Source organism: Phascolarctos cinereus, unplaced genomic scaffold (assembly GCF_003287225.1).
Source record: "Phascolarctos cinereus isolate Bilbo 61053 unplaced genomic scaffold, phaCin_HiC Scaffold_726;HRSCAF=1367, whole genome shotgun sequence".
Taxonomy (NCBI): Eukaryota; Metazoa; Chordata; class Mammalia; order Diprotodontia; family Phascolarctidae; genus Phascolarctos; species Phascolarctos cinereus.
The window spans coordinates 365,133,306-365,204,354 of record NW_027556098.1 but is presented as its reverse complement, the minus strand read 5'-3'; the positions used below and the strand labels follow the sequence as shown (position 1 = coordinate 365,204,354).

At 48.4% G+C, this 71,049-nt stretch overlaps 1 protein-coding gene and 1 long non-coding RNA gene across 3 annotated transcripts; one reads left to right on the top strand and one right to left on the bottom strand.

Annotated features, from left to right (window-relative positions):
* Positions 1 to 18,599: 18,599 nt before the first annotated feature.
* Positions 18,600 to 28,927, bottom strand: LOC110205989 (uncharacterized). The gene is made up of 3 exons (XR_002323754.2): positions 28,743 to 28,927; positions 19,925 to 20,069; positions 18,600 to 19,395 (listed from the first exon to the last, which is right to left on the bottom strand). It is a non-coding gene; the product is annotated as an uncharacterized LOC110205989 (long non-coding RNA).
* A 92-nt stretch (positions 28,928 to 29,019) lies between these two features.
* Positions 29,020 to 58,983, top strand: FOXO6 (forkhead box O6). 2 transcript variants are annotated; one of them, XM_020983447.1, is made up of 3 exons: positions 29,020 to 29,308; positions 30,463 to 31,015; positions 56,569 to 58,983. In XM_020983447.1, exons 2-3 carry the CDS (start codon positions 30,545 to 30,547, stop codon positions 57,967 to 57,969), a joined length of 1,872 nt encoding a protein of 623 aa, XP_020839106.1. In that variant the 5' UTR covers positions 29,020 to 29,308; positions 30,463 to 30,544; the 3' UTR covers positions 57,970 to 58,983. The 2 variants fall into 2 exon arrangements, with proteins under 2 accessions (XP_020839106.1, XP_078001627.1); XM_078145501.1 differs by lacking the exon at positions 29,020 to 29,308 and having other exon boundaries at positions 29,724 to 31,015.
* The last annotated feature ends 12,066 nt before the right edge of the window (positions 58,984 to 71,049 follow it).

Here is a 71,049-nt window from a genome sequence, read left to right as displayed (position 1 = left end):
CATAGAATATTAGATGTGGAAAGGATCTCACAGTTTTAGTCCAGTCCATACCTGATAGGAAATCTCCTCTATATTGTCTCCCAAAAGTGGGCCTACAGCTTCCACCTGAACATCTGCAGTGATGGAGGATTGGCTAGCTCCTAACATCAATCATTCTCTTGTTGGACAGCTCCATGTGGTTGTCATGAACCCATGTTGGCTCTTAGTGATCACCATTTCTCTGTCGGAATGCCCATAAACCCTCCCTTTCACAACCTATCCTAGAATTTTCCCAGGAATTAAATTTATGTTAACCAGCCTATTGTTTAAGAGGAACCTACCTACTCCTTTTTTTGATATTTAGGACATGTGGCCATCTCTGGTCCCAAGGCATTGTCCCCATTCTTTGTGGCTTATAAAAAATCTACCAATTCAAACTGTCCTGGGATCTACTTCATCCTAATTCATAGAGGGCATCTGGCTCCTTTCTTGCCACCTTATCTTAGGGTTTAATTTCCTGTTCTCCTTTTTTTCCCTACCCTTACCAGTCTGAAAATCGTTATCCCAAGGGGCATCATGGTGTATTAGATGGATGGATGGATTGGGAGACCTGGGCTCTCATTCTATCTCTGACACTAGCTCTGTGACCCCAGGCAAGTCACTTCATGGGGGAGGGGATAGAAGGGGAATGAAGAGAGACAGACAGACAAACACAGACAGAGACACAGAAGCGGAGACAGAAACAGAGAGATAGAAAGAGAAAGAGAGAGACAGAGACAGAGAAACAGAAAGAGTATTTATTAAGCATTTAATTTGTATCAGACACTGTGCTAAGAACTGAGACTACAAATTCAAGCAAAAAAAAGATAGCCCCTACCCTCAAGGATGTTTTCCCCATTCCAGCAGAGAAAGACAACATATAAAAAGGAGAAGAGAAGCTGAGGGGAATGTGGGAAAAGGGTATCTGCCTGGGAGCAAGGCTACTGGGAGGACTTGGAGAAGTCTGGAGCTATGTGACCTGTGTGGGTGGGGTTCCTGTGGGGTGGTAGCAGCACCACGTGTAACCAGCATCTTTCCTAGACTTAATTTGTAAAGATAATAGCTCAGTAATTCAGTGGTGTCTGAACCCATGAACTACACTGTCCATGAGGTTTTGTTGGCAGAGATACTGGAGTGGTTTGCCATTTCCTTTTCCAGTGGATTAAGGCAGAGGTTAAGTGACTTGCCCAGGGTCACACAGTTAGTGAGTGTCTGAAGTTGGATTTGAACTCAGGTCTCTCCTGACTCCAAGCCCAGAGTTCTATCCACTGAGCCACCTAGCTGCCGCCTTTTGATAATAGAGTCCATTTCTGTAACAATTTAAGATTTGAAAAGTAGCAGCCTTACCAAGAGATAGGGCTCCAGCTTTAGAATCAGAGGACCTCAGTTTCCAACCCTGGAACCTTGGCCAAGTTATTTTATCTCCAGTGCCTCAGTGTGCTCAGCTGTAAGATGGAGGCAGTCCCTCCAGCTTTAGATCTATGCTCCTATGACCTAGTCAATACAGCTATTATTATCCACATTTCCAGCTGAGGAAGCAGAGGCCCAGGGCAGTTAGCTACCTTCCCCCCTGGAGCCCTCCAGCTCTTAAGGCACTAAAGTAACAGATCTGGGACTCACAGGTCTCTCCTGATTCCAAATCTAGCACCCTTCTTTCCATTATGCTACCTATGAGACAGTGAGAGGAACCCAAATCAAGTAAATGAGGGCCAGGTCATGGTTGGTTCCAACAGGGAGGCATCCCCTGCCCTGTACTGGGTTAGAGAACAGGAATGGTCAGTGGGTCAGGGCAGGAGGTGGTTGTCCATGTCTAGAGCTCATTCTTCCTTAGGGAAAGCCAGTGGTCAGGGAAGGTCTGCATAGAGCATGGAGATAGGAGCAGGAAAAACTAGGCAGAAGAGAAGAATTGTCCTCTATCTGAGAGAGGTCAGGTTCAGGTGCCCAGAGAGTCTGGACAAACAGGAGAAATACACTGAAGCAGGCTTTTGAGCCAGAGATTTGAGGGGTTCAAATATTGATATTCCCACTTATCAGTGTGACTGTGAGCAAGCCCCTTTCCTATCTTTGCAAGCTTCAGTTTTCTCATCTGTGAAATGATCTTTAAAGTCCCTTTGAGCTCTGAATCCTGCGATTCGATGGATTGAGGTGAAGAGGGGAGGGGTAGAACACTGGAGGAATATGTAGATCCAGCTGAGGGGCTGCCTGGAGATGTGATCCTGGGCCCCACAGTGGATCCCCACATCCAGAGGCTCCACCCTTGCCTGGGCACTGGGAGCTGGGTGGGAGGGTGTGAAGCTGCACGACAGCTAGCTCCCAGGTCCTCCTCAGGGACTAAGCCAGCAGGCAGGCTCTTTGTCAATGGGAGATCCTTTAAATACCTCTCAGGGCTGGGCTCTGGCTTCTCGCAGCCTGGAGAAAAGTGACACCTCCCTATTTTGTAAACTGTTTCTCACAGCTTGTTTGTTCTGGGTTAGAGCTCCAACGGGCTCCGTATGGAAGTGTGACTCATTGTTTAATGTGTCAGCTCATTAGCAAAGCTTGTTGCTGCCTTCCATTCCTCTGCTCCCACTAATTGGAGAGCCCACTGTGGCCCCCACTCCCTGGCCAGAGCTCAGGGCACAGCCAGGGCACTGCCTGGCCCTGGCTTCCCTGCATGGCTACTGACCTCCACCCCTGCCTTGCTGGGTAAGACTCCAAAAGGCAGGGCCCTGCCGTGGCTGCACACTGCTTTTTCCCTGGGCTGTAGACTCACAGCTGCCACCTCCTAGACCCAATCAAGCTTACCCCCATGGGGTCAGTGCCACGACAGTGGCTGCCAGGCAAGCGCCTGCCTCAGGCATGCAAAAACTGAAGGACTCAGGAAATTCCGTCACGGATGTAGACACTGTCCCAGAGTTGGCCATGTTGTTAGGATGCATTCATGTTCTTACCTTGGGTGGAACGTGAAGGATCATAGGTTTAGAACTAGGCCGGACCTCCAAGGTGATCCAGTCCAACCCCCTTGGAGACTGAGAGAGAGAGAGAGAGAGAGAGAGAGAGAGAGAGAGAGAGAGAGTGTCACACAGGTAGTAGGTGGCAGGTAGAATCTAAATCCAGGTCCTTTGATGCCAAAGCCAGGGCATTCTCCATTCTGTCACTCTCCCACTCTCCCCAGGCTGTGTAGTATATATGTCCAGTCACTGGAATCATGGAATTCATTGGGCTTTCAGTCTATTGGTCAGGATTGGGGAGGGAGTCTCCCCCTTCCAATGGGGAAGCCAAATGATAAGTTTGTGCTGGTACGGTGGAAAGATGACGAGACTAGATATAGATGTCATAGACCTCCTATCTCTGACATTCATTTATGTGACCTTGGGTCAAATCATTTCCCTTCTTGAAGCCTCAGTTTCCCCAGCTGTAAGATGAGGATAATTATTTGTGCCTGATTCTATCAAGATGTAGTCCATTCCCAAACATAGGGTGATAGCTCATCTCTTTGGCATCTTCAAGGAATAAGCTTGTCCACACCAATAAATTTCCCAGGTAACTAAGGGTTTGCCCTTTCCAACATCCATTCATGTCTTCATGCATTCATTCTAAGAATACTGATGCAATCTCACAACATGCAAGACCCAGGGCTCGGCACTGGGGATACTAAGATGGACAAAGCATAATCCCTATCTCCAGGGAGCTCATAGTCTAGATAGAATAAGAATAATATAATTAATATTATTATTTCTATAGTTCTTTATTTTTATTAGATTTGTAATTTCATTGATGTAGGGAGCTCCTGGGGAGGAATTTTCTCCACCAGTGCAGGGCAGCATCTTCTCTGCAATTTATGGTCTTGGAGAGAGTTGTTTGGGGTCACTCAAAGATTAAATGACTTGTCCAGGGTCACACAACCAGTTATGTGGCAGACATAGGCCTTGAACCAGGTCTTCCTGGGTCAGAGACTAACTCTTAATTCACTATGCCTCCCTGTCTCTCTGCTTTAGTTTCCTAAACACTCACATGCCTCCAATCACCCTGTGAAGTAGGCAGTGCAAATATTATCACCCCCATTTCATAAATGTGGAAACTGAGTCCAAAGGAATTAGCAATTTACAAAGTACCTACTATGTCTCAGGTACTATGCCAAGTACCTTTTACAAATATGATCTTCTTTGATACTCATAACAACCCTGTGAGGTAGGTCTATGATTATCTTCATTTTACAGGTGGGAAACTGAGGCAAAATGAAGTTAAAGTAACTTGTCCATGGTCACATAGCTAGTATCCGAGGCCAGCTTTGAACCTATGTCTTCCTGACTTCAGGCCTGAGAAATGACTTGTCCAAGGTAACACAGCTCTTAAATGTCAGCACTGGGACTCAGACCCAAGTCATTTGACTCTCAAGTACAAGGCTCTTTCTACCGTATCATGCTGCCTCATGAGATAGGGACAGGTAACCACAACACAAATCAGAACATGAGAAGCACGTAAAGGTTATCCAGTGATATAAGATCAGCTGGCAAAGAAAGGTCACTCATTCTGGAAGGATCATGGAAGGGAGGTGGCTGTCACAGAAATTAGGGAGATGTGGAAGTGGAGCTGTGGAAAGGAAGAAAGCTTGGTGTAGTGGATAGAGGACTGGACTTTGAGTCCAGAGAGTCCAGAGAGACCTGAGTTCAAATCTCATCTCAGATGCTAACTAGCTATGCGACCTTAGGGAAGTTATTTAACCTCATGGCCTCAGTTTCTCCAACAGTAAAATGGGAAAAATAATAACATCTACCTCCTGAGGGTTGTTGAGAATGAGAAAATATATGCAGAGAGCCTTACAAAGGTTAAAGCACTATAAAACTGTTAGCAATTATTGTCAATAAACACCAGTTAAGTACTTATTATGTTCCATGTGGGGCAGTAGATAAGTGCCAGGCCTGGAGTCAGGAAGATTCATCTTTCTGAATTCAAATCTGACCTCAGATGCTTACTAGTTGTGTGACCCTGGGCAAGTCACTTAATCCTGTTTTGACTCAGTTTCCTCATCTGTAAAATAAGCTGGAGAAGGAAATGGCAAACTGCTCCAGTATTCTTGCCAAGAAAATCCCAAATGGGGGCACGAAAAGTCAGCTATGACTGAAATGACTCAAAAACAACAACATATTCTACGTACTGTACTGTTCTGGGGATACTGAAAGATGCAAAAGCATAATCCCTACCTCCATAGAGCTCACATTCTGATGGGGAGAGCGAACTACAAATAGCTGTGTGTCCACAAGATAAATCCAGAGCCAGTAGAAGGGAATCTCAAAGGGAAGGCACTGGCTGAAGGGGCTGGGGGTGAAGGGAGATTGCAGAAGGTAGGCTTTGATCTGAAACTGGAAAAACAGCCAAGAAATCCAGGAGATGGAAGTGAGGGAGAGACAGCATTCCAGACATGGAATGCTCTAGTCAGTCAGTGAAAAAACCACAGATGTGGTAGATGGGATGTCCCCTGTCACAGGAATCCCAAGCCCATTGGAGCTCACTGGGGCATTGACAAGTGTGTCCTTACCAATACCTTCTCAAGTTTTCTCCATTCTCTTGGGCATGCCTGTGGCCAAGGGACCCTAACGATGGCATTTGTGCCAGACCTTTTAGGATGCATAGAATTTCAACCGGCAGAGATGTCAGGGGAGGGCCCTTGGGATATGAGGAATGAGTCACAAAGACAAAGAGGCAAGAAAGGGCAGAGCTTGTTCTAAAAACGGCAAATTATCCAGTCCGGCTGAAATATAGTTAAACAAATGAAAAGAAATCTCAAAAGGTATATTGGGCTCAAACCAAGGAGAACTTTAAACATCAGCCTGGAGAGTTTGAGCTATATCCTATATGTAATGGGAAGCCAAAGAAAGATTTTGAGTGTGTGTGTGTGTGGGGGGGGGGGTGACACTGTACTATTAGCCTAGCTTCACAGGATTAGCGGGAAGAGACTGGAGGCAGGGAAGCCAGTTATGAGTGTTATGACAGTGCAGGCAATGGCTATTTGAGTTGGGAAGAGGTGACAAAAGCAGAGATATTTTGAAGGAAAAATACAGTGGTTTGTTGGATTTGGGGGTGGGGAGGATTCAATTTAATTAAATTTAATAAACATTTGTTATGTGCCAGGCACTGTGCTAAGCACTAGGGATACAAAAAGAAGCAAAAGTCCCTGCCCTCAAGGAGGTTACAATCTAATGGGAGGAGACAATGTGCAAACAAATATTCACAAAGCAAGCTATATATACAGGATAAATAGGAAATAATTAATAGAGGTAAAACACTGAAATTAAAAGAGCTTGGGGAAGGCTTCCTGTAGAAGGTGGGATTTTAGTTGGGACTTAAAGGAAATCAGGGAAGTTAGTAGTCTGAAGGGAATGTGTTCCAGGCATAGGAAAAGTCAAACAGAATGCCTGGAGTGGAGGAAAGGGAGTGTCTTATTTGTGGAACAGTCAGGAGGCCAGTGTCTCTGGATAAGTCCAAAGACAGCTCCAGTATTCTGAGCCTTGGTGACTGGAAGGGTGATGGGGTCACTGAGTCAGAAAGCTGAGCAGATTTTGAGGAACCTGACAAGTTCAAGTTTGAAAATGTTGAATTTTAGTTTCTGATTGAGGCAGTTAGGTGGCATACTGGATAGGGCACTGTTCCTGGCATCAAGAAGACCTGAGTTCAAATCTCACCTCAAACACCTACTAGCTGTGTAATCCTGGGAAAGTCTCTTAATCACTTTCTGCCTCAGTTTCCTCATCTGTAAAGTGAGGATAATAATAGCACCTACCTCCAAGGATTGTTATAAGACTCCAATAACACATTATTTATAAAGTACTTAGAAAACTTAAAGTGCTATGCAAATGCAAGCCATTATTATTTAGTTGGACATCTGGGCAAAGTCTAAGAAGCAATTACGACAACAACAATAACTACCACTACTGCTGGTGCTGCTGCCGCCACTACTAATATTACTACTAGTACTACTACTACCACTCGAGTACATTTCTAAAAACACTTTAAAGTTCAGAAAGCATGTGCTTGAAATCTCTCTAAGAATGAGAACTGACATTTCTGTAGCACTTTAAGGCTAGCAAAGTGCTCTATGTGCCTTAGTTCCTCGGCGCCTCACCATAACCGTGGAAGGCATTGTCATTGCTGTTTCTGCTGCTGTTGTTGCTCTGGACCTGTGATTTCCTCATTACATAAGCTTGTTGAATCAATTCATCTGTAGCTTGTGGTCTTAGAGAGTCACCTGGGGGCATGGAGATAAAGTAACTCAACCTTGGCCACACCATCCATATGTCAGAGGTACGACCTGAAATCAGGTCTTCCTGACTGGGGCCAGCTCTCTATTACCTGTTACATCATGCTACCTTTCACTAACTACTATTATCACCTCCATTATATAGTGAGGAAACTAAGGTTCAGAGAGGCTACATAACTTGCCCAGGATCACACAGCAAATGCCAAAGGACATGTTTGAATCCAGGTCTTCTTGACTTCAAGACCCGCCCATGTACCTACAATGAGGTAAGTAGTGCAAGTATTGTCCCCATTTTACAGATGAGGAAATTGAAGTTCAGAGTTATTAAATAACTTGTCTCAGGTCATGCTGCTTCCAAATAAGAGAATCTGAGAGCATCAAAGTTGGAAGGTCATCTAGTCCCACCTGCTCATTTGACAGAGGTAAAGTGACTTATCCAAGGTGACAAGACTAATTAATGCAGAGCTGGGACTCAAGCCCAGGTCTCCATACTCCCAGGTCAGTGCTCTCCATTATTGCATTCTTCATGGAACCTAGAACAAGAGCTTGCCAGTGGTAAAATCAGGACCATGGACAGAGATTTGGGAGTCACCCACTTGGGGAGGTCATTCTAGGCTTAGAGCTAGGATTCACCCAGTCTAACCCTCTCCTTTTTTCAACCAAGGCTTGGGTTGACTTGCTCAAAGTTCCATAATAGCAGAGCAAGAGGTTGAGCCCTGGTCTTTAAAAAAAAAAAAAAGATTTCATTTCCTTTATTGTTCGTTAATTTTTTTAACCATCATTTTGAGTGCCAAATTTTCTTTCTCCCGCTAGCCCCTCCCCCACTCATTGAAAAGGCAAGCAATATGTTACCCGTTATGCATGTTAAGCCATGCAAAACATATTTCTATATTAGCCACATTGCAAGAGGGGAAAAAAAGCAAGAAAAATAAATTTTTAAAAATATGCTTCAATCTGTACTCGGAGTTTATCAGTTCTGTCTCTGGAGGTGGATAATATTTTTCATCATGAGTCCTTTGGAATTGTTGTGAATTATTGTATTGCTCTGAGTAGCTAAGTCACAGTTGATCCAATATTGTCACAATTCTGCTGTGCCTGCGTACAATGTTATTCTGGTTCTGCTCACTTCACTTTGCATGAGTTCATATGTCTTCTCAGGTTTTTCTGAAACCATCCTCCTCATCATTTCTTATAGCACAATATTATTCCATCACAATCATATACCATAATTCCAATTCTTTGCCACCACAAAAAAGCTGCTACAAATATATTTGCACATATAGGTCCTTTTCCTTTTCCTTCAGTCTCTTTTTGGGATGCAGATCTAGCAATGGTATTGCCTCAGCAAAGAGTATACGCAGTTTCATAACCCTTTTAGAATGGTTATACCAGTTCACAACTCCACCAATAGTGCATTTGTGTCCCTGCTTTTCTACATCCCCTCCAATATTTGTCATTTTCCCTTTCGGTCATTTTAACCAATCTGTTAGGTGTGAGGTGGTACCTCAGAGTTGTTTTGATTTGCATTTCTCTAATCCAGGGGTAGGGAACCTGTGGCCTCGGGGCTACATGTGGCCATCTAGATCCTCAAGTGGGGCTCTTTGACCGAATCCAAACTTCATGGAACAAATGTGAAGTTTGGATTCAGTTAAAAGGCCCCACTTGAAGACGTAGAAGGCCACATGTGCACTCAAGGCTGCAGGTTCCTTACCCCTGCTCTAACCAATAGTGATTTAGAGCATTTTTTTTTCATATGGCTATAGAAAGCTTTGATTTCTTCTGAAAACTGTCTGTTCCTAACCTTCAACCATTTATCAATATAAGAATGTGAACTCTGGTCTTGAGAGCCTTTGTAGTAAAGTGAATAGAGTCAGAGTTGGGCCCGGAGGCAGGAAGAGGTGATTGTGGTGCCTTGGAAAGACAGTTGGCTTCGAAGTCAGAGGACCTGTGTTTGAATCCAGGCTTTGCCACTTTGGTTACCTGTGTGACTTCAGAGTGAGTCCCTTCACCCTGGTGTGGTGGTGAAAACAGAAAAGATCTGAGCTTGAATTGCACTTCTGGCACTAACTACTTGAGCAACAAACATTTCACTTGTTTGGGCCTCAGTGTCCTCATCTGTAAAATGAAAGAGGTTGATATGGAGGTTGTCCAAGCTCCCTTTTACCCCTAGATGCTGGAGGCAGCCCAGTGGTGGAGTGGATAGAATGCTAGACCTAGAGTCAGGAAAAACTGGGCTCAAATTCAGCTTCTAAACAAACAAAAAAATGAATATATAGATAGATAAATGAATGAATGGATAGATGGATGAATAAATAAAAAACAAATTCAGCCTCAAACACTTACTGTGTGACCCTGGGCAAGTTACTTAACATCTCAGTCTCAGTTTCCTCATCTGTAAAATGAGAACAATAATAGCACCTATCTCCAAGGGTAGTTGTGAGGTTAAAATGAAATAACATCTATAAAGCACTGAGCAAACCATGAAGTGTTATATGGATGCTAGCTATCACCATTATCCATAAAAAAGGCTAAGACTTACATCTATATCCTGGTCCTGGCACTTATTAGCTGTGTGGCCAAAAGCAAGTCAGTTCACCTCTATGAGACACAGTTTCCTCATCTGTAAAATGGGAGTGCTAATAATTGTCTAGGACCTACCTCAGAGGGCTGCTGTAAAACTCAGATGAGATAATGGTTGTAAAGTATTTCATTCACTGAAAAGTGCTACATAACAGGAGTTATTTTTATTGTGACTCTAAATCCAGAGCTCTATCCCACTATGCAGGCTTCCAGAACCATTTTGGGGAGTATGGCAAAGTAGGGAAGATACCAAAGAGCAAGAGACTGGGGACAGAGCCTGGGGAGATGACTATATTGGAGGAGGAGGAGGAGGAGGGAGAGGAAGGAGAGAAAGAGAGAAGGGAGAAAAAAGGAAAGGAGGGGAAAAGAAAGGAATGGGGAGAAGAAAGGAAAAGGAAGGGAGAAGAAAGGAAAGGGAAGGAGAGAAGAAGGGGGAAGGAAGGGAAAGGGAAGGGAAGAAGAGAGGAAGGGGAAAGGAGGAGAAGGAGAGAGGAGGGGGAAGGAGAGGAAAGGAAAAGAGGAGGAGAAGAGAGGAAAGGGAAGGGAGGAGAAAGGAAAGGAAGGAAAGGAGAGAAGAAGTGGAAAGGAAGGGAAAGGGAAGGGAAAAGAGAAGAAGGGGAAAGAAGAAGAAGGAGAGAGGAAGGGAAAGAAGGGAGGGGAGGAAGAATGAAGGAGAGGGAAAGGAAAGGAAGGGAGAGAAAGGAGGGGAAAGGAAAAAAGGAGGAGGAGAGGAGGGGGATGGGAAGGAAGATGAAAAATCAGTTAAGGAGACAGAAAGGGAGTAGTTGGAGAGAAGGGTGTTTAGAAAGTGAGGGTGGTCAGCAGTGGCAAGCACTACAGAGAAATGAAGGAAGATGAGACCTAAGAAGCCACGGGATTGGGATAAGGAGCTCACAGATGCCCTTGGAGAAAGCAGTGTCAGTGTGGTACTTGGCATGGGAGCCTGACTTCAGGGGGAGAGGAAAGGAGAGCCAGAGGAAGGGAAGACGGGAGGAAGGAGCAGGGGAGCTAATCTAATGCAACTTGGCCCAGCCTGAGGACCTTGGAGGGGAGAAAAGTCCGAGGGTTTCTCAGCCAAGAATGGAGGAGAGAGAACAACCGATCATAATGCCAAGTGGGTGCTGGGGAGAACACCTCCAGACAATCAGAGAATGTCAGCGCTGGAAAGGACTCTTAGAGGCCGTAACAATAATAATAATAATAATAATAATAATAATAATAATAATAATAATAATAATAACTCCCATGCCTACAGTGCTCTAAGGTTCACAAAGTAGCAACCCTGGACCACAGAATGAACAAGTATTATCAGGCTCATCTTGTAGGTGTGGAAACTGAGGCTCAGAGAGATGAAGGCAATTATGCATGCTCGTAGTTAAGTGTTAGAACCCAGAATGCAGGTCCTCTGAGTCCAGACTTCTCTCTCCTGTCATGCTGTCTCTTGATGTTAGATGCAGAGCTCAGCTATAAAGGCCTTGTTATCCCCAAGGGCTGAGGCTAGAGAGCCAGCCATCCTTGGGAATTAAGAGAGATTGGAATATGAAATCAAATCTCTGTGTCTAGCCATGGCAGGCTGGGTTCAGTAACTAAGCTGAGTGCCCGTAATTTACCTATGTGACAAAATCACTATATATGTTTAGTTTTATAGCGGTTTTACATTAGCCTTGTTTTATTTAATTTAATGGTTTTAAAATGAAGGGTATACCTCCTGTAAGAAATGTGTTAAGGTTGTAAAATTCAGGAGAATTACAAATACCAAAAGGCATCCATTCATTCATTAACATATGCTTTTTAAGCACCTACTGTGTGGGTGCTAGATCCTTTGCTAGACAATGGAGGAGATACATTGAAACAAAACCCAGTCCCTGTCTCCAAGAAGCCTACAGTTTAGTAGCTGTGATGAGCCAAAGAGTACAAATTGAATATAAGTGTATGATTAATGCTTTGAGAACAAATAAGGTAGAGAAGTCATTTCTAATTGGGAGATCATGGCTTCAATGCTATATGAATTGGGTCTTGAAGGATAAATAGTTTGTCAACATGCAGTGATGGAAGGGGAGGAGGGGATTACCGGAGCAAGGAAGAATGTGAGCAACGGCTTGCAAATGGAAATATTCAGGGTATGTTCCATAGAGGGCCAGGTTGACTTTAGCATGGAGTTTGTGAAGGGGGACAGTAGGATGTGAAAGTGCAAATTTTGGTTGGAGACAGATAGCTTGAATATCAGGATGAACAGAATGATTTTCACAGAATCTCAGAGTTGGAAGGGGCCTTCAGAGGTCTGTGCCTCCATACCTGAGCAGGCATCCCCTCCATGGCATAAAGTACTTGAACGTTTGCAAAGCATTTTCTTCACTGTAACCTTGTGAGGTAGGTCTAGCCAGGTATCATTTTACAGACGAGGAAAATGAGCTGGAAGGTCAAGTGATTTTTCCCATTGTCATGTAAGTGTCTAGGGAAAGGTTTGAACCCAGGTCATTTTGACTCAAGGGGGCCATCTCCAGTTATCCTGATCTATATCTTGCCACCGGACCCAGATGGCTCTGGAGGAGAAAGTGAGGCTGGTGACTTTGCACAGCCCTGCCTCACTGTAATCCAATTCACTTGCAAATCATGTCATCCCCTCCCTGACGTTATGGTCCTCTTCAAGAATGAGGGACAAACAACAATAGCATCCCCAAAAAATGGGCATCAAGACTTTACTTGAAGCCCTTCAGTGAAGGGAAACCCCATCACCTACCCCAAGACAACCCATCTAAAGCGTTTCCTTCCTGCAAGCCCAAATGTGGCTCTCTTACTTACGTGAATACAGCTGTTACATCCCTTATAAGTCTTCTTTTGTCCAGGCAAAACAGACCCAGTTCCTCCAGCCATTCCTTCTATAGCATGGTCTACAGTCCTCTTCTCATCATCCCACCCACCTTCCTCTGGTCCTCTGGACCTGCTCCAATTTGTCAATGTCTTTCCTAAAATGTTATACATAGAACTGAAACAATAGTCCAAACAATCAAGACAAAGGGGTATGGGAATTGTGACTCCTCCCTCCCCATCCCCCATGAACTCTGTGCCTCCATCTTTTTTTGGCCACCATATCATGCTATGAACTCAGAATAACCTTACAATCCACCAAAATCTCTAAATCTTTTTTTATGCAAACTGTTATCTAACTATGCCTTTTCCACCATATGCACATGCAGTTGATTTTTTAAACCTAAGAGTAAGTATTATTCTCTATTAAACTGAATCTTAGGGGCAGCTAGATGGTACAGTGGATAGAGCTCCAGTCTTAGAGTCAGGAGGATCTGAGTTCAAATCCAACCTCAGACACTTGACATTTACTAGCTGTGTGACCCTGGGCAAGTCACTTAACCCCGATTGCCTCACCCAAAAAAAAAAAAACTCAATCTTGATAGATTTGGGGCCCACCCTTCTAGCATGATGAGATCTTTTTAGATCCTGACTCTTATCCAGTAAGTTATCCCTCCCAGATTTAAGTTTGGAGATTAGGTCATCCATGCCTTCATTTGAAACATGAATAGAAATAATGAACAGTAGAGGCAGAGCTCTAAGGCACTCCAATTGATATTTCCCTTCTGATTGATATTGAACCATTAATGACTTTCTCATTTCTCATTTCTCATAGTCACTAAAGGCAGCTGGGTGGCATAGTGGATAAAGCACTGGGCTTGGAATCAGGAAGATCCATCTTCATGAGTTAAATCTAGCTTCAGACACTTACTAGCACTGTGATCCTGGGCAAGTTACTTCACCTTATTTGCCTCAGTTTCCCCATCTGTAAAATGAGCTGGAGAAGGAAATGGCGAACCACTCCAGTGTCTTTTTCAAGAAAATTCTAAATGGGGTCACAAAGAGTCAAACATGACTGAAATGACTGAACAAAAAAAGTCACTAAACCAATTCTAAATCCGTCTAATGATACTTCCATCTGACCCACATCTTCCCATATTTTCCATGAGGATATAATGACTTTGTCAAGTGTCTTTATTTGGTCAGCAGCAAGAGACTATCTGCAAAGACAATGTCTGGAATTCTCATTCCCCCTTACCTTAGTCCCTGTTGTGAAAAGGTAGACAGGTACCAGGAGACATCAGAGTCATAGCCAGTGATTTTGGTGCCCGAGGCAAATAACATGAAATGGGCTCTCAAATCAACTTTTCAAGACAAATTCAGTTGAGTGGGATGGAGAGGAGGGAGAGATGCCAGAACTCACCTGGGGGTGTGGCTATGGAGAAGAGAAAGTGTGCTATGCCATCTGGTAGTTTCCTACTTTAAATATTCTTACTTACTGGGTATTAAGCTTTCCAGTCTATGATGCTGAAGGCACACAAGTGCACCCTCCAAATGCTGATGCCTTAGGAATAAACTCTATTGCACCACCCTAGTTATGACACTATATGGCCAACAGAGAATAGAGATCTGACCAGCAGCCTAAGGCTAGCCTTGGTTTGGAGAAACTAATTGCAATACCAAGCAGAGGAGACATGCAGAACAATAAGTGTACTAAATATATCACCTTCTATGCAAAGCCTTTCCTGATCCCTCCCCACCAACTGCTGGTGCCCTCCCTCCCAGACTACTTTGTGTTTGTTGCGCATTTTCTCTGCATATGCTTATAGACGCAGAAATCAACTGCCTCAATAAAATGAGAAGAGGCATTGTTTCCATTATTAGATCTGCAACCCCAGTGCCTAACACAGTGCCTAACACATAGTAGGTACTTAATAAATCCTTGTTAATCAGTTGATTAAAGAAGAGCTAAAGGGGCAATTTTCACTATTATTCTAAGGATCATATGAGAATAGAATGGGGCAGTGAGACCAGGGAGCTATGAAAAGAACCTGGGATGGACTGAGGGGGAAGTGGGGAGACCTGCAGAGGCACTCGGCAGATCTTAGTGCATGCACACACACATATATCTATGTACCTACACACATATGTACACATATATATTACTGTATATTATATCATATTATAGAGGCAGCTGGTGGTGCAGTAGATAGAGCACTGGGCCTGGAGGCAGGAATATCTGAGTTCAAATCTGACTTCAGACACTTCTTAGCTGTGTGACCCTAAAATGGGGATAATAATAGCCCCTACTTCCTGGAGTTGCTGTGAGGAGAAAATAAGGTAATATTTGTAAACTGCTTTGCAAACCTTAAAGTACCATATAAATGCCAGCCAGTGTACATGTATGTATAAATATATCTATACATATACAAAAAATAATATTTTATGTATATACGTAGATCTGTGTATATACATATATACACAAACATATATGGGAAGATTGGGATATAGATGTAAAAATATATGCATATATATTTTTATCTCTCTCTCTAGATACATATATGTGTGTATGTGTATGTATATTTGTGTACATGTATGTAGGTGTATATGCGTACTATTATATATAGTTATATTATATAATTATTGCATATATGTAATAGTTACATATTATATATGTATATATTACAACTGTAATGTGGAAGTTGATTTAGTTTTCAACCCCTGTTCTAATTGCTCTGAAAAAAGTAGAAATTAGAGCCATGTGCTTCCAAAAAAGTGAATACATTTCATTTAGGGTAAAAAGTTCAAATAGGGAGGAGGCACTCACTCTAGCGACTGGGGCTCCCCTCTGACCAAGCATATCTGGTACCAAGTACTAGCCTATATCCAGCATGGTGTAACACAAAAATCCCTGGGTTCAAATCCTGACTCCCATACTTCTTATGGTGTGATCCTGGGCAAGTCAATTTCTGAGCCTCAGTTTCCACCCCTGAAAAATGAGGATAATGATGTTTTCACTACCTACCCTCACAGAGTTGTTGTGAACAGAGTCTCAGTAAATCTTAAGTCAATCAAAGTATACAGTAAATCTTAAGATTCTATAGAAATAAGAACTAGTTTTCATTCACTAGTCAGTAAGAGAAATGGCCCACACAGAGGTTCTACCTGGGTTTCCTCATGGGATAGGAAAGTAGACCTGGAACTTTAAGGAGATGACAGTGAGATGTCATCCTGGAGTCTGATTTTGGTTATGTTGAGTTTGAAGTACTGTGGGGATGCCCAGATGGAGATGTTTAGCAGGCAGCTGGCAATGTGGGAGTGGAGCTCAGAAGAAAGGTTAGGGCTGAATAGATAGACATGGGAATCATCTGTCCAGAGATAATTACTGAACTCACAGGAGCTGATGACGTTACCAAGTGAGATATTGTAGAGAAAAAAGAGATGGACCAGGACAGAGCTTTGGGGCATTCTCACAGTTAAGGGGCTTGACATGGATGAAGATCCAAGAAAGGAGACTGAGAAGAGGCAGTCAGATAGGTAGGAAGAAGACCAAGAGAAAGCAGGGTCATAGAGGCCAAAAGAGAAGAGTGTGTCCCCTTGGGAGACACACACAGTTAGTTGGCATGACAGAGATGAAGATCCAGCAAAGGCGATGAAGATGTGGTCAGACATGTAGCAGGAAAACCAAGAGGGGAGAGTAGGTCCAGGGGGATGGGGTGGTCAAGATTGTCAAAAGCTGCTGAGAGAGCAAGAGCTGAGAAAAGGATTGAATTTAGCAGTAGAGATCATCGACTGTCTCCAGTGCAGTGCCTCAGGGCTCTGTTCTCAGTCTTCTGATCAATGTTTTATTTTGTTTTTGGGGGGATTGGGGTTTTTTATTGTTTTTTTTTTATCAATCACTTGGATGAAGCCATAGATGAATGAGGGGATATTAGATTCAGAATTGAAAAAGACTTTACATGTCAACAGGTCCAACTCCTTCATTTTACATATAGGGAAACCGAAGTCCCAGAGAAGCTAAGGGATTTGCCCAAGATCACAGAGCTAGTAAGTGGCAGAACCCAAAACCTTTCCAATAGCTTACTACCCCCCCCAACATGCTTATCAAATTTATGAATGATATTAAGTTGGCAGGGATGGCTAACAGAATTGATATGAAAAAAAACCATGATGGGTTAGAAGAATGACAAGAATCTAATAAGGTCAAAATGTCATAGCTGTAGAACTGGAAGAGACTTTTGCGGCCTTCCTGTCCAACTTACCCATTTTACAGATGAAGAAACTGAGACTCAGAGAAGTTAAGGTCTGCTTAGTGTGAGATCTCCAAAGATAGCCTGGCTCAGACTCAGCATATGCCAGCCTGCCTTCTGGCCATCTTCATGTCTTGCTACTGTTCAACTACCTTTTTTCATCTACCCTACATTCCTTACCCCATTCTCCCTTTCACCTCTAACTTTGTAGTTTAATTAACATTATATACTATTATAATATATATATATATATAATATAATATATATACAGTATATTAATATAGTATATATTAGCATAATATATTAGTATGGTATATATAATAGTATATTGTGTATATATAATAGTAATCTAATTAACATTAATGTTCCTGAAAAATTCATGTCAATCAATTGCCCTATGGCTCCACTCACTAATCCTGACCTCCCTGCCCAAAACACCCTTCCCTGACCGCTCCCTAACACATGTTCCTTTCTGTTATTAGTAATAACAATAACTACCACTGACATAGCACTTACTACGTGCCAGGCACTATTAGTGTTAGACACTTTATAATTATCACCTCATCTGATCCTCATAGCAACCCTGGGAGGTGAGTGCTATTAGGATCTCCATTTTTACAGATGAGGAAACTGAGGCAAACAGAGGTTGTGACTTGCCTGGTGTCACATTGTTAGAAATTGTCCAAGGCTGGATTTGAACCCATCTCTTCCTAACTCAAGGCCTTGAGTTCAAATCCAGATTACTTACTAGCTATGTGACCTTGGGCAAGTCACTTAACCTCTCTTTGCCTCAATTTCCCCACGTGTATAATGGGGATAATAAGGACACCTACCTCTCAGGGTTGTTGTGAGGATCAAATGAGATAACATTTGTAAAGCTCTTAGCACAGTACTTGGCACACATTAAATGCTATGTAAATGCTGATTATCATCATCATCATTATTGTATCCAGTAGGCCACCCAACTGCCCTAAACTTGAGGAGCTGAAGACAGAAGATTCTGGAAGGAGGGGACTGTCTTTTTGTATCACCCTCTGTTTGTTTCACTAGCACTTAGCACCATGGCTGGCACCTTCACTGTAAGCACTCAGTGTTTCTTTCATTCATTCATTCAGAGGAGGAGGGGGATTTGAACTGAGGTCCTGTGACTACAAAGCCAGCCTTCTTTCTTTCACTTCACCAATTTTATATTGATGTTGGGAAATATTTCACCAAAATTCAAGCTATTCAAAGATGGAATGGGCTACCTCTCCAAGGGATGGAACTCTGCTCCTTGGAAGTCCTCATGCAGAAGCCAGATGACCAGTGCTAGAGTGAGAATTTCTTTCCTAGACTGGACTAGACAGTCACTGAGGTGGGTCCCTTTCACCTCTCAGATTCTGTGACTGTAATTCAACCACCATTTATTTGTTGGGTGCCTGTGTATGAGGTGGGGCAGCTGGGTTGCCCAGTGGATAGAGCACTGGACTTGGAATCAGCAAGATGCATCTTCCTGAGTTCAAATCTGGTCTCAGATACTTACTAGCTGTGTGACCCTGGACAAGTCACTTAACCGTCTTTACCTCAGTTTCCTCGTTTGTAAAATAAGCTGGAGAAGGAAATGGCAAACCACTCCAGTATCTTTGCCAAGAAAACCCCAAATGGGGTCATGAAGAGTCAGACACAACTGAAATGATTCAACAACAACAACAAATATATAAGGCACGATGTTTGGTACTGTGAATACAAAGATAAAAGACAGCACAGTCTCTGCTTTCAGGGAGCTTATGATTTGGCAGGGGAAAATAACATTTACATAGCTAAGTATGAGATAAGGTAGAATATGATAGTGACAAAGGAAAGAACTATCCAAGATGCTCCGGGGACATTTGAGGATAGAAAGAATCCTGAGGTGGAGAGTCAGGGAGGGTTTGAAGGAGGAGCTGGCACCTGGAATGACACTTAAAGGAAGAGAAGATGGCTAGAACTAGGGAAGTGATTGCAGTCCCACTGTCCCTTGCTTTTCTGGTCAGATCATGTCCCTAGTACTAAATTCAGTTCTGGGGCCGTATTCCAGGAAGGATGTTGATAAACCAGGGCAGGGCATCCAGAGGAGGATGACTGGATGGTGAAGGTAGGACCACAGAAGCACTGTTGTCTGGAACTTGGGAGGACTGGCCTGGAGAAGATGACTCCACGAAGGACATGAGAGCAGTCTTCAAGCATCTGAGGGGCTGCAACATGGAAGAAGGGTTACACATGCTCTGCTTGGCCCCAGGGGGGAGAACTGGCAGAAATGGCAGAAGGTTACAGACAGTGGGCAGATTTGAGCTCCATGAAAGGCAAAATTAAAACTGGCCCAAAGTGGAATGAGCTGCCTTAGGAAGAAGTGCGGGCATCCTCTTACAAGAAGTCTTCAGACAGAGGGTGACTGGCCATTGGTTGCAAACATGGTAGAGAGAACTCCTGTTCAGGAGCAGGCTGGGTCAGGGGCCCTCTGAAGTGGCTTATAACTCTGAGGTTCTGTGAAGAGGAAGAGACAAGAAGATAGTGAATTCTCCATCACTAGCGTCTTCAGTCAGAGATTCTCGGTTTGTAATTTTGCAGGGAATCCTGCTCAGGCAAGGACAAAACACCTTCTCAGTTCTCCCTTCTAAATCTGAGATCCTATAACTCTGGGAATTCTCCTGAGAATCCTCTTCAGACTCAGGCTTTTAACATCACCCTAAATCAAGTCAACATTCTCTCCTGAAGGACAGGGGCAAGGACAGGGGATGGGGCAGAGAGAATGGAGAAGGCATGAACAGGAGAAGAGGAAAGGATAGGGGCAGAGAATGGAGGAGGAACAGGGATGAGAAGGAGCAGAAACTAGAGGACAGACACAGATACGTACATAGAGAGGGTACAGGAATAAGGCCAGGGAAGAGACAAAGGTCAAGATGGGGATACGTACATAGATAAACAGAAATAGGACTTCTGTCTAGACCCCAGGTCCATCGCTCAATGCCAAATTAAAACTGCTCTCCTTACAGTTCCCAGAATCCCAACTCACCAAGATCCTTGAGTTCTGCCCACAGAAATCCTCCACCCTAAACTCCTTTCCTGGGTGTCTGGTCCCTAAGATCAGCTGTCATGAGCTCCGTCAGGCAGCTGTCTTAAATGACTGTGCTTGACAGGTCCTGACTGACGTTCAGCAGCTAGACAGCAGACAGAGAGAGAGAGAGAGAGAGAGAGAGAGAGAGAGAGAGGAGAGAGAGAGAGAGAGAGAGAGAACGAGCTTTGGAGTCAGGCCAACCTGAGTTCCAATCCTAACTCAGACATGTCCTAGCTGTGGGACACGGGATTGTCCCTTTAACTTATATCTACCTCAGTTTGCTCATCTGCAAATGAGGATAATGATATCTTCTGATTCAGTTCAAGCCCAATAGCATGCATTGAGCCCCTACTATGTGCTGGATCCATGTTAGGTGCTGAGGATACAAAAGCAAAAGAGGAAATAACCCCTTCACTAGCTTGTATTTTTCTGGAATATGTTCATTATGATCATTCTACTTAGCTCTGAATAGCTCATTACCAGCCCCATTACACCTGAGGTTCTCAAACTCGAGAGGGTTTGTTTCTCTGCCAGCACTGCAGGAACTTGGAGACCAGAAAGGAGGCATGAGCTGGGGGGGCAGATTCTAGGAGGTATGGGGAGGGGGAGCGGGACACAGCTCTGGATGGATGCTGCTGGGACTTAGCCTGGGACCTTGACTGCATTTGCTTTAGGCAGCAAATTGACTTCCTGCCTGTCCCAAACCTGGCCCTGGTTTCTCCCCACCCTGGACCTCTGCCTTGGACCCTGTCCTTTCCACCTCTTGTCCCTGCCCCTTCCTTCATGTCTGTCTCTGCCCCCTTCATCTCCATCTCTTTCCCTGTCCTGACCTCTCTCTCTTTCTCTGCCCCCCCTCCTCCTTGCCTCTGCTCCCAGGTGGTGTTTGGGGAACCCTCTTTGAGAAGTGGCTACAATTCAGATACAATTTAGAACAACATAATTTAGAACAATTCAGCCACATGGTCGGTGGGCCCCCAGCCCAGGAGGCTCTGCCCGGCCTGCAGCCTGAGGAAGTCCCCGAGGACAAAGGCCAGGGACTGTGCAGCACTGACTCCCAAGTCTGTAACTCCGACAGCAGCTGCTATTCTGGGAGCGGGAGGAGCCAGAAGCAGTCTGGAGGAGGGAAGGGAAGGGGGGGAGTGGAGAGACGGTCTGTGAGCCGACAAACATGTATGTGCACGTGTGTGTGTGCCAGGCTGTGTGTATGAGGCGTATCAATACCAGTGCTTATGTCTACGTAGCTGTTGTATGTGTGCATGCCAAGGTTGCAGAAAGTCCCAGAGGCCAGGAGTTCTGAACCTTTTTGTGTGTCCTGAGCCCTTTGGAAGTCTGGTGAAGCCCATGGACTCCTCATAATCATGTTTTTAAATGCAGAAAATAAAAATCAGATTACAAAGGAGACCAAAAGTCAATGAAAATAAAAATGGAATTTTTTCCCAAGTTCACAAACTCACTGAAAACTGATGGACCCCCAAGATGTGAACAGATCCCAGGTTAAGAACCCCTGCTCCAGAAAAAGGAACCCCAAAAGTCATCTAGCTAATCCAAGCCTTTCCTGACCAGGAATCCCCTCTCTAACATCCTTGATAAGGAGTCATCTGATGTTCATGTGTGAATATCCATGTGCGCGTATGTGTGTGTGCTGCTGTGAATTTGTAGGCCTGTGTCAGCACATGCATATGCTAGCACATGCTTCTATGAGTGACTGTCAGCCTGTGTGCCCCCATGGTATACCTCTCACCTGGACATATAGTCAATATGTTTATGGCATGTCAATGACTAGCCATAGGCATGTATGGGATCCAGCATTGTGACCCAGGGTGTATGTGTAAATAAGTATATGTAGACACACACACACACACACACACACACACACACACATACACATATCCATATACATTTGGATGGGTAATAGAGCCTGCGTGATGGCAGGGGGTAGAGGGAGAGGGTGTTGATTACTCTGATTTGGCTCCTGGTGGGAAGGTCACACAGCAGGCCAGAGTCTTCTGGATTTTAGATTCCAGAAGAGATAGCAAAGCATGCTCCCACACAAGGGGGATAGGGGATGCAACAGGCTTCTAGCTTCTATCTGAGTCCTCAGTCCTTAGCCCTCATGCCTCCTACCACCTTACCCTGCCTCTCAAGGCAATGCTACTCTCATCACTTCATTAGATGTCTATCATTGGACCCTTCACAGAAGAATCTACTTAAGACTCTGGATGTCCCTGGAAGGAATACCCAGGGTCTCACAGAATGGCAAGGCTGCGAGTGACCTCAACAGCCATCAGAGTCCAATTCATACCTGAACAAGGCTCCCCTTGACAATATCCATAATAAGTGGTCGTTTGGCTTCTGTCGGAAGATCTCCAGAAAGGGGGAGCTCGCTTCCTCCCATAAGCTCCTGCGATGGTTTCTCAAGGCTCAGCCCCCCCGCCAGCCTTTCTTCTCCCCTTCTCCTATACCTGACATAAGCCATCCAAACCCAGGTGACAAGATCCAAGGATTGAAAATTTAGACATCGGGGCAGGGTAGCGCAGTGGATAGAGCTCTGGCCTTGGAGTCAGGAGGACCTGAGTTCAAATCCAGCCTCAGACGCTTGACACTTACTACCTGTGTGACCCTGGGCAAGTCACTTAACCCTGACTGCCTCACCAAAAAAAAAAAGCAAGAAAATTTAGACATCACTAGTTCAGACTCCTCATTTTACAGAGAAGGAAAGTGAATTGAGAAGGAAAAAGAGAAGGGAAGACTCTTGCCCAACTAAATACCCAGCAGAGCTGGGACCTATGTGTCTGGATCTAAGTGTATACATGTGTATTTATGAGTCTCTATGTGTTGTATCTGTATTTGTAAATAGTTGTGTATCTAGTCATTGTGTATGAATTAAGAATAGTTAGCATTCATATATCACCTCAAGGTTTGCAAACCACTTCCAGTCAGTCAATAAGCATTTATTAAGTGCCTACTATGTATCAGGCACAATGCTAAGTGCCACAGATGCAAAAAGAGGCAAAAGACAATCCTTGCTGTCAAGGAGCTCACAGTTTAATGGGGGAGATGACAAGCCAAAAAGATGCGTGGCCAAAAAGCAGGGAGCTGGGATCTGCATATTTGTATGTTGTATTCCCCCTATACTGTGTGTCTGTATAGTATAGGTCTGTGGGTCCCTTTGTATGCCTGTAGGAGGAGGAGATGGAGTGAAGAGGAGAATGAGGCCAACAGTGGGTTACTGGCCCAGATCTGACCTGACCTTAATAAGAACCACATGGCAAAGGAGGGCGTTGGGGAGGTGGGGCTGCTGGGGGGAACTCAGGACTTTCTGGGGCAGTGCTCTGACTCAGGCAGATGCTATGTGAGCCATCCCAGTAATGAAGCCAGGCGTCCTGCTCACCCCCTCCCTTCTCCTGTCCTGAAGGACAGGGGCAAGCAGGAGCTCTGGAGCTTCTGGGATGAGGGAGGAGGGCTCTTCACACCCCAGACTTTTCCTGGGGGACTTCCTGAGAGCTCACCCACCTCTCCCCCTGCACTCCATGTGCCCCACCCTCCTGCTGGGACCCCAGGAAGGAGAAGGAAGCTGAGCTCCTCTCTCCAGGCCTGCTAGTTCTTTCTCTGTCAACTTTCTCCAGGGCCTACATGGGCATCAGTCCCAGGCAACCAGGATACTAGCAAGCCTGGAGTTCTCAGGGTTGGTGGAAAGGGTTCTAGAACTGCCCTCTGACTCTGGGCAAGATGCTATAGTGAAAGGAGCTGGACCTGGGTTCAAATCCTGCTGCTACTTACTGCCTGAATTACCTTGAATGAAACCCCTCATTTCTCTGGCTTCTGTTTCCTCATTTGCAGAATAAGGGAATTAGACCAGATCAGAGGTTCTTAACCTCTTTTGAATCACTGACTTCCTTTAGCAGTCTGGTGAAACTCTACTTAGAATATTTTTAAATGTGTAATTAATGAGATTAGAAATGCCATATAATTACAAAATTCGTGGAATTACAAAGGAAACCAATTATATTGAAATAAACATACAACTTTTCTCCATCGAAGTTCATAGACTCCTTGATGTCTATCTGTCTATCTATCTATCTATCTATCTATCTATTTATCTATCTATCTATCTATCTATCAGCATTTGATGTCCCAACACCAGATCTATCCTACATTCCTTGCAATCTGACTTCTGAACTTATCTCTCAACTGTGCCAGTGAGATCTTGACCACTAAATCCGCGGGTTTTTTTCTCAGTTCTTTTCCTACTTGTCTGCTCCTGGACACTCTCCTCTGATTTCAGTGACATGGCTTATCCTTGCTTCTCCTCTTACCTGTTTGACCCTGGCCTCAGTCTCCTCTGCTGCATCATCACCAATTTCCTACCTAGTAAGTGCTCATGGCCCCTAAGACTCTGTCTTGAGTCCTCTTCTCTGTCTTTCTCTGTGGCTTTTTGTCTCTGTATCTCTGCCTGTGTCTCTGTGTCTGTATCTCTATGCCCCTATATCTATCCCTTTGTATCTCTGTCTCTGTGTCGATCTGTTTCTCTATGTGTGTCTTTCTGTTTGTTTCTCTGTATCTGTCTCCATCTCTATCTCTTTGTCTCTCTGTGTGTCTCTGCTGGTATCTCTGCATCTATCTCTGTGTTTCAGTCTGTCTGTCTTTCTATATCTCTGTGTCTGTCTGTCTGTCTTTCTGTCACTATCTCTCTGTTTCTCTATGTCTGTTTCTCTGTGTCTCTGTCGGTATCTCTGTATCTGTCTCTCTGTCTCTGTCTCTGTATCTATGTCTCTGTGTCTCAGTCTATGTCTGTCTTTCTGTATCTCTGTGTCTGTGTCTTTCTTTCTCTATCTCTCTGTTTCTCTCTGTCTCTTTTTGTCTGTCTGTCTCTGTGTCTCTTTCAGATCTCATTAGCTCCCATGGCTCCAATTATCTATCACTTCTATACAGAAAATTCCCAAACCTATACATCCAGACTTTGCCTCTCTGGAGTGCCAGTCTTGCATTGCCAACTGTTTGTGGCACACCTCTACACAGCTTTCTGACTAGCATCTCAGATGTCCGAAAGCTCCTAGGTGCCTCTAACTCGTCCCTCCCATTTTCCTTCCTTTATCTGTTCAGGGCTCCACTATCCTTCTAATCAGGTTCAAAGCCTCAAAGTTATCCTTGGCTGTACCCAGTCCCTCTCTACCTCCCCCCAAGGCACTGCTCAGCCCCAAACACCTGCCCAGCCTTGGTAGTTCTATCTCTCACCAACCTCCTCTGTCTCTTCCCCCTTCCTCCCATGTCTCCATTCATGACAGTCTAGACACTCATCCTTTTCTTGCCTGAACTATCGTCTTGTGCCTCTAATTGGCATCTCTCTTTGATTCCAGTCTGTCCCCTCCTCAATGTATTGCCCAATCTTCCTATGACACAAGTCTATGTCACTCATAAATCTTCACTGCCTTCCTATTGCCGCTAGAATAAAATACAAACACCTCAGCCTGGCCTTTAAAACCTTCCCCAATCTGGATCCCCATTTACCTTTTCCAGATATTTCTTGTTACTCCCCTTCACATATTTTACATTCTAGCCAAACCATACTGGCCTCCTGGCTGTTCTGTGAAATCAACATGCCATTTCTTCATTCTCAAGCCTTTGCACAGGCTGTTTCCCCATTCCTGGAACGCATTCCCTTCCCACGTCCCCACCTATTAGAATCTCATTTCCTTGGAAGCTCATCTCAGGCATCACATCCTAGCAGAGGTCCATCCTGCTCTCTCCTGTTGTTGGTATTCTTTTCATCATGATCCATGTATACCTAGATGAGACAGCCAGGTGGAACCATGGATAGAGCGCTCAGCCTAGAGTCTGAGACCTGAGTTCAAATTCCACCTCAGACATGCTACCTGTGTGACCCTGAGCAAGTCACTTAATTTCTGTCTGCCTCAGTTCCCTCAACTGTAAAATAGGGATAATAACAACATCTGCCTTCCAGAGCTGTTGAAGGGATCAAATGAGATAATCATTATAAAGTGCTTAGCACAGTGCCTGGCACATCGTAGACAATAAATGCTTGCTCTCTTCCCTGCTTTCCCTTTCCCCTACAAATCATAATCTTATAGCCCAAATATAAACTTTTTGAAAGCCTTGTATTTTTGCCTTTGTATCCCCAGGGCCTAGTAGCACCTTACATATTCTTTTTGGTAGGTTTTTTTAACACATAATTTCAATTATGTAGGAATTACTGCTCTAGAATTTGTTTAGAGCCATTTTTACAGGTATTGGGAGGGGTTTGGGGAAGAGCTCAAACAAGTCACTGCTTTTACTCTTAACCATCTTGGCTGTGCCCCCTGTAGGAATTACTAATGAGGAAACTGGCCACCACCAGCAGTGAATCTGCTCAGCAATTGATGGTCTCAGAGAGCTGTCTAGGGCACTAAGAAGCGACTTGCCCAGAGTCACACAGCTAGTAAATGTCTGAGGCAGAATTTGAACCCAGGTCCTCCTATCTCCAAGGCCAGCTCTCTAGCTATCATCATCATCATTATCACCACCATCAATAGCCCTCTTATATGGATTATTTCTTCTAATTACATAGCCTATTGTTTCTGTAACTAACAACTTCCTTAGTTGACCACAAGCTCCTTGAAAGTAGAGAAGCATTCATAGGACCGTAGGATTTAGGGCTGGAACCTAGATGGGCTAATCTAACCCTCTCTCATAGTATTTATTTTTTGTACTCCCAGACCCTAGCACATATTAGTTAAGCAAAGTGCCTAGCACATAGGTATTTAATAATAAACACACAGGTGTTTAATAAATGCTTATTGGCGTGAGATAACAAGCACTTAATAAAACTTATGAGATTTGAATTATTGTTAAATATTCTTATTTGAGCCTCACAAGCCTGTGAAGGAAACAGGGAAAGAACATTTCCCCCAATTTTGTAGATGGGAAAACTGAAGCTTCAGTGGCTAAGTTAGCCATGGTCATACAATGAGCTAGCAGGCAAAGTTTAGACATGGAGGCCTCGTCCTCCTGACTCTTACACAGAGTTTGTGGCTTATTATTATCCCCATTTTACAGATGAAGAAACTGAGTTCCAATCTCTTACCATAGTGACATTAACTAATGACTGGAATTCAAGTCATGTAACTCTGAGATCGGTGCTGCCCATCCACGAAGCAGTGCTGCTGTAACCTCGTGCCCCTAGCCTTGTTTGTGGGAGAGCTCCATTTGGGTGGATCCCTGGGGGGCACTAGCCCCTGTGCTATGGATCTAGGGAGTGAGGGTGAAGTTGGGCTAGTGATTGCCAAGTCTAAGACTTGGGGGCTGGCTGTAGGCCATGACAATTTCTTATACTGTTTAACTTTTCCATAAAAAGATGAAGCCTATAAATTAAAGGGAGGCGGGTAAAGGAAGGAAGGAAGGGAGGCTCAGACTGAAAATAGGCAAGAGGGTGGCAGAAAGATTTGTTCCAACACATATAATAAGTGCTTATCACATGATTTTTTCATTCATTCATTCACCAAATATTTGCGAAGCACCCACTGTGTGCAGACTGTTGTTTGGTTTTGTGAGAGCTATAATTTAGACAAGAAATGGTCTCTACCTTCTTGGAGGTCCCAAGATAATGACACAAAAGCAGTATTATACTCTATAATATTCTTATTGCAGTAAATTCTACATGAGAACCAAGGGGAGATGGTTGTTTTTGACAGGAGAGAGAGACTTTTGGAGGTGACATTTGAGTATGGCTTTTAAGGATAAGTAAGAAGGCAGTGGGTAGAATTGGTGAAAGGAGAAGGCATCCCTGCCATTGGGAACAGCATGGACAAAGGTGTGGAGGCAGAAGTGCTCAGAATGAATTGAGAAGGTAGAGAATCTTCCAGGTTTAGTTCAAGCTTAGAATGCCTGTCAACAGGGAGGGAGGAGAGTCACAGACCCTGGAGGGTCTTGAATGCCAAACAAAGCAGTCTGATTCTTATTCGGAGGCCAAAGATGATTTTCAACAGGGGTGTAACATAACAAGATCAATTCAATTCCCACCTCCCGTTCAGTTCCTCCTTGATAGTTAGAAGTAAACAGACAAGCTGTAGGAGGAAGGATTAAAGCTATATTTGTGGAAGAACTTTCCACCATCAAATATTATTGATGGAGGCAGTGATGCTACCCTAGGAGGTAGCCAGCTGCCTGGGAGCAGGAATCACTGGATTCCACGTCCGAGGTCTAATCTCAGCTCTTTGTCAGTTTCAAGCTGTGGTGCCTTTGGTAAGTTACTAGCCTCTCTGTGAACCAGTTTTAAATATTCAAATAGACCTAGGATCTCAAAGATCAGATGCTCCTTCTGAGCATCTTACAATCATGTAATATTGGATTTAGAGCCCGAGGGAATCTCAAAGGCAACCCCCCCCCCCCCCCCCCCCCCCCCCCCGCCACCGAAGGTTAAGGTAGCTGCCCTAGGATCACACTTCAAGTCCAGCACTGCTCAACTTAGGAAAAATTGTGTCCATGTCTTCCCAGTAAGTTCATCACAGGGAGTCCACCCTACTTGTGCTGAGATTTCTTTCTTGATATTTCAATGAAATACAAGAGTCGGACTAGATGTCTTCCAAAGTTCCTTCCAGCTGTAAATTTATAATCCTATGAACTGTGGCTTGGCTGGCAGCAGAAGCTCCCACAGCCTGGTCTGGCCTTGGGCACTTCTGCTGAAATAGCCACTGGAAGTTGGGGGGAGGGGCTGGGACTGGGGGAGGGGGGCCGGAATTTTGGAAACCTGGAATTTAAAGCTCTTTGCCTGGCCCCATACCTTGTCAGGCCTCCTGGAGGTGGACCGCACCGAAAGCACAGGAAAAAAGAAAAGAGGCTACCCCAGCTCTACCCCCAGCCACAGGGCCCCCAACTTCTCTTCTGCAGCCTCACCAAGGCCCCCCCAAAGCTGGCTGCAGGGGGCCGGAGGGCGGAGCTCAGGGCATCAGGCCCCGCCCCCGGTTGCCCCGGGAAACCCTTGGTTGTAACAATGAGGGGGTGACTAGGCGAGGCTCAGGGGCCCGGGAGGGATAGGGGTGAGTTGGGATTCTCCTGTGCCCACGAGGCGTGTCAGCCCCGCCTCCGGCCAATGGGAGCAGGCCGGGCCTTCTCCACACCTCCGCCCCGAGCGGCCGCGCGCACCAAGTCCGCGCGCTGTCTTCCAATGGGGGGGCGGGGTGGCGCTGTGAGACTAGGGTGGCCACGTGGGGAGCAGGACACCCGGTTCAGAGAAAGCTCGGGGTCACCCCGGGCCGCAGAGGCTGCCACGGTGCACGCCCGCCCCCCCAGCCCCCACAACTCTCTCGGGCGTGGCTGACAGCCTCCTTTCCCAAACCTCGTCTCCAGGTACGGGTTCTCCCCGGGGCGCGCCCGCCCCGCCCCGCCCCTCCTAGACTGTGTCCCCAGCCCTGTGGGGCGCTGCAACCCCGGCTCCGACTCCCAAGAACGCCGCGCCCGGCGGGACCAGAGGGGTAGGGGGGAGGTGCCCGCGGCGCCGGGAGCGTGCACGCCCCCGCCCCCCGCTCCCGGCTCCCCGCTCCCCCTTCCCTCCCCGCGCCGCGCCGGGCCCGCCCCCTCCCCAGCTCCCCCTCCCCTTCCCTTCATTTCCCTCCTCTCCCCACTCCCCCCCCCACCCCGGAGGTGCAGCCGGCGCTGAGCGCGGCGGGCGCGGGAGGAGCAGGAGCAGGAGCCGAAGCGGCGGTGGCGGCTGCCTTGGCAGCGCGCGGGGTGCAGGGGGCGGCGGCGGCTCCGGCTCCGGCTCCGGCTCCGGCTCCGGCTCCGGCTCCGGCTCCAGCATGGTGCAGCCCGGCCCCATCCCGGGGGAGCGGAGGCGGCGCGCGGGGCCAGCGCCCGGGGAACGGCGGCGACGACGGCGGGAGCAGCGGCAGTGGCGGCAGCGCGAGCAGCGAGAGCAAGAGGCTCCTGCTCCAGCTCCGGTGGGCTGCAGGTGCTAGAGCGGGCCGGCCAAGGTGTGCGCCCACCTGGCCCGAGGCACCGGGCTCAGGCGTAGGGCGCAGCCGCCGCCGCTCCGGGTTTCTCCATCGCCTTCCCCTTCCCCTTCCCCCCTACCGCCCGGATCAGAGGGGGAGCTGCCCCCTAGCCCCAGACGTACGGGATCTGTGGAGTGCCCGGGGGGAGAGCAGCCCTAGGCCAGCGCTGCCTGGGGACTCAAGCGCCCCTTGCCCTGCCCTGTGCTGCCCCGCCCCGCCGGGTGCCCGGAGCTGCGTCCAGTGACCATGGCTCTTCTCAGCCGGTGCGCCTGAACCCCAACCCCACCCGGAACCTGAACCACGGGGAATCCCTGGGCCTCCCCGTCTTCCCTGGTGGGTGCCCCGTGGCCCGCCCCCCCACGGGGGCGCGTGTCGCCTGGAGGTCTTCCCTTTCCCCCTCCCCTGTGAGCGCGCCGTCGCCACTGCTGGGTTCCCTGGTGCCATCCGTTCTGTTCCCTCCGTCGGGTGGCCGGACTCATCCGCCCAGTGCTCTCTTCTCTCTGCGGTCAGAATCTCTCGCTCCTGTGCCCACTGCTCCCGAGCCGGAATCACCTGCCCCGCGGCCGCCGTCAGGGGCCCCCGGGCCGGGATCATGGCCGAGAAGCTACAAGGAGCGCATCAGGTGGACATCGACCCGGACTTCGAGCCGCAGAGCCGGCCGCGCTCGTGCACCTGGCCGCTACCGCAACCCGACTTTGCAGGCGGCGGGGACGAAGAAGATGGGGCGGCCGGGCCCGGTAGTGGCGGTGGTGGCAGTGAGAGCACCGAGAACGGAGGGGCTGGCGCGGGCGCTGGGGAGCGCAAGGCGATGGTGGTGGCTGGGGCCCCGGCTCCCGGGACGGCGGCTCTACCGATGCTGGGTGGAGACGCTGGACAGCTCCGGAAGGCTAAGACCTCTCGGCGAAACGCCTGGGGCAACCTGTCCTATGCTGACCTCATCACCAAAGCCATTGAGAGCGCCCCGGACAAGCGGCTCACGCTCTCCCAGATCTATGACTGGATGGTTCGATACGTGCCCTATTTCAAGGATAAGGGTGATAGTAACAGCTCAGCTGGCTGGAAGGTGAGAGCCCCCGGCGTGCTTGGGCTACAGTAGAGAATGCCTGGGGTGGGTCTGAGGTGGAAAGGCTAGCTAACAGTGGGCACTAGCAGTCCTAGTGCCTGTGTCTGTAGAGGGAGGGGGGGGATTGTACCCAGCTAGCCAGTGCATGGAGGAATGTGACTGGAGACTCAGCCTGGGGGAGGGGGGTAAAATGCTGGGTTCAGGACAAGTTCATAGCCCCCAGAGCTTATTCCCAGTTCGATGAAAGGTAGGAGTGGGTCAGGCCCCAGGTGGTCCTTTGGTGGGTGTCCAGGTCCCTTGCCTGAATGGGGGGAGGTGGCAGTGGGGAGAATTTGGAACCCTACTTCCTAGTAGACCAGATAAGTCTTTTTTTTTTCTTTGACTAAGGTGAGGAAAATCAGGCACTGCCTGTTGACACCCTCGAACTCCTCAGCCTTGTGCCTAGGAATGTGTGTGTATGTGGATTATTGTTTTGTTTTGTTTTGTTTTTGAAAGGGAGGGTTGTCTCCTTGAGGAGGGGAGGGGCAGGACCCTAGGCCTAAGTATAGGGAAAACACAGTGTTAGAGAACAGGAGTGGCACTCCCCAAATTGGGGGGGGGGAGGAAGCTTTGGGAGGAAAAGGAAGAAGCTGACCCTGTAAGAAAGGGTCCCCTCCTGTCTGCCTGTGTAAGAGCTTTGAGTGTCCAGTTGCCTGCCAGCAGGTGGCATAGTTAACATGAGAAGCAGAGAAACTGAGGCACAGGGAAAATCAAAGGTTTACACAGAGGTTTGGAGCTAATACCCCACCTCATTCCATTCTGTCTGATAGTCTTATTACCCCTGCTTCCTTTGGACTTAACGTGTTTTACTTGGGGGGTTGGAAAGTGCTTACAAATATATAGGGTTGCATCATTAAGGCTAGAAGGCCCTGAGTTTATATTGTGGAGTATCCTCTGGGAGTTCTCAGGCCTGTGGGGAGGGGTAAGGAGCCCTTAATGCTTTCTCAGGTCTGGTCATAGGCATCTCCTTACAGAGGCCTCAGGCCCTAATCTGTTTGGGGAGGCTAGCTTACTGGGATAGTGGCCATGGACCCTCCCCCAGACACTAGAGCATTGGTCAACTCTCCCCCTGTTCCCCCTTCAGAATCTGGCACTGGGCCAGACCTTTGCCCTTGGTCATACCTGGAGTTCAGAAAGAGAAGGACAAGGTCATGAAAAGGATTTTGGGTATGCCCAGAATAAGCAGGGGCAAATGCATTTTGGTGGTGGTGGTGAGGGGTGTGTGTGTGTGTGTGTGTGTGTGTGTGTGTGTATGTGTACATAATAGCTCTCATTTCTATAGTGATTTAAGGTTTGCAAATAGATTTGCCCATTATGTAGGTGAGGTATAGGCAGTGAGTATTATTATTCCCATTTTACACATGAAGAAACTAAGGCTTGGACAGTGACTTGTTCATGTTCCCACACTAAGCAGAGGAAGCAGGATGTGAACCCAGAGCTTGTATTGGCCCATGCCCTATGTTGGCTCCCAAAGCAAAGGCGCTCCACCTACCACTCAGCAGCTTTTGTGCTGAGGCTTGCTAGGCACCTGGCCTTGAGCTAGACACCTCAGGAAAGTGAAGGAAAGAGCAGAGTCCCTGCCTTCTGGGAGTTTACGATTCAAATGGTTGGCTAAGAATGAGCAAAGCCAAGAGAGCTAGCAACAGAAGATGGGGTGTGCTCAGGGTGAGATGTGGGGTACAGCCCAGCTAGAGGGGCTTCGAGTAGGAAGTGGGGTCTGGGATGATGATGGGACAGGGCAGAAGGATATTGCAAGCGAGGGATAGGTGTGAGCAGAGATTGGAAAGTCTGAAGATCTGAGGGTGGCCATGGTGTGGCATTATGGGAGGCTGGAAAGGTAACTGGGAAAGACTGGGTGGAACATGAATGCCAGGCTTGAGGAGATTCGTACTCAATCCTGTTGGAAGGTGGGAAGCTGCTGAAGGTGTTTTAGGCAGAGGTGATAGTGCCAGAGCTGGGAGGGAACATCTAGTCCAATGCCTTCTTTTTGCTGAGAAGGAAATCAAGGCCCAGAGAGGAGGAAATAACCCATCCAAAATCACATGGTAAATTAATAGCAGAGCTGAGAATGGAACCCAGGTTTCCTGTCTCCCACTCCAGGCTGTGTCCATTATCCTGAGCTATCCCCTAAAAGGGCCGTAGAGGCATATAAAGCTTACCCACCTGTTCGGGGTAAGAGCTTCCAAACTACTCTTTATGGCATTGGCAAGGACTTGTCTGGGCTGCCCGGAGGCCTCAGTTTCTTCATCTGTATAGGGAGATTGGATGGAACTTTACCCAAGGTCATAGAGGGAGCAGGGACCCCCTGACTCCCAGTCTGGTCTGAAAAGCCTCAGTTTACCTTAAGCTGCTTAGAAGTAGATCTCCTTTTTCTATGCTTCAGGGAGAGAACGCAGGCTTCCTCCTTCCCAGTCTTTGGAAGGAGCCCTGGGTCACTGGACCTCACCTGCCTCCATCCTTGTTGAGGGTGGAATGGGATAAGATAGCATGAATCACCCAGTGTGTGTGTTCTAGCACCTGCCAGGAAGGGAGAGCTCCATGGGGTCAGGCTGGTAAACTGGAAAAGGAGGTGTCCCTAGTCAGCTGCTGATGGTTGGTTGGGTCCTGGAACAGATCCCTGGGCCCAGAAGATCCCTCATCTCTCCTCCTACTGATCTCTTTTCTCCCACTTCCATCCTTTAAAATTTTATTTTTTCCCATCAAATATTTATAGGGCCCTTCCTGTGTTCCCGGCTTCATGCCAGGTACTGTGGGGCACATAGGAGAAACAGATTCAGTCCCTTCCCTCCAGATCTATTTGGAAAAAGAAGCTGTCCAGGTTAGAGAGCCAAAGGGAATATTAGGCCAAGTCTAATGAGGTGCTGAGTGTGATGAGTAGGGAAATTATTAAATTGGGGAAAGCTGCCTAGGTGAGGCAGTCCTTGGCTTGTACTCTGAAAGATGGGTAGAGCTGGCATAGGCCTCTAGCCCTCTGGGCACTCCAGAGACAGGGAGAGGGATTGATATAAGCAAAGGTTTGGAGGGAGGAGGCCTATTCTGGGCAAAGTAAGATGACCAGCCAGAGTAGACTATGCATGAAGCTAGGGACAGGGAGCAAAATCTGGAAAGGCAGCTAGTTTGGAGCCAGCATGTGAAGGGTCTTCAGTACTCAGCACAGGAGTTGGGGAATTTGATCTGTAGGTAATGGGAGCCACTGAGGATTCTGAGCAGGCTGGTGTACTGAGTTGCTTGTCTAACAAATATTTAAGCCACCTCCTGTGTCCAGAGCACAATGCTATGAGCTAAAAATAATAGTTGAGAGAAGTCCTCACTTTTCGTGTATGATCCTCACAACAGCCTTATGAGGTAGGTGCTCCAGGTAATTATCACTATCCCCAACTTACAGATGAAACGAGGTTTAGGGGAAATGATTTGTCTAGGGTCATGAAGGCAGTCAAGGTCGGAGCTGGGGTGATATGGATGAGCAGCTCGTTAGGAAGATGATGGATACATATGTCAAGGATGGACTGGAGGGGAGAGATTGGAGGTGGAAATGCCGATCAGGCTGCTAGGCAAACAGTGATGGGGTGCTGAGCTGGTTGGGGAAGTGCTTCCATGGAAGTTGAGAGGAGGGGACAGAGTAGTTGCACTGTTCTGGCCACCCCAGGGCCTCTCCTTTCCTGCTGCATCCATGGCCAGCCCCAGACCCTTCTCCTAATCCTTCAGGACTATGAGATATTACATATGGAAGGCACTTTCAAGGTAATTTAATCCACCCCTGTGATTTTACAGATGGGAAAAGAGAGGCCCAAAGGAAGGAAAGTGATGCTTCCAGGGTTACCCAGGCAGTAAATCGCCAAGGTGAGATTTGAATTTAGGCCCTTCCACTCTTAATCCAAAGCTCTCTTGACATTGATTTCCCTCTTCTTGTAAAAGGGATTAAGAGGGCACAGACTCCAAAAGCCCTAGGGCTCCTGTGACCATACCAGGCATACCAAGATCCAGTCCTCTGGGAAGTCTCCCATGGTGCATCTGACTTCTCCCCTGCCTCCTCTCCACCCTTTCCCCTTTCCTGTCCCCCTTGCATAGAACCCTCCTCTGAATCCCTGCCACACTTCTAACATACCAAATCATCAAAGGTAGGGTATTCTTCTGTATGTTATAAGCTCTCTACTGTGTAGGTGGAATCTCTTCTTGGGTTGTGGTGGCATTTGGCTGGTGTATGGCCCCTACTAAGAGAGCTCCCTGAAGACAGGCCAGAAGCTGATCCATCTTTTTCCTCACCCTCCTACCTGAACACAGATCCATATGGTCATAGGAGAGAACTGGAAAGGATCCTTATAGCATCATTGACTCTAATGCTCCCATTGTATAGAGGAGGAAACTGAGGCCCAGAGAAGGTGGGGTAGGAGTAGGGGAAGGGGAGTTATGATTGACCCAGTGTCATACAGTAGTAAATTGTCATAGCTGGGCTGAGAACTCAGGTTCTGTCATTCCAAATCCACGGTTCTTTCTTCCTCAGCCAAGTGAGGAGTTTCCCTAGCCTGGGCCTGCTAAGGTCTTCCATTGTTGAGGGCCAGCTTCTTTCCCTAACCATCCTGGGAGAACACTGCCTCAGTACAGAAATTTGTCTGCAGGTATCCTCCTTCCAATCTTTATTTCCAGTAACCTTTGGTTTCCTTTCTTTTTCCTATGGATTTTATTTCACTTGTTTAAGAACATAATTCTGAGAAAGGATCCATACATTTCACCAGATTGCCCAAGGGGTTCATTATACAAAGAGTACCCCTGCTTGGTCACATCATCTAATCTGTTCTTGCTGCTCTTTACTCCAGAGCTCCAGGAGCCCAGACTCTGACCCTTCTGGGGTCTCCCAACCTGCTTGCCTCCTCCTTGGATTCAGTCCTGTCCCCCACTACCTTTGCCCCTTCTACTGTTCCTCTCCTGCCTAGAGCACCCACACCCTCTGTCCCTTCCCCTCTTTAGAAGCTCTGGGGTCTTTTTCTCAGATTTATATCCAGGGATAAAGAATGACAGAATGGAAAATGCAAGAATAAGGTAAAGAAATTCTCTTCTGCTCAGACATGAGGCTGGCTGGCTCCAGGCTCATTAATCTAGTCCACCACTGCCAGAGCCATTGGAAGGAAGTGCTTGAGGCCAGAGGGGCCCCCTCTGAGAAAGCCACTGGGGAGGCTCTACCCAGCAGGATCCGACCGCCCAGAGAGCTGAGATCCTCAGCAGCCCCTGCCCAGGACTCTTTCTTACTGGGCCCTGCCTACAGTAGGTATCCAGTCAATATTTGAGGAAGGAGTGAGTTTTGGTGACTCTGCCTCCCTCCCACTGCATCCTCTCCCTGATATTGAAGGCCTCTTGCTTGTTTCCCATCCCCATTGGATGGAGGGAGGGAAGAAAAGCCTGTGTCCCCCCCACCCCAGTTCCTTATGGAGCTAGGCTCAGCCCAGCCTCTGCCTGGTCCAGCCCCCTGAGTCAAGCCAGCCAGGGATTGGGAGAAATGGCCCCTGTGCATCTGCAGGCTGTTCTGGAGAAACCCAGGACCAAGGAGATGCAAGGCCTGGGCCCCATGCCCACAGCAGGCCCCCTGGAGTGGGACAAAGGGGCCTCACGCCCACAGCCTGAGGGAATGGGCAGGCCTAGGGGGCATGGTGCCAACTTGGGGCCAGGATTCCCTTCTTCCCCAGGTGTAGCTGGGGCAGGGTGCCAGCCTGCTGGGCCAGCCGGTTTGCCAGGGCAGCTGCTCCCAGGAAAGGAGCAGCAGAATGAATTTGGAGAGTGTGTGTGTGTGTGTGTGTGTGTGTGTGTGTGTGTGTGTGTTGGGGTGGGGTGATGGGGAGGAGAAAGTAGGGAAGCCCAGAGACCCCCACCTCCACGGCTGCTCCTTGGAATGGATCCTCTATGGGGTCAGAGAACCGAGTAGAGTTTCCCAGGGGGAGGGATGGGTTCCTTGATTCCTTCCTTCCCTGACTGTGGCTTCTTCCCCAAGCCTTCTTGGGAGTTCCTTAAGGAATAAAGGACTGGGAACAGGGGACACCGGGGAGCATGGGATTAGACGTCAGAAGGAAGGTTTAAATCTTGTCTCTGTTACGTGTGTGACCTCGGGCAAATATGAGTTTGTTCTTACACATATTGAAATGGGTAGATTTTGTGATTTGAAATCCAGAGGAGACCTAGGGGCCAATGTCAACTCAGATGCTAGCTAGGTAACCAGCTTCCTCATCCTGGAGATAATAATAAGGGTGGTGGTAATCACCTCCCAAGGGTGCTGGGGGCTCACTTAAGATGCTGCCTCCTTGGCCTCCAGCTCTAGGAGAATGTGAACTGTTATATCATTGTTATTATTATTGTTATTACAAAATGCATTCCTGATGAGTACAGAAACCAGCATTCTTATCTTCATGAGGGGGAAAATGAGGTTCAAAGGGCTGAATGACCTTTCTCATTATTCTTATCCAGATCGAGGATCAGTTAGATCAGTTAGAATTTGAACCCAAGCCTTCAGATCTAGGACTCGTATTCGGTTTCCCCATGTTCTTTCCAGCCCGTGTCTCCATCCGATTCTCCTCCGGCTGGGTGTTGGGGACTGCCTCAGTTCCTTAGAAGTGACGGGGCGGGGTGAGGGGGGGAAGGGGGGGGTTGGGACTCCACCTACCCGCAGATAATGGATTCAGAATCTGGTGTGTATGTGGGGGTGGGGCTTGCTGGGATTGACAAGGCTGTGGGAAACTGTGCCAGCGCAGGGTTGGTGGGGGGCAGCGCCTCCCTTCCCCTCCCCTGACTCTGAGCTGGGTTCCCTCACCTCATCCATCTGTCTGGTTCTCTCCCTCCCCCCACCTCCCGAAGGCAGCGCGTGTTTCCCTGCTGGTTTGGACTCTGGAGAGCCTGGGGGTGGGGGGGAGGCTCTGAGGGCGTCCTCACACACTGTACTGAGCAGGGGCCTGGCAGCCTCCTGGGCTTGTGCCCGCCACTCCTGGCACACGGGCTCCCACAACCACCTGCTCACATCCACCCACGCCCGGTGGCGCTCCCAGGGCCCTCCCCTCTCCCTCCCCCGGGATGCTCTTGGTGCTCACTCCCCACCCCCCGCTGTTTCCCCGGTCCCCTCAGGGGCACCTTCCTTTCTCCCTGGCTTCTACCTTGGTCTGAGAGAGCCTTGGGTGGGGAGAGGTGAGGATGGGAGCCGATAGGAGCAGAGGGAGTGGGAGTCGCTGAAGCCTATAAAAACCTCTGCTTTGCCTGGGGGTGGGAGACAGACAGGCTGGAAGCCAGAGAGCCCCCCGGGGCTGGGGTGAAGAGAGGAGGGGGGCTGCCAGGGCCCCTGCCTGCCACCTGGCGAGGCTCCAAGAGCTGGGGACGCTGGAGGGCGGGCGGCCGTGCCAGGCGGTAATTGCAGACAGACTAATTTAAAGAGACGAGACAGTTATTTTTAACTCATGCTAAGGTAATGAACCGATCTCCAAGCTGAGGGTTCAAAAGTTCAGCCCCCCCAACATACACCCCCCTTATCCTCTTTCTCAACCCACCATCTCCCTTTCCAGGGCCCTGACCCTGACCTCTCCTTTGGAGGGGGTGGAGGTGGGGTACAGGGGTGCTGATGTCGCTTCCTTCCCTAAAAGAGAGGCTGAACCCTGGGACTGACTGCCCCATATACTGGTCACTGTTGAGTTTTGCTTCATGGGCCAGGGATTCTTTTCCCACCCCCATCCTCCCAAGGCAGAAAGACCAGAAATGTGGGACACAGGACTAGCCACTGCTCCCTGCTTCCTGCCTGGGGCTTGGGGGTTCCTCAAGCTCACACACCCAAGGGCAGCCACCATGGCTGAAGGAGAAGAGAGGCAGATTTACCCCAGGGAGGGTAGGAATCTGTCACCCTAGTGTCTAAGAGCCTCCCAGCTTTCATTATGGCCACTTTTTTCTCCTCTCACCCACTGACTCCCTAAATCTCTGCCCAGATAGAGGGACAGAGGAATCTCAGCCTTGGTTAAAAGGGGAGAAGAGGGGGAGCTACTCATCCCACCATGGGCTCAGACTCTTAGATCAGGGAGACCCTTAGAGGTCATGGGATTCATCCCTGATCCAATATGCCCTCCAGCCTTTCCTTGAATACTCAGCACTGGGCTGGACCCCAAGGTTCTCAGCCTATTTTATGTCATGATCCTTTCCACACAGTCTGGAGAAGCCTATATGGACCCCCTTCTTGCAAAAATATTTTTAAAGGCATAAAATAAAATATGTAAGAATAGAAAGGAAAAGTCATAGTGAAATAATTTTATATATTACATATATGCATATATAAAATATATTTAGTACCATATACATAAATATATCTTTAAATGCAATTTCACAGACCCCAAGTTAAGCCCTGAGCTAGGCCACTGAATTTTAGAGCCTCTTATCTGACCCCTTCATTTTATAGATGAAGAAACTGGGGCCCAGAGAGGGGGCCAGTCACACACACATTAGTATGTGTCACAACTGGGATCCGAACCAGAGTCTCCTGGACTCCTCCCTACCTCCCACCCCTGGCTCCATTCAGGGCTCCTTCAGCCAGAGTCTAGACCATGGAGTCAGGAAGTTCTAGGCACAGTGCCTGGCACATGGTAGGTGTTTAATAAATGCTCATTGCCTTCAGTGTTGAGCCCAACCCTGCCTCCCAGTATCTTCCACTCCCTGTTCCTAGCTCTGCCCCCCAGGGCCAAGCAGAACCAATAGGCTCCCTCTTTCCCAAGCCAGCTCTCCAAATTCTTGATGATGCCCCCACTTTTTTCCAGGCTAAATGCCTCCAGTTCCTTCATTGTTCTAGACTCTGCCCTGCTCCCCACTCTTTGTTAGGCAGTACAAGGGCAGATGTTTAAGGATAGGGTGATGGGAGAGGAGTAGCTGTTAGTGAAGCTGGTTGAATATGTGAGTACTTCATTTCACCCCATATGGACATGTGAGTGAATGTGTGTGAGAGAGACACCATACACACGCAGGGACCTTGAGGGAGGAGCTTAGATCAGCTCAGGGTGACCGTACTAACCACCCCTCTCTGCTGCCACCCCTGTCACAAGGCTGCCACTGTAGTCCATCCTCTGTTTTTGGCTTCCTAAGCTCTGAATCATTCCCCTTGGTCCCGGTTTCAACATTCACTCGTTCAATCACTCACTCATTTGGCTACCATGTCTTAAGAAGTGAATCTCTGCAGAGCAGTGCTCTCTGAGGTGGGGGAGTGTAGATAGAACGTAGCCCCTAATCTCAGAAGCTAGGGAGCAGGAGAGAGAGAAAACTCTCACCCACAGTATCTCCTGGTAAGCGTGTGACGCTGGGGTAAGAACTCTGGATTTGGAGCCAGATAACATGGGTTCAAATCCCTGAGCTGCCCCTTACTACTAATATGATCATGGACAAATCTTAGGTCTACTTCTCTGGACCTAAGTTTGCTCATCTGTAAAATGAAGCCAGGTTGGACAAGATGATTTCTCAAGGCCCCTCCTGTTGCTAAGCATACGACCTAAGTAAATGCATGAGAGAGGTGCAAAGCATCATTGGAGGACCAAGAAGGAAGGGTTAGTGAGGTGGAGGCAAGGGAGGAATGAGGGGTGGCATTTGGATTGGCCTGTAAAGGATAGATAGAAATCCAACTCCTAAGAAGAAAGAGGACATTCGAGGCCTGGGCAAAGGTACCATGGCAGGAGAGTATGGGACATAGTGGTCAGTCTGGCTGGAGGCGATTAGGTATGTCTTAAAGGATGACATGAGATGAACCCAGAAAGGTAGGGTGGATCCAGGTTTGCGGAGGGTCTTAAGTGCCAGATAAAGGGGGCCTATTTGCCCCCATCTTCTGCCCCTAGATACTTAGTGATAGAGGCCTATTTGCCACCACCTTCTCATCCCTAGATGAGATCAGGCTATAAAGTTAGGTTGGCATTCGTTTGTGGAGTGCTCTGAATGCCAGATGGAATTTGATCTTTAATTGGTTGGTTATAGGAAGATTTTTATCAGAGGAGTAACATGACCAGATTTTAGGCATAAATAAGATTATTCTGTTAGTGTAGGAAGGACAGGTTGAAGGGGGTGGTAGAGACTGGAGGCAGGAAGACCTGTTGGGAGGCTATTCCAATAGTCCAGGCAGGTGGTGATGGGTGCCTTGTATGCTAGGGAGCAGTGGCTGTGGGTGTGGAAAGGAGGAGATGAATAATAGGAGGATGGTTCCAAAGCTGAAATCAACACGACTTGGTAACTGATTGTGTGTATGTGAGAAATGAGAGAGAGAGGACCCAGAGGTTTTAAACATGACAGAAATGGAGATTCTGGGTGCCATACACAGACCTAGTGTGTGAGCACTGATTGGTGAGGCGTGCTTTGGGGGCATCAAAGGCTTGAGCCTGGCCTCTGCTTTCCCACAGTACTGGATAGGTATGGAGACTGCCCCCAGGACTGGCCACAAGAGAGGAGGGGGCCAGCCTTTTGGGGAACAGAGTACTCAGAAAGAAGCCCCTCTTATCCTACCTACCTTCAGCCCCTCTGAGCTGGGGCATGTGGGCTACTAAGGGGGCCAAGCTGGACTCTGGTGCTTTAGGGGGAGGGGAGATGGGTAGGGGGCAAGGGGGAAGGGGAGGCTTCACTCCTACTTCTTGTTGATGAAGAAGGAGGGGCATGGGAGGAAAATCTCCCCCTGGAGAGAGCTGTATTTAGAGCCCCTCCCCCTATTCCTAGGCACCCCAGTTACCATGGAAACCCTCCTGTTTGGGATGGGTTCAGCTGTTAATGTTCCCCCTCCCCATATGTGGAGGTGGGAGGGGGCCCAGGTGGCCTGTGTGGGAGGGGCCTCTCTCTGAGTCAGAAGCCCTGGGTTCCAGTCCCAGCTGTGCCAGAGGACTTGCTGTGTGATATTGGACAAACTCCTTAAACTTTCTGGATTTCAGTTTTCCCTTCTGTAAGATAAGAGGGTCTGGATGAGATGTGCTATAAGGTCACTTCTAGCCCTGATCGTTTCTGTTCTGTAAATCTGGTTGGAGTTTGGTATGCAGGCTGGGGCTTCAGACATTCCCTCCCCATACCCACCTTCCCTACATAGAAGACAAGTCCCTGGTCACTCAGGGCCCTTCTTGGAGAGACCAAGCCTTCTCTTCCCCTCTCCCATCCAGCTGCACCCACCAGATTCCTCCATTATTCACCTGCTGGAATTCCTAGAGCTAGCCTCCCGAAAATACAACTTCCCTGGGTCATTAGCCTTTGCAGAAAACCTGTAGTGTCTACTTTTTTTGGATTGAATCCCAACTCCTCAACCTGGCATTCAAGGCCCCCTGGCCAACTTTCTCCCCCTCAAAACACCTCCCTTTAGCACACAGCTAGTAAGTAACAGAGCTGGAATCCAAACTCGATGTTCTTTTTACTGCCTCTAGCCACTGTGGATTGAGACCTGAGTTCCAGTCCTAACTGCCATTAGCTGATTTTGGGTGACCTTGGCACAGTCATTTCCTTTCCCTCCCTGGCCAACAGCTTTCTCTTCTGTAAAATGAAGACATCTGTCTAGGGTTCCTTCTAGCTCTGACCTTCTCTGAATGTCCTAGAGCCATACCCTTCCTCCAGCTACTTTATTCTAGCCAATTACTCCCACCTCCCTAAACTCACCCATTCCCACCTCCTGTTTCTTGCTCCTGTGTTCACCCCCCCAACCTTGTCCTTCATCCTTTCAAGACCCAGCTCAAGCTCTTACCTCCTCCAGGAAGCTCTTCTCCCAGATTAACCCCACAATCGTCAGGCCACAACATCACCTTATATGGTGTGTGTATTTCATACTGGATTCAAGATCGCCATACTACAGACTCTGCTAGACTGACCCCATGTGTGTGCCCTTTTGGAATAGGCTTTAATCAGGCACTGACTTGACTACCCAGAGACTGCTGTGAGAGGCCTAGCATGCTGGACACACTTTCAATTGTCTGTTGAATTGACTCGAATACTTCAGTAAGTCTTGACTAACAACAGCCCCTCACAAGGGTGCAGATGGCTCTTTACAGGTTGCCAAGTATCTTCCCTTCCACTTCCTCATTTGTTCATTTTCTCCTCACAACAGCTCTGTGAGGCAGGGAAGAACGTGTGTGTGTGTGTGTGTGTGTGTGTGTGTGTGTGTGTGTGTGTGTGTTTTAAATTACAGATGAAGGCATGGGAGTTTTGTTTTGTTGTTTGTTTTACAGATAAGGAAACTGAGGCAGAGATAAAGGGACTTGCCCAAGGTTGCAGAGCTGGAATTTGAATTCATGTGTTCTGATTTCTAATCTAATCTAATTTCTACCTTAAGCTTCCTTCTCTACTAAACACCTATTGTGAACCCAGCCTTGTTCTGGACTGTACTGTAGGGGACCTAGGAGAAGGCATTAAAGTCTCCACCATCAGGAGCCTGGGAATCTCATACACACAGTCATTTCACACATACATGACTAATACTCTTAGGCTGGACAGAAATCTTCTGCACCCGCCCTCAGATTCTTGGTTGCAAATACTCCCTTGGGGCCTTGAAAGTCCTCCAGCTGCCCCAATCCCTCCAAACTGTCAGCCACTCTGTGGCTGCCCCCCCCCCCAAAAGGGTAAAAGAGCAGTGGTATCCAAAGCATTGAAAGACTGATGGGGAAGTTTTGGATAGAAACAGAAGCTCTGTTAGAAGGAGTCTGTATACTGAACACCAGGGGATCTGTTGGTCCGGGGGCCTCCATAGTTCATAAAAGAGGGACTTGAAGACCTAATGTGAATTCTGGGGGTGGGCAAGGAGGGGTTTCCAGAGGAGTTGTGGCTGGGGCCAGCCTTGATGCTAGACAGAGTGGTGAGCATATAGATGAGATCATGGCCCAGCCTGTTTAGAGCACAGGTGACCCAGACACCACTTTGTCCTTGTTCCTAGGTCTTTCGGGCCTCCCAAGGGTTCTGCACTCACTGCTCTATGGCAGGTTGGCTGATGAAATAGCCTGGCCCTGGTAGATACAGGGTGAGGGCTAGACCATGGGTAGCAGGCACTGTCCATGGGCACCAAACAGCCTCCTCTCACCTCTCTGTCCCTTGGGTTGAGTCTGTGTCTGACCCAAGGGTACCAGGATGGCACGGGTGTCTCCCCTGTGTAGAAGACCAAGCAGAACTCTTGAGTTCAAAAGATGAGAGCTATTCAGAAGTGGAGTGGACTCTCTTTCCCATGGGGAACTAAATTCTCTATTATTAGAGGCTTTCAAGTGGAGACTAGAGGAAAACTTAGGGAATATTTTAGCAAAGATCTTCATCCCATTGGGGAGTATTGAAGAGGGGATTCCTGTTGATTGATTCAACAAACATCGAGTACCTATTGCTGTGTGCAAGGTGCCAGGGTCTTGGGACAGATGCCTTTGGACTTGGAGATTCTGTGTTCTCTGCTGTCCCTTGGAAGGCCATCTTTCCAGGCCGGGGTGTTTTTCTTCAGAAGGTGGACATGGCTGAGAGAAAAGGAGGCTCTCAGGAAGGATTCTATATGGATATGGCAACATGGCGTGGAAAGAGTCAGGAGTCAGAGGACCTGGGTCCAACTCACTTCTGCCACTTTCTGAACCTTAAGCCTGTCCTTTTCCCTCTCCAGACCTCAGTTTCCTCCTCTGTAAAATGAAGGGGTTGGGCTATTGGATCTGGCAGTTCTGAATCCTGTGATCCCATAAGATCACAGGAGGTGGGTCTCTTGAGCAGCACACTCAAGTGAGGCTGGCAATAGAGCAAAGTCTTCCCCACTAGCTTATAATCCACCAAGGTTATAAGGTAGGCCCCTGACAGTGGGTGCATGGGTATTTGGGGAGGGGGGGGCTGGCTAGCGCCAGCTGGCAGGGGAGGGGAGCCACATCGTTCCCTGCCCACCCACCCACCCACCAGCTGCCTCTCTAAGTCCCTCCCTCACAACCAGGTTCCTCCAGCAGAGCTGAGACTGCTCCCCCTGTCTGGGGCTTGCCCAGATGAGCCCAAAGCATTTCAGAGCGGTAGCGACAATAGTGGCCTGAGCCCTGGGACAACCCACAGATTGGAGTCTAAGCAGGGGGCATTGGTTGGGGAGGTTTCTATACTGCGCTCAGCACTCTTTTTCCTTCTCTCTCCTTCCCCTTCCTCCCTCCTCCTCCTCGTTTCCCCCTCTCTTTCCCCTTCTCTTCCCTTTTAGGGGACCTATGTCCTCAGCTGGCCTTATCCTCCAACTTGTAACCTGAGTTAGGAGGAGGGGGGAGGGCTCCGCTATGCAGTGTGGGTGGCACCTGCCCCTGAGCAGATGTGCCTGGGTGGGGCCAGGCAGGGTAGGGAAATTGGGGCTGATCCAAGGAAGCTGGAAGGCTGTATTCCTTTTCCCCCCTCCATCCTTATTGGGGGCTTCTGATGGGCTCCTGGCCCTCTCCCTTTTCTGCTCCAGTGCTGAATGCAAGTAGCTGAAGGCCCCAGAATGCCTGCCTGGGCAGCAGGCAGACTTTGGACCCTGCCCTAGTTACCTCCTCTTAACTCCCACTGCCCCTACCCCTTGGCCTTGGGGGTTGTCTGCCTTCCCTGGGTGGCTGGGCCCCAGGAGAGCAGATGGCTCTCACTGGCTTTGAGCCAATGACCCTGGCCCATAATCCACAGGAACCCAGACCCTGTGGGGCTCAGGAGCAGCTGCCAGGCCCCACCCAAGAGCTGGCCGCATGGCAGGGGAGGGTGAGGTCACAGCAGCTGCTCCAAGGGCCAAGATCCCCAGGGGGTGAAACTGTTGGAGAGAGAGAGGGAAGAGCTGAGAGAAGAGGAGGAGGAAGGGGGTGGGCTAGGGCCTGGTGCCTGAGAACCAGACCTAGTATACTTGGGCAGGCCCAATAGGACTGACCTCTCCACCACCACCACCACCACCACCACCACCTCCCTTTGGTTAAGTACCAGCAGGGACCACCACAAACATTTACCCTGGAGGCACTAGAGCTGGGAGGGCCCTTAGAACCCAGAATGTCAAAGCTGAGAAGGCTCTTACAACCAAGAATGTTATGGTTTGGGAAGACCTTTAGACTAAGAATATCAGAGCTGGGAGGGCTCTTAGAACACAGTATGTCAGAACTGGGAGGGACCTCAAAGATCCTTTACTAGGGGGCTCTTAACCATTTTTGTGCCACAGATCCTCTTGGCTGTCTGGTGAAGTCTGGGCCCGTTCTCAGAGTAATGTTTTTAAACCCATAAAATAAAATATATAGAATTACAAAGGAAACCAATTGTATTGAATTACAGTTATCCAAATGCACATTGTTTAAAAAACAAGTCCACAGACCTTGGGGTTAAGAACCATTATTTCTAGTCTAACAACTTTGCTTATAGAGTTGCATAAAGAAGGGATTTCCCAAAGCTGTGTAACTTAAGTGGCCCAGTAGCGAGTAGAACCCCCAGTCTCTGGCCTCCTAGTCCTAAACCCTGTGTGTTTCCATTGGATCTCGTCTGAAACAATGTCACTGTCTTGTCTGTGACCTGCAGATCTTAGCCCAAGCACCAGGTCAGCAGAAGCCCTGGGATGCCAAACCTCCTTCCACGTTTTCCCTGGGTCCAGAACAAAGTTCTCTGGCTCCACCTCAGCCTCAGCACCTTCTCTGATCTCCCCTCCCCGCTGGGCTCAGAAGAAACTCTCAGGCTGGTGTTTCCAAAACCCTTTACCACTCCCACAGAGTTCCCAAACCCCTTTTTCATTTTTCTGAGTTTCCAGAATTCTTGAGAAGCCTAGGACTGAGTGTAAACCTGTCCCAGATGCTACAGGGAGATGAAATTGATGCAGGGGTCTAGGGAGTGAGCCCCCTTACACACCATTCAGCCTTTTCTGGCTGTCTTCCACCTTTCATTCATAATCACGCTTCTTTCTACTAGCATTCCACCAAAGCATGCAGCAATGGAAAAGAGCCCTGAACTTGAAGGCAGAAGATATGAGTTCAAATCCCAGCTCTGCCACCTGTGTGACCTTGGGCAAGTTACTGCCCTTCTCTGGCCTCACTCTCTTCATATGTAAGATGAGCGAGTTAGACTAAGTGGGTTCTAAGGTCCTTTCCAACTCTCAATCCAAGATCTCCACCATCAGCTCTTTGAGATGCACCTGTCCGTAGTGTTGCCTAGTCTCGGGGTTTGGATCTAGTGAGAAGAAGATTTGTAAGTGCTTCGCACAGTGTCCAGCACATAGTAGACATTTACTGAATGCTCATTCCCTATACGTTCCCTAGATCTCTGCCTAACTAGAAGCATATAAAAGTTCCCTGGCAGAGACAGAAGGTTATTTCAGCTGTCGTCAATTTCCTGGTAGTTGACTTCTGTGTCTCCCCAATGTCTCTGTTGAACCTTCCTTCAGACCCAAATCCAACTGGTAGGAATCTAAAACCCATTTCTTTTTTTCTGGATCTCCAAGGTCTCCTCAGACTCTGACATTTTAGGATGTTACAAACTCCTTAGGATTTGTGGCCATCTACCTGGTTGCTGGTCTGCTGCCAATTTAGGCTTCCCATATTCTCAAGAGCCCTGTTTTCAGTATGCTCCCTGCTACGTTTTCCAGTACCCATTCCTGCTCCTACTTGAGAAGGCTCCCCTTGCTGCCTCATCCACCAGCCTCCAGGAATGGGAATTCCCTGAAATAGAAGTAGATCACCTTCACCCATTAAAAAATAGATAAGTACCTAACATTTATGTAGCAACTGCTATGCCCCAGGTGCTGTGCTGAGCACTGTACAAACATCATTTCATTTGATCCTCATAGCCCTGTAGGTGCTATTATCATTATTATTCCCATTTTACTGATGAGGAAACTGAGGCTCAGAGTAATGCGATTGCTTCCCCAGGCTTTCACACCAGTTACTATCTGAGTTGGAATTTGAACCCTGGTATTCCTGACTACAAGTCCAGTGCTTTAACCACTATACCACACTGCCTCAAAATAAGGTCATACTGTCAAATAAAGAGGTTATGTTGTTGGATAAGTGAAGTCATGTTGCTGGATAAATGAGGTTGGACTGTTGAACAAAAGAGCCAGCTTGGTGTGATGGAAGAGGCAAAGGACCTGGGTTTGAATCCTCTCTTAGCTACTTACTAGCCATGTGACCTTGGTTGAGTTATTATACTTCTCTGGGCATCAGTTTCTTCATCTGCTCCATGTGGTGGTGGGGGGGACGGGACTGATCCCTTCCAACTCTAACTCTAAGATCCCATCACTCTTAAGGATAAAAGATTTTTGCTATTGAGAAAATGTGATGCTGTCAAACGAATAAGGTAGTAGGACCAGGTAAAGAAGGTCCGTATTTTATTCCTAGGGTATACTAGGCTATAATGCCATTGAAGGATAGGGCCAGAGTACAGTAGGCCTTGGCCCCTATAGCTACAAGTCTTGGGTTTGGGAAACACTCTTTGGGTTCCCTCTGCTCCCTGAAAATCCACCTCCCAGAGGGAGGTCTTGCTTTGGACTTGGAGAAAAGAGTCCAGGAACCAAGGTAACAAATACATATCCTGAGTGACAGAGGCTCTAAGGATTCCAGAGGCTGAGCATATGCAAGGCCTGAGACCCCAAGGGTGGAACATGTCGGGGTGGAATTTGAGGTATGAGTGTGTTCATACCTGGGTCTGAGTCCTGGTTCCATGCCTGGGTTCTAGGGTGTCCATGAAACCCCGCAAGAGATTTTTCCTCCACCTGTGTGAACAGGCTCAGAGGACAACCTGATTCTCCATCTTTTTTTCTATGTCTTGTCAGGGACCATGTTTTCTTCCTACTCTGTCCCCCAATCAACCCCTCCAGTTAAGGCACAAGCCAAGGCTGTTTCTTCTTCCCTGGACCCTCCGCCCAACTCACCAGTTCCTACCACCTGAGGGCCCTGAAATCTGGGCCCTCTGAGACCTCTGCTCTTCATGGTGATAGGTTGCCAGACAACAGCACCAGGGAGCCCTTCTTATACAGCTGCCTGGAAGAGGCTGAGAGTCTAGAAGGTATCCCTCCTCCTCTTCCTCCTGAAGCTTCCGGTCCTGAAGTGGGCAGAGGAATGTGATGGGAGAGGAACCCAGGATGACTGGAGGGAGAAGGAGCCCTGGATGGGAGCCTGAGAGGGCAGCAGGAATTCTGGGAACCTGCCCTCAACTCCCTGGTACAACTCTTTGTACCCTAGGGACAGAGCTTTGGACGGGGAGTAAGATCTGGGTCATGATCCAAACCCTGTTATGTAATATCAAGCAGGTTTCTCCTTTCTGAATCTCGGTTTCTCTTCCTGTAAAATGAGGGGTTAGGGTAACACACCTGGGTGCATTCTGTGGCTTCTGTAGCAAGTCATGGGAGAAGGCAGCTTACACAGGGGATGCTCCCTTGAGGGATGGTGGTGAGTAAGGGGACTCCTAGGGGATCACCTGCAGGGAGTGAGGCTAAGGGTAGCCAGATGCTGTGTTGGGGAGAGGGAAAGAGGTGGAGTGAGCAGCCCCTAGGGCCCATTGTATGGGGGAAGGGTTGCCAGGCACCAAAGCTCATCTCTGTCTCTGTCCTGGGGGAGCCCACACCTATTGGGAGGTGTCATCCCCAAGCCAGCAGCCAGCCTGGGCAGACAAGCCAGGCCTCAACCTGGTCCCATTCCCCTGCCACCAAGTGTGTCTGGAGGGTGTAATAATAATAATATAATAATTCATATTTCCATAACCCTTCAGGTTTTACAAAGTGTTTTCTTTCCAATAACCCTGTGAGGTAGGAATTAGATGTATTCTTTTCCCCATTTTACAGATGAGGAAAAGAAGACCTAGAGAGGAAAGATATCATATCCAAGGTTACACAATAAGCTAATGGCCTTAGGACTCTAGCTGAGGTGTCCTTGACTATAGTTCCAGTGCTTTCCATCATACCACAGCTCATAGACTGTCAGAACTGGACACTTGACCTTAGCCCAACATTCTCAATTGATATGTGAGGAAGCCAACTCAGAGAAGTTAAGTGATTTGCCCAAGGTCGCACTAGAAGTGATGGAAACCCAGGGCTTCTGCCTGTACGTCCAGATCATGAAAAGTCTTAAATCCAGAACTACAGAATTTTATAGTTTATCCTGGAGACAGTGGGAGCCACTAAAGAATTTTGAGCATTGGTGTGAAGAGGTGAGGTGTGGGCTCAAGGAAGACATCTTTGGCTGTCCTGTGCCAGATAAACAGGAGGAAGGGAAGCCAACTGAAAGGCTATTAAAATAATTCGAGGGAGAAGTGATGAAGAGCTGCGTAAGGTGGTGGCCGTGAAAATAGAGAAGGGAAGGGGACAGATGGGAGAATTGTTTTGAAGGACGAATTTAGTGAGTGATTGGATATGGTGGATGCAGAAGAGGGAGGAGCCTTTAATGCCTCTGGGGACTTAAGCTTGGGTGCCTGGAACATTGGTGGCCCTAAGGAAGTTGGGACAAGGAGTTGCTTTTGGAAGATTATAAATTAGAAGATTATAATAGCAAACCACTCCAGTATCTTTTCCAAGAAAACTCCAAATGGGGTCAGGAAGAGTAGGACACGACTGAAACTACTGAACAATGAGTGGACATGTTGAATTTTAACTGTTTTGGTGGGACACCCAGGGGAAAGCATGCCACAAGAAACTGGAGATGCTGGTCCGGGATTGTGGCCAAGAGGCCAAAGCAGGTGAGGGTGGAGAGGAGACAGCAATATTTGGAAGCCTTTAGAATAGGTATGAAAAATGGGCCCAAAGTTGAGGGACCTTAAGAAGAGAAGGCCAGTGAACAGAACAGAAAGGTAATGTTGTCACGAAAGGCAAGGGGAAGGAGGGAAGGCTCAAGACTCTAGGTAGTGAAGGATGTTGTGTGGAAGTGGGGATGCCAGCTTGTAAGCACTTGCAGAGTGAGGGGTGAAGAAGTGGAGGCATGGAGTGTGGCTGCTTTAGAAGGAGGGGAGGAGAAGGTGGCAGCTTCAAGGACTAGCAGGGTCAAGGGAAGGTGGAGGTGGTGGGCTTTTGTTTTGCTTTTTTAAAGGATTAGAAGACCTTTTTATAGGCAGGGGGAAGGGAGAGATTGAAGATGTACTGAATTGAGAACAGCAATGGCTGATGTTTTAAGTTCCTAGAGTACATGTGAATGGATAGTAATTATTTTTTTGGCAAAGACACTGGAGTGGTTTGCCATTTCCTTCTGCAGCTCATTTTACAGATGAGGAAACTGAGGCAAACAAGGTTAAGTGACTTGCCCAGGGTCACACAGCTAGTAAGTGTCTGAGGCCAGAGTTGAATTCCGGAAGATGAGTTCTCCTGACTCCAAGCCCAGCACTTTATTTACTATGCCATCTAGCTGCATATATACATATACATACACACACACACACACACACACATATATATATGTATGCACATATATATGCACATATATGTAATATAAAGCTCATTATGTAGCACTTTAAGGTTTGCATGAGACTATATACATTATCTCATTTGATCCTTACAACAACAGTATAAAGTAGATTCTATTGTTCTCCCCATTTTCCAGATCAAGAGACTAAGGCTTCAGACAAATTATGTGACTTGCCCAGAGTCATAGAGCTAGTATCTATCAAATACAGATCTCCAGCTAAGTCAGAATCCAAGTGCAGGTTTTCCCAGTTTCAAATCCAATGTTCTAATCCACAGATATACTTTAAATGTATAGCTAAAAGAATTCCTTCCAGCAAGTGAGACTGCATGGAAGGGGGAGAAAGAAAGTAGATAAAATGATATGGTAACCTTGCACAGTGACTTGCCCAGGGTCACCCAGCCAGTGTCTTAGGCTGGATTTGAACTGGGGTCTTCTTGACTCAAAGACCAGGGCTCTATCCACTGTGCCACATGTTAGCTTATCACTGGGATACATAAAGCGCAGATAGAGAGGTTTGCTTCGATGGGGAGAAGAGACACTTCTTCTTCTGAGACTTGGAAGAGAGAGATTGTGGCTGGTGAGTGAAAGAGAAGGAAGCAGGAATCACTTAAACCCCAATTGTGGAGGACAACCAAGATGGTGAGGTGACTGGGTGCCATGTCATCCAGGGATCAGCTAAAGACAATAGGAATCTTTATCTTCTCCTGGAAGAAGACTGAAGAGGAATAAGATGTCTGTCTTCCAGCATTTGAAGGGCTATCCCAGGACAGAGAAATTAGCTACTCTGTAGCCCCTGAGGACAGAACTAGAGGCACTGGAGCAAAGTTGCAAAGAAATAGATTTTGGTTCCACGTACGGATAAGTCCCTAGTAATGACAATTACCCCAAGGTGGAATGGGCTGCCCAAGGAAGGTAATGAGCTCCCCTTCACTGGGAGTATGACTTGTGTGAATTGGATCAGCAGACTCCAAAGTCCCTCCAGACCCTGAGCTTCTGAGGGAAAAAGAGACAGTGTAATAGAGTGGGATGAGTTTGGGGTTCCAGTCCTGAGACCTGGAGTTTGAGTCTTTGAAATCTGAATCTTTAGGAATTTGAAAAAAGTATTATGGAAAAAAGGGATTAAATTTCTTCTGCTTGGCCTCGGGGGGCCGAACCAGCAGGAAGAGGTGGAAGTCTCAGGAACCTTTGTTCCTTATTGGCCATGTGACTTTGGGGCAAGCCCCTTAACCTTTGTGAACTGTAAAATGTCCCTTCTGTGACTTCTTCTAGGTCATCTTCCCCTGAGTGGAGGAGGCATCTCCAGGCTTCACTGAGGGAAGGCTTACTGTGAAAGTCCATGTCCTAGACCCTGGACTTTGCTGGCCACAGAAGCTTCCTCTCCCTCCCAGGGAGGGCTTGTAAAGAACGGGCTCTGTAAATCATTAAACAGTTATGCAAAGAGGTTAAGAGATTTATGGGTGGAAGGACCTTAGAGGTCAACAAAGCCAATCCGTTCATCTTTACAAATGAGGAAATCAAGTCCCAGATAGGATCACATATTCTGAAGTGAGATTTGAACCCAGATCTTCCTAAGTTCAAATCCAATGCTCTAGCCTCTGTACCACACTGCCTCTCAGGAAAAAGTAAATATTAAGATGCTGTTTGTGGGGATCAGTAGGGTCACTGGTTTGTCGCCATGAGGCGTGTAGTGGATAGGTGTGGAGTGAGGAAGACCTGAGTTCAAATACAGCCCCAAACACTTATTAGCTCTATGACCTTGGGCAAGTCACTTAACCTTTGTCTGCCTCAGTTTTCTCAGCTGTAAAATGGGGATAACAACAGCACCTTACCTCCCAGGGTGAGGATCCAATGAGACAATATTTGTAAAGTGCTTAGCATACTTCCTGGCACGTAGTAGGTACTTTACCAATGCTTATTCCATGTGGGTATCCCAGGTGGAGCACAGTAGGCTTGCAGGTGCCTGGAGATAGATGTCCAGTTAGGACATGGCCAGATGTCAGGTCAAGCTTTAGGGGGTAAAGTAGAAAAGGTTTTCAAGAGGAAAGACTTGAGCTGGCACTGAAGGCACTGAAGGCCTTGCCTGAGACTGTGCTAAGTGGTGCCCTGGGATTCCTTTGCAGGAATAGAAGCATCTGACTCATCGGATCTCCAAGTTCGAAGGGAGTTCTCAGGTCTGGAGTCAGAGACTTGGGTTCCATCCTCACCTCTGGATACCGTGTTACTATGTGAGCTTGGACAAAGTCACTCCACTTCTGTGGACCTCAGCTTCCTCATCTGTAAAATAGAGGGTTTTGAATAGTTGAACTCTGAGATCTACTCCTTCTAGCTCCAGATCTACAATCCTCTAATTTCAATTGGCATCTAATTTAATTCCTACCAGAAACACCCTCTACAACACCCCCAAAAAGTTGTCTTTTAATCTGTTTGAATACCTCAAGTGACAGGGAACTCACTACCTATCAAGGCAGTTCATGATTGTAGGACGGCACATTGATTATTAAAAAGTTCTTCCTTATATTAAGCCTAAATCTGCTTCCCTGTAACTTCCACCTATTACTTCTGGTTCCGCCCTCTGAGGCCAAACAGAACACGTCTGATTCTCCTTTCCTATGGAATATCTTCAACCGCTTGAAGACAGATTTTGCCTTCCCCAAGCCTCCTCTTCTCCTGGTTCAATATCCCTCGTCTCTTCAGCTCCTCAGAGAGTTGTTTCTAAGACTTTCACTAGCCTTGTCATCTTTCTTGGAACAAGCCCCAGCTTTTCAATGTCCTTTTAAAACATAGTGCCTGGGACCAGGCCCAGAACTCTAGATGTGTTCTGATCACGTGTCACGTCTGGGGGATTGAGAGATCTCTGTGAGGTTGGGGAATTGGGGTGCTTGTGGGATCTGGCAGATCACAGCAAGATGGAGGTGACTCTGCAAGGCCTGAGCAATCAGTCTCTCTGTAGTCAGGAGATCTACGTGGGGAATGGGGTTCTCCATAAAACTGGGTGTGGTGTCAGATCCCTTTGGTAGGACCCAGGCCTCTCTCTGCAGCCAAGGCCTCTTCCAGTTAGGAACCTTCTGAGCAGCCTAGGGCTGCTTTGACCCTTCCTGAAATGCCTTCCAGGTATCTCCCCCCTTTCCTCTTTCCCCGTTGCCCCCCACCTCTCTGGACCCTCCTGCAAAGGGTTAATGGTCTTCCCTACCTGCAGTTGCATTTTAAAGCTGTGAAATTAAAGCACGTAATTTATTCTCCCCACACACGAAGGAGCAATTAGTTCTAAACAGGGCTTAATCAGTCACTGCGAGATTGATTTCTGGAGCCCGGATTTGCGGGCTGCTGGCACTGTGCCAGGCAAGGAGAGGGAGGCATCGGGTAGGAGTTGGGAACCATTACATAATGTGCTGAATGGCGTTGCGTGTGGTGAGGCTGGGGCAAGGACCCTAGATGGCAGGGAGGGAAGGAGAGGCTAAACCTTCTCCCTGAGGACTCCCACTCACCTTGGTCAACCCCCTCCACCCCACCTAAGAGTGGGAAGAATCAGGTGTTTGGAGCAGGAAGGAAGGAGCTGTCCTTGGTTTCAGGTCCCTTTAGCTGGAGTCCCCTTACCTGTCTTCTGGCCTCCCAGGCTCAGTCAGTCCCCCCAGCCTTACCCCACACCTCTATAGCTAGCCTTAAGACCTCTGGGGGATCACAAGAGGCTGTGATAACAGAGCTGATCTGCTATCCCTCAACTTCTGACCTCCCCCTTAATGGAAAGCGCTCCTGCCTGGCCTCCCAGGCTCTGCACCCCACCACCATCCCTCCAGGAAACATATGGAGCTGGAGAGGGGTCAGATCATCATCTCTGTGGTTCTTTCCCTCCCTGATTTCAGGGAATCCCAAGGGGGAAGGCCACTTCCCAACTCCCAAATGGAGAGCACTCCTCTCCCAAGACCTGGGACATCCCTGTGAATGTAGCAATAAGAAGAGTTCTGGCTTCCATGCCCTATATGGACTCTGGGGTCCTGGTGACTCCCGCAGGTCCAGGGATCCTGTCCTCATCCTCCCCTCTAGATCCCAGCATACCCACGACCCCTCCTGCCAAGGTGAGGTCCAGGGTAATATTGCCAATGAGACTTTTAGGACCAAGGTCACCTACTACCTAATTTCTCAGTTTCCTCATTTGGGTATCAGTGAACCAATCATTTATTAAGTGCTTACTATGTTCCAGGCACTGTGCTAAGCACTGGGGATACAGAGAAAGGCAAAAAGCCCTGAGATTGGACTAGATAACCTCCAAGTTCCCCTCTAGGTCTTCATCTGTATGGGGTGGGGAGGAGAATGGGAGGGGGGGGAAGATTGGAAGCAGAGTGCTCCTTGGTGTGCCCACTGGTGTTGTCACACCCCGTGCCCATCCCCAAGACCCAGCCTGGGGGAAGATCCCCCTGGTGAGCTCTGGGACATTCCTCTGTTGTTTGTTTCCCATGACTTTCGGGAGAGGCAGCTTCTCTAGGGGACAGGGAACATCCCTACAGCACTTGTCTGCCCCTCTGTCCTCCATTTTTGGTCAAGGTGAGCCCAGTGGGGGGAAGGGAGGTTTGGTGATCAGGCAACTGGGGGTAGGGGTGGGACCATCTTCTCTCTCCTGATCCTCCACTGACCAGAACTCTTCTTTCTCACCTTCCCTTCCCTTTTCTTCCTCTCCTGATCCCCATCTTCATTTCTCTCCCTTTTTCCTCCACCTAATTTCTTTCAATCTTTTTCACCAATTTTCTTCTTCCCATTTCTCTTAAATAATTCTCCCTTTATTCCTCTCTCTCCCCATCTCTCCTCTCCATCTCTTCATCTCTCTCCCCCACCTGTCCTTTCCTTTCTCCCTTTCTCCTCACCTCTCCTTTCTCCATCTCTCTCCTACTCTCTCCTCTCCTTCCTTTTTTTCTCCTCTCCTTTCTTTCTCTCTCCCCATCTCTCCTCTCCTTTCTCCATCTCTCCATCTCTCTCCCACTCTCTCCTCCCCTTTCTCCCTCTCTCCCCACCTCTCCTCTCCTTTCTCCACCTTATATTTCTCTCTATCTCTCCACTCTTTACCCCCCCTCTTCATCTTTCTCTCCATCTCCCATCTCTCCTCTATATTGTCCTTCTTCTTTCTCATTTTCTTGCTGTCTCTCCCCCATTATCTCTCCCCACCTCTGTCCTCATCATTCCCTGCTTTCTTCTTCTTCCCCTCTGCAGAACTCCATTCGGCACAACCTGTCTCTGCATACTCGTTTTATCCGCGTGCAGAACGAGGGCACAGGCAAGAGTTCTTGGTGGATGCTGAACCCCGAGGGTGGCAAGACAGGCAAGACGCCCCGGCGCCGTGCTGTGTCTATGGACAATGCCAGCAAGTTTCTGCGTGTCAAGGGTAAGGCCAACAAGAAGAAGCAGATTCAGGCAGTCGGGCCTGAGCAGGGGCCCCATAGCCCACCTGGAGCCCCTCCACCTGCTGCCAAGTGGTCATCCAGCCCTGTCTCCCGCGGCCCTGGCCCAGGCCCAGCCAGCGGTGATGACTTCGAAGCCTGGGCTGACTTCAGGGGACGACCCCCACCCCCACCCCCACCAGGGTTGGGCTCCCGCATCTCCCCGCTGCTGGCGGGTGGGGGGCAGCCAGACGAGCTGGAGGATGAGGAAGCAGCCCCTTCCTCTCCACTCATGTACCCCAGTCCCTCGAGTGCCCTGTCGCCGGCTCTGGGCGCCCGCTGCTCTGTGGAGCTGCCCCGTCTCACTGACCTGGCTGGGCCTCTCGGCTTACATGAGCGGGGCCTGGCTGACAGCCTCCTGGATGACCTCCGGGACAGCTATGGTCTGAGCCCACCACCCCCGCCACCACCCGGCTTGCGGGCCCGTGCCCCTCCAGCCCACAGCTATGCCTTCAGTGCCAAGTGTGGGGGTGTGGCCGGTGGCAGCAGTGGCTTGGGGGGTTCCTACTGCGGAACTATCTACAGCCAGCCTGCCTTGGGTCCACTGCGCCGCCTGCCCATGCAGACGATTCAAGAAAACAAGCAGGCGGCCTTCGCCCCCTTCCGGCCTGGTCCCCTGCAGGGCCTGCTGGCCTCACCAGCCGGGCCACCCCCACTGCCCCCCGCCAGGCCCCACAGATCTGGCTCCCTCCTGGGCGGGGGCCCCGGGGAGCTGGGACTCGCGGCAGCGGCGGCAGTGTATCCAGCCCACGGCCACCCCCTGCCCAGCCACAGTGCCTTAGCTCACCCCATCAGCCTTATGACGCTGCCCGGCGATGCCTGCGGTCTTGGAGAACTGGCCCATCCAGGCCATCCAGCTCCATATGGGAGTGGAGGCGGGCCAACAGGGCCCACCGGCCTGCTGGAGGCAGCGCTGCAGGGCCCTTACACAGCAGGCACTGGGGGCCACGTGCCGCTGGCCGGCCAGGACCGCTTCCCAGCTGACCTCGATCTGGACATGTTCAGCGGCAGCCTGGAGTGTGACGTTGAGTCCATCATTCTCAATGACTTCATGGACAGCGATGAGATGGACTTCAACTTTGACTCGGCTTTGCCCCCACCACCCAGTGGCTTGGCTGTGGCCGCCCTGCCCAGCGGGCCCCCGCCCCCCAACCAGAGCTGGGTGCCTGGCTGAAGGAGGCCCCAGGGGGGAAGGGGGGGCTCCAGGACTCCTGCTGACTCCTGTGGACAGTTCAGGAGCCAGCCCCTCCCTCCTGGGCCCCACATCTCACCACTTGGACTGTGAGAGCTCCTGGAAAGGCCTGCCTGGGCTGGGCTAGGCTTGGGAGACTCTGTCTTGCTGCTGCCATGGGGAGGACAGGGGCTTAACCCAGCTTCCCCAAGCTCCCCGCACATCCCTTAAGGGTCCCCAGCTCCTTCCTGCTGCAGGGCTCCCCCCTCTCCCTAGCCCTTACGTGGAACACTCGGTCCAAGCCCTAGTAGCCCAGAGTCCTGGGCTCTAGAGAGCCAGACCTCAAGGGGCTGCAGGGAGGAGGGAGGGCCCAAGGCCCTGGGCTCCAAGGCCCCAGCCCTCTGCCCTCCCCCGCCCCCTAGGCCTCACCCCAAACTGGGCCTGTCTTGTGCCGCTGTGCAGTACAGTGGGGTTGTCGTGTCTGCTTTGTGTGGTGATAAGCGTTGTGTTCCCCCTTGGGTCAGGAAAGGCTGAAGAGGCCAGTGGGCTGGGGGCTGAGGGCTGAGGACTCGGAGGGAAAAGAGGGGGTGGGCAGACTGGACTGGAGTGAACTCTGGAGGCTGGTGGTCCTGTGCCCCAGGGCTCCTCCCCAGTGCCCCTCAGGGAGAATCCCTACTTAGTGGGTCCCTTCCCCAGCAGCCCCCACTGCTGGCCTGGCCAGGCCCTCTGCCTGCTCATACTCAGTTCTCCCTTGGCTCGTCCTGCCAGGCCCTCCTCCAAAATTCCCCTTCCTTAAACTCCCCCCCAACACCAACCCTCCCCCTATATTTATAAGTGTCCAGTCTGGGTCTGGGGGGGGAGGGTGGGCGCGGTCGTTTTTCCCGCGCAAATATTGTAGGCAGTGTACCGTGGCCGTGCCGTTAGCGTGTGTGTGCGTGTGCGTGTGTACCATGTAAAGGCCGTGTATAGTGCATTGTACAGCATATTTTCATGAATAAAATTGTTTTAAATATTCTCAGGGCATTGCGCTTGCTGGTGTTGGGATTCTAGCATTTTTGGGGGCTAGAGAAGGAGAGTGGGCGTGGGAGTCCGGGGAAGACTAAGCCTTGGGCCTGGCCCTGCATTACCCGGACATTTGAGTGTGTGCAGCTACATGTCCACAGGAATCTCTGGGTTCTCACAGACCTCAGCATCCTAGCCCAGGTTCATCATATATGTGTCTGTGTGTGTGGATGTATGCCTTTGTTGGTGGCCATGTGTGTCTGGGTACAGGATGAGGAATTGGTCTGGGTAAAGGCAAGCATTTCTGCTCCTGTTGTGAGAGGTTCCTGATGAGGAAGGTTTTGGGCTCTGTTAGAGGACCCCCACTTCCTCTCTTCTGTCCCCTGCCCTTTCACATACCACAGATGCCCCGACCCAAGGCCTCAGTCCAGCTTGGGACTCCTGAGGACAGGGTGCTGTCAGCGTGCATCTGCGCTAGGGGGAGGGAGAAGAAGGGAGAGAAGCACTCTGCCCCCCCCCTTTGCCCCTGTATCCTTCAGGGCAGAGGTCTGTAAGGAAGGGTAGGGCTGCAAACCCCAGCAGCTCCCCCTCCACTCCCAACTATACACACCAAGTACCTTCTCCCTGGAGCCTCAGCTGCATGATTTATTCATAAAAAAGCCATTATTTATGCCAAAGAGAGAAGACAGGATGGGTTGGCTTTTTAAGTGCCTATAATGCATTCTCGGGTCCTGCAGCCCAGACTCTTCCTCAAGAGGCAATTCATGCAGCGGAAAGAGCCCTAGACTCTGAGCCAGGACACCTGGTCCTGCCTCTGCCACTTAGGGGGTGACCTTGCGCAAGTCACTTCCTTTCTCTGGGCCTCAGTTTCCTCCTCTGCAAAATAATAAATACATTTATATAGCATTTAAAGTTTTCAAAGCTCTTTACATTTGGTATCTCCTTCGATATTCATAACAACCCTAGGAGGTAAATGCTTTTATTGTCCCCATTTTACAGATGAAGAAACTGAGGCTGGAAATAAAAGGCTAAGTGATTTGCCTAAGAATGTAGTTCGTGAATGAACTGAGAGGTCTTCCTGACTCCAAGATTAACACTATCCACTATGCTGCCTCGCTGCCTGCATGAAGGGGTTCAACTAGATAAAATCTAAGTCCTTTCTCATTCTGACATGTTCTAAGAGCCCTCCCAGCTCTGACATTCTGTGTTCTAAGGCCCTCCCAGCTCTGACATTCTGTGGTTCCTCTCCACAGGTCCAGAGCGAGAATACAAGCCGTGAAATGTTTGTTGGCAGATGGGGGGATGGCTGTGGGGGGCAGGCAGAACAAGAGAGGCATTCTGGGCCCCTTCTGTTATCTGTCCATTTGAGGCCCTTCTGATGCCTCTCCTTCCTCCTGGTCTATCAGCCCAGTTTTCAGAGCCTGTCCTTGTCCTGGGGATCAGGACACTGTGGAACTGGTGCCTCCCCTAGCCTTCTGCTCTCCCTAGAAAAGGGATCCGTGTTGGAGAAAGGATGAACCTTCTCCCACCTTGTATTGGGGATTTGCTCAAGCAAGATGGGGGGTTTCAGTTCACAGATTCTGTTCTGCTGCCATTTTTTAGCTAGGCATAACCCAGCCACTTTCCAAGTTCAATGCCAGGTTCAATGCCAATCCCTCCCAATGCCAGGCTCTGAATCCAAAAACCAGCTCAGCCTATGGCCCACACTAGCCCAGAGCCACCATCACCCCAGAACAGAGAACTTCAGAAATACCCTTCTCTCTCCCCTAGGAAACCCTCTCTCCTCACCTGCTAGCAAAGCCCATTTCAGGAACAAGAATACCAGAGAGAACTCCGTGTTATTTTCAGATCCACCTCTCCAAGCACTGGGCTCTCCCCACTACAGCCTGGCCTCCCACGTACCAAGCTTGCTGAAGCTAGAACCCTAGGAGCAGGTGGGGAAGGAGGCGTACATAGACCCTACTGCCTGAGGATGCCAAGAGACCACACTTGGCAAAATCTATCCCCCTCGCCCATCCCAGACATAGTCACACTTAGAGTTACACAGATATACCCCCTACCCTTAGAACACCAAATGTCAAATCTAGAATAGTTTTAGAACATAGACTGCCAGAGCACTCTAGAAAGGACCTTAGAACATAAATATCAGAGCTAAAAAAAAGGAACTTGAAAAATAGAATTGCTGGGATGGAAGGGATACAGAATGTCAGAGCTGGGAGGGCCCTTAGAACACAGGATGTCAGCTAGGAGGGGCCTTAGAATATAAAATGTCAGAGCTGGGAGAAGTCTTGGACTAAAAGAATGATAGAGCATAAAATGAAATATCAGAGCCAAGAGAGAGATTAGAGACCATTTTCCCCAATCTAGCTCATATTCTTCCTTCCTCTTCTATCTCTGTCTCTCTGTCTCTGTCTGTCTGCCTCTCTCTCTCTCTCTCTCTCTCTCTCTCTCTCTCTCTCTCTCTCTCTCTCTCTCTCTCACACACACACACACACACACACACACACACACACACATACATACTCTACTGGCTCTCACACAGAGGCACACTTAGGAAGTCTCATCCTCCTCACAAATTTCTCTTCCCACTCATCTCCTTTGGGGGTGAGAATCTTCTCTTATGTAAACACGAGTTTGGAGACAGAGGGAGGGGATCTGGAGGCTTCTGTACAGGTGACCTGCTTCCCCCACCATACTTAGGCAGCCAGGCATCTCTGGCCCCAGCAGGCAAGGGGTTAAAGCCATTTGGTGGTAGAGTCAGAGCCATTAGGCCCAATAATTATGAAATTATCAAGGTGCTCAGGTGACTGCTAATCTCACACATACTGTTCGACTCCCCGGCTAATGAGCTGAAGAACTCCCGGGCCTCATCTTTCTTGTTGAATGGTGCCCTGCAATTAATGAGCTTCCTGGAAGCCCAGCAGTGTGGGGGCCAGCAAGGAGCCAGGGGAGCTAGCAAGCAGCTTTCTTCTTTCTTCCACCCCACTGCTCCCTGGCCCCCAAAGCTACAGTCCCACTAGCTAGTTTTCAAGGCTGGGCCTCCCTGTGGTCAGCACAGCTGGGTGGGCCCTTAGAAGACCAGAGATGAAGGTGAGGAGTGGGGAAGGGGGAAGGGGAAAGGGGGAAGGGAAGGATTTAAAGAAAATAGGTAAGGAACCGGTAACTGGGGCATTGGAACCTGGTGAACTTGGATGGTAACTGGTCAGTTTCAGGGCCCATATGATGAAGACTTTATCAGCCTGACCCTATAGAGCCAACCCAGAGAGAACCCTAGAAAGCAGGGGACCCCATATGGAGGAAGGAGGATGGTGATGATGAATGATAGTGATGGGGGTAGTAAAGATGGCAGCTGCAATGCTGACCATGGTGATGATGGTATCCAGATCCTTGCAGGTACCAGAAAAAGACAAAGTTAGGACTCCCTGGGTTCCTGGATCCAATATAGGCCTGGAGTTTGGGAGAACAAGGTGTCTTTTGATGAGAATTCTCCAGGACCCTCAAATCCTAGAGCTGGTGAGGCTGCAAAGAGGGCACGGGGTCTAAGCTCCTGTTTCCAGGCTAGTGGCCTCTGATGTAGTGAGAAGGGGAGAGCTGGTTTTCTTTCTAAGACATCTCTTCAGAGTCCTTGGTTGGAGTTAGGAATCTTATCATCTAATCACTGACTCCACCAGAAATGACGCAAAGACAGGCTGAAGGACTCTTGCCTAGGCACATTGGAGGCAGGATATGGCTTCCGTAGAAGTGGAGTCAGCGAGCGCTCATAGGTGTGATAGGAAGCCTCCTCCAACCATTCCCCAAGTATTCTTTCACCAGCCCCAACTAACCATCCAGGGTCTCCCAGCATAGGGGTTGCTCCTTTGAGCTGAAATTTAACAAAAAGGGCCAAGTGAGGAGGGTCTGTGAAAATACAGAGAGGGAAGGAAAGAAACCACTAATCCCTCCCTGCCCAATATTTTACTTGCACTCATTTAATTAACCCATCTTCACCCATTGGCCCAAGCTCAAGTGTCAACATTCTGGATTCTCTGGTTTAGACAAGATGGCAGCCGAGATCCATCCAGTTCTCAAGCTCTGTGATTCTATAAAGCCACCCTCACCCTCAACCATTAACTTATTCACACTCATTAATCCATACTCATCGATTATTAACCTTACCATTGACTCACCATCTGCTCGTGCTCTATCAACCCACCCTCACCTGTAGCACATGAACATAGAATGGGAGTGCCCTAAGTCTCATGCAGAGATGAGTGTTTGCGCACACTCATGCAGAAGTGCATGTATGCATGCACATCTAGAGAGACAGATCCACACCCCAGGGGACAGGGAGGCAGGTGAGTAGACAGGCTTGGCTTTCAGAATGGGCCTCCTCCACCGCTGGGAGCAGATACTGACAAGTGCTGTCTTTGAGGGGGTCTGCAGGAGGGGAGACAGGAGAATAACAGAATGGGTGAGGGCCCTATTGTGTTGTTGAGCCTCCCAGGGGCTGAGGGCCTCTGCTCTGAAGTGTGCAGGAGTGAGGGGTTTCCCAGCTCCAGCTCCCATCCCCTCCCTGGAGAAGAAACCTTGCTATCTTGTTAGGGACTCATTAGAGCTGAGGACGACGGACAGGAGGGGAAGTTGCCGAGCCTTTGATGCCACTCGAATGCGAGGATGTCGGCTGTCTCCCCCCCTCCTCCCTCCCCCTGCCTGCCTGCCTGCCAGCTCCGCCGCCAAGGAGCCCGGGAAGCCGCCTTTGCCAACTGGCGATAAATTTCATGAACATCATAAACGTAAGTGGTTTCTGGAGAGCAGGGCAGATTGCACATAAAAGTCCCCCTTCTGTCCCTGGAACGGGGGAGGCCTTTCTTGGCAATTGGAGCCCCACACATCGGCTCCCAGGCTTCCAGGGCAGAGGGGCTGCCAATTGCATCTCTAGGGGCCACCTCCTCTACCTCCCCCCAAACATACACACACAGCCTTGGGGCCCTGACTTTGGGGGCCTTGGCCAGGGGCAAGGAAGCTTCCAGGAAGGCTGAGACCCAGGCTGGGGTGGGGGGAGGGAACCATCCCCCTCCCTCCCCCTTCAGAGCCCTAGCCACACACACACACCAGGGAGCTTCTTTCTGGCAAGGGTGAGGGGAAGCGGATGTGGACATCTCCACGAGCCTAGCCACTCTTACACACTTACCCTCGTAGGACCCTGCCAAAAGGCCTTGGTTGGCTTTGCCAGGAAGACTGAAGAGCCCAGGGCTGGAGGGAGGCAGGGAGGAGTCTGCTCTCAGGATAGAGCAGAAAGAGGCCCAGAGGATTCCTGCCTGTGCTCTGTCTAGCTGGATTCCTTTGGGCAACTCCATCAGGTTTTTGGCATCATCATTCCTGACATTCCTTTATCCTTTTTCAAAACATGTTCCATGCGTTGCCTCATTGACCATCATAGTATTGCTGAAGTAGGCACCACACCTGTGATTAGCCCTATCTTCTAGACCAGGAAGTCAAGGATCTGAATCCATGGCCACCCAGCTAGGAAATATCAAGGGTTGGCATGTGAATATAATCATAATAGCAAGCATTTTTGTAACACTTTAAGGTTGGTAATGCTCTTTACAAGGAAATGGTATTGCATTGAATCTTACAACCCTGGGAAGTAAGTGCTATTGTTATGCCTGTTTTACAGATGAAGAAACTGAGGTTAAGTGACTTGCCCAGGCTCCCAGGTCTTCCCAATGCCAACTTTCTATCCACTGCACTCTATTGGTTCTTAGAGGATTCACAGCTGGAAGGAACCTCAGATGTCTTCTCATATAATATCTTTATTTTATAGATGAGGCAACAGGTCCAGAGAGGGGAAAGCCTCAGTTTAGATATCTCTAAAATGGGGATAATCCACTTTATACTTCCCATTCCCCGGGGTTGTTATGAAGCACAAAGAAGATACTGTATGTAAGGCCCTTTATGACCCAAAATGTCATGTAAATTCAGCCATGACTATAACCGTTATTAATACTGGGGAAGAGGAACAGGATAACGGAGAGATGGCATTTCCCAGGCTAAGTCCTATCAAAGTTCTGTAGGTCCAGATCAAAGGCCTATGTCTCCTGTGATCCAGCTCAAGGGGCTGCCCACCCCCAGAACCCTCCAGGGCTCAGCCTTGCCTCTTCTTCCTACACCTGTACCAGAGGCAAGCTTCACCCCAAAGGGAAGGTCACATTCCTGTTTATAGGCCAGACTGGCTTGGTGAGGGACCCTGAGACACCTTAAAGCCAGGCTTGTGGAGCCAAGGCCTGATGAGAGAGAGTGGTGCCTACCCTGCCCCCTCCTGGGGCCAGCCTCGCTGGGCTTCTCCTCCTTCTAGGCTCCCAGTCCAAAACTTTCATTTTTGTCTTCATATCACACAGGGACTAGCAGAGTCTGGCACGTAGCTGGTACATAAGATGTACTTCTTAAGTGACTGATCAAGTCTTCTCTATAATCTCCACAATTTCATGTCTCTCCTTTCCACTCCATAGCTAACTTCAGGCCTTCATTATTTCTTGCCTATGTTATTGCAATGGTTTCTTGACTTGTCTCCCTGTTTCTTCCCCCTCCCCCTTTCCTTTCTTGGGCATGCAGCCAAAGACACCTTCCTAAGGCATGGGTCAGCTCATGGCCCTTCCCTGCTTAAAAATCCCCAGTGGCTCAACATTATCCCCAGAATAAGATTCCAGTTCCTTAGCTTGGCAACCAAGGCCCATTGTAATCCATCCCCTGTCTCTCATTAGGCCTATGCTTTCTTATCGGGCACACTTGAATATTAGGTTCTGGCTGGGCCAGTCAGAACATTGTTCCCTTCTCTGCTCCTCCTTACACCATTCTCCCTATCTAGAAAGCCCTCCCACTTTCTCTCCACCCACCTGATCCAGTCTGTTTGTCCAGGCCCAGCCTTCTCTGGGAAGCTCTTCCTCCTCTGAGTCCTTATGGTCTATTCCCTAAGCACACATAGCCCAGCATCTTTCCTGTACAAGCTTGGCTCTTCAGTTAGACTGTAAGCTCCCTGAGGACAGGTCTGTCCTCTGACTTCACTGAACAATAAGCTCTGTGAGGTTGGGTCTGCGTATGCTCCTCCTCTTCGGTGTCTTCCCAGACTGAGAGTTCCCTGAGGGCAGGAGCTGGGTCTGCTTCTCAGTCTCCCCATCGACTGGCAGAGATTCAACAAAAGCAACCAAAAATACTGATTAATTGTTCACAATAGTAAGAAATCAATTTAAAATAATTAATCTTCTACGCAACTCCTCTGATGCCTCCTGGGTTCTTCATTCTATGCCATTCGACAAACTACACAAAGACCTCTCTCCTCCCCACCCCCCCCAAAATAGTACCTGCCCTACATTTTCAGAGAGAAAACTCTAGCAGGTCCTATCAGGCTGGAAAGTCTTTGAGAATGGTCCCAGCAAAAGACTTCCTGTCTGTCCTCCAAGGACCAGCCTTCCTCATTGCCAGGGGGCCACCAGGGGATGGCATTTTTTTCCTCAAGCAGCTTTCTAACACTATGGATGAAGAGGCTGTAATCTAGAATGGGTGGGGAAGATACCCACACAGATGAAATCACAGCCTCTTTTTGCATCGAGGTAATATTAATTAGCATTATTATTATTGACAAATTATTAATTAATCAAACAGAAACAGAAAAGCACCCAAAAGGTAATACATGGAGATGGAGAGACAGCAGAGACTAGGCACCCCAGGAAAGGACACAGCTGATCTCAAAAGAATGCAGATCCAAAACAATTGGTTTGGAGTCAAGGAACCTGGGCTTATATCCCGACTCTGCAGCTTACCTGTGCCACCCAGGGCAAGACACTCGATACTTCTGGGTCCCAGTTTTCCTCATCTGTAAAAATCAATGGACTAGATCTAAGGTCCCTTCTAGATTAAGGCTCTGTAGTCTAATAATGATGATGACATGAAGCATGGTATTGCTATAGTGATACAATAGGAAAGAGCCCTGGCGTTGGGAATCAGAGACCCTGGGTTTGTATCTCAGCATCGTGTTTGCTATCTCTGTGACTTTGGACAAATCACATACTGTCTCTGGGCTGGTTTCTTCAAGGGATTGGACCCTAAAGATTTGGAGGTTTCTCCTACCTCAAAATTCCATGGTTATGAATTACAAATTGTAATAACCACCCTTCTCCCTCCCTTGCAAACTCCTATTGTCCCTTCCCCTTCTAATGGGGGAGACAATGGATATATATGGATATATATATATATATATATATATATATATATATATATATATATATACATATATGTATACACAAAGTATTGTCCATTCCCTGAGCACCTATGAAGGAGTGGGATGATAGGATGGGTGGGGATGAGAGAGGAGGCAGAGTCGGGATCATGACAAGGAAGATGGCGGTCTCATAGACAGAAACTAGGAAGCTGCAGGGAGGGACAAGATTAGGGAGGAAAATGATTTAATAATCCAATTTCAATGAACTTTTATTAAGCACCTGCCATGTATAAATCAAGGCATCAGACAGTGTGGTAAAAGGCAGAGGTGGCAAACACCCTAGTGTGGCCAGAATCAGATTAAAATGTCACTGCCAGGGGCAGCCAGGTGGCACCATGGATAGAGCACTGGCCTTGGAGTCAGGAGGACCTGAGTTCAAATCCGGCCTCAGACACCGTATGGCCCTGGGCAAGCCAAGTGCCTCCCAAAGAAAAATGCAATTGAGAAAATATTTAACAAATGAATAGAAATACAGCAGCACTTAGATGATGTTAATATGTGGGTTCCTAAGTTAATATGCTGCTGCAGGCATCCTTATGTTAGAGGCCTTTTCTATTTGAGTTTGATACCATTGGTAGAAGAGATGGAAGACCAATGCCTTGAAGCCAGAAAGAAGTCCTGCCTCTGGCACATTGTGTGACCCTGGCAAGTTACTTAACTTCTCCCCGCCTCAGTTTTCTCACCTGTAACATAGGAGCAAGAATGCTGCCTATCTTACAGGTGTTGTTGTAAGGATCAAAAGAGATAACTTGTGTAAAGTGCTTTGTGCTAGCTACTTATATATTTATATTTATATATTTATTATTATATTTCCATATTATTATATATTATATATAATTGCCAGCCTTCCAATTCCACTATCTAATATATCACATATAATAGATTATATAGTATATTATATTCTACATTTATATATTGTGTATATTTATTATGACTAGTTAGAAGACTGCTGCATTAGTCCAGACAAGGGTTAAAGAGAGCCAAAATTAGAGTAGTAGCTATGTGAGTGGAGAAGAGGAAACACATACTAGAGACACTGTGGAAGTAGAAACATCAAGACTTGGCACCTGAGTGGGTCCAGGTGATTTGGATATTCCCAGGTCAAGGTTCCATGGGATATACAGGTGGAGATGTCGAAGAGATGTTGGTGTAGGGACAGAAGGGAGAAGAAGAGGCAGAGAGAGGCACAGACAGAGGGGCAGCAGAGCCAGGAGAGAGCCAGGAAACCAAGGAAAAAGAGGTCAACAGTGTCAAATGCTGCAGAATGCGTGAGGTCTGAGAAGAGGGCATTGGATTTACTGATGATAATAATTACCACTTAAATATCCCTCTGAAGTTTGCAAAGGACTTTACATACATTAATTCATTTGATCCTCACAATTCAGTGAAGTTGGTAAGTCTAGGGACTGGATTTGTGATTTCATTGATCTAGACTGCTGGGTAGAACCAAAAATAAGAGAGAGAGGAAAGGGCCCAGATCCTGGAAAATGCCCGGTCTGGGAAGGAAGGGAACCCCAGGGGCAGGGGCTCCTCCTGGCACCAGGTGAAAGGCAGCAAACAGAGTGCAGACATGGAGACAAACAGGCAGACCCAGAGAGTCAGAGACAGAAAGAAACAGAGAGGCGATGAAGAAAGGAACAGAAAAATGAAGAAAAAGAGAAATCGTGAGAAATTGAGATAATCAGAGATAGAAACAGTCTAAAATGCAGAGAAAGAGACAGAGACCGTAAGAGACAAGAAATGGTGGCAGAGATGGAGAAAGATGGAAATAATATGAGATACAGAGAGATGATAAAGAGAGGAACAGAAAAGGGGTGCAAAGGGAGTGAGACAGAGATAGAGACAAATTGGAGACAAAGATAAAGAGAATAACAGGGAACAAAAGGGAAAAAAGAGAGAAGGGAGAGATGGAAGAGGATGGATGAAGAGGGATGCGGCAAACGTCTGAATGAGCCAGATGATAAATGAAGGACCAGGGTGTTGAGTAGATTGAATTACAGGAGGTGAGCAGAGAGCCAGCAAATAATGAAGTTGAATAGAATCTGGGAAAAGATGAGGTATGTACTCTGGAGAGGGGGCTGAGAAGAGAGACAGCTTCCGAGGAGAAGAAAAACAGGCTCCCCATGAAATTAGTGGCGCCTCTGATACCTGTCAGACCTTTCTTACCTTAGCCAACTTCTTTGGACTTGACTTTAGCCATGGCCCTGACCTGAATCTGAACCTTGTCTACCCAATTTTCACAATAACCCTCATCAGACTCCCAACCTGGCCTTCATCCCAAAATGGAGCCCAATCGCTAACCCCTCAAGCCAGTGCTGGCCTCTAACTTCCAGTCTCTCAACTCTGTGCTCAATCACTTCCTCCAAGAAGCCTAAGCACCCACATGGGGTCCTTGGCTCAGGACTGAGCCTAGATTCGAAGTGCTGACTGATAAAAGTCCAGATCAGACAGACAGAAAAATCAGAGACTCTGTGTGTGTGTGTGTGTGTGTGTGTGTGTGTGTGTGGGTGGGTGGGTGGGTGTGTGGGTGTGGGTGTGGGTGTAGGGAGGGGTGTCCCAGGGATGTCTCCCAGAATGTCTTTCCTCTCTCTATCACCACCACAGGGCTGGGGTGTGGGGAGAAGTTGGACACAAAATCCAATGGGGACCAAACTGAGATTCCCTTTATTAAAAGTCCTCAAGCAGAGAGGTTGCAGGGGAGAGTCCAGCTCATGTACAGATTTATATGGAATGACCTCTGAGATTACAAGATTTTATAGTCCTGGTGGGTTTGGGGGAGGAGGTGCAGAGCCAAGCCCAATTGGAAGGCCAGCAAGCCTTGACTTTATTGCCCATAGACCTCAGTCAAGAGGGAGGGACGAGGGGAGGGGCGGAAGGGCCTGGGTGGCCCTGACATTCTCCTAATTGTCTCCCTGTGTGATGAGCGTTCCTCCTCTAGCCTGCGACAGATCAAATTAAATGTGAGCCTCACTCAGCAGCCCCTGCTCCCTGATTAGATTGGAAAATACCACATTTAAATATCTTAGCATTTGTGGGCATTAGGGACGCAGAGACACTGACTCAGAAACAGAGAGACAGGGGGAAGCAGAGAGACGGAGGCAGAGTCACCAATTGATACAGGCAGAGAGAAGAATCACAGAGAGGGAGTGATAGGGAGAGACAGAGGAAGAGGCAGAGACATCAGCCGATACTGGCACATTAAATGACTCCAAGAAAGAGACACTTGGAAAAACAAAGAGACGGGCAGAGAGACACCAATTCATGTAGGCAGAGAGAAAAGAGAGAGGCACAGAGACAGGGAAAATAGGGAGAAGCAGAGAGATGCCGATGCATAGAAGCAGATAGAAAAGGAAAGAGGAACAGAGAGGGAGAAAGGAGACTGAGAAAGGGGGAGAGAGACAGAGACAGAGAGACAGAGATAAAGAGAGACAGAGACAGAGACAGACAGACAGAGAGAAAAGGCAAAGATAAAGAGACATACAGAAACTGAGGGAAAGGGAGATTACTGATGGACACAGAGAGAGAGAGACAAAGACAGAGAAAGAGACAAAGAGACCAAGTGAAAGGGAGATTATTGATGGAGACAGACGGGAGGAGGATGGGGGGGGCTGAGGGAAAGGGAGATTGATGGAGACAGAGATACATGTACAGAAACAGAAAAAGGGAAAAGCACAAAATGATAAGGAACAAGACAGACATAGAGTCAGGGAAACTGACATAAATGACGAAAAAGGGCAAGAGAGAGAGAGCCAGGAAAAAACACCCAAAATAGTCAGCATGATATGATGAAAACAGCACTAGACTCTGGGCAAGTCACTTCCCCCTTT

Coding starts and splice junctions, on each gene's coding strand:
- FOXO6 (XM_020983447.1), top strand. CDS start 30,545: ATGGCCGAGAAGCTACAAGGAGCGCATCAGGTGGACATCGACCCGGAC. Junction 31,016..56,568: donor ACAGCTCAGCTGGCTGGAAG/GTGAGAGCCCCC, acceptor TCCCCTCTGCAG/AACTCCATTCGGCACAACCT.